Source organism: Helianthus annuus, chromosome 11 (genome assembly GCF_002127325.2).
Source record: "Helianthus annuus cultivar XRQ/B chromosome 11, HanXRQr2.0-SUNRISE, whole genome shotgun sequence".
Taxonomy (NCBI): Eukaryota; Viridiplantae; Streptophyta; class Magnoliopsida; order Asterales; family Asteraceae; genus Helianthus; species Helianthus annuus.
In genome coordinates, this window is record NC_035443.2 from 99,101,511 (window position 1) to 99,173,599 (window position 72,089).

General features: G+C 39.6%; 2 protein-coding genes and 1 non-coding gene across 3 annotated transcripts; 2 read left to right on the forward strand and 1 right to left on the reverse strand.

The window, feature by feature from the left end:
* Positions 1-10,583: 10,583 nt before the first annotated feature.
* LOC110942676 lies at positions 10,584-11,144 on the forward strand. Its single transcript, XM_022184447.1, has one exon. The coding sequence runs from the start codon at positions 10,584-10,586 to the stop codon at positions 11,142-11,144; it is 561 nt and encodes a 186-aa protein (XP_022040139.1).
* A 5,556-nt stretch (positions 11,145-16,700) lies between these two features.
* Positions 16,701-16,806, reverse strand: LOC118484492. The gene has a single exon (XR_004873603.1). It is a non-coding gene; the product is annotated as a small nucleolar RNA R71 (small nucleolar RNA).
* A 5,683-nt stretch (positions 16,807-22,489) lies between these two features.
* On the forward strand, positions 22,490-24,797 carry LOC110865411. The gene is made up of 2 exons (XM_022114657.2): positions 22,490-22,632; positions 22,966-24,797. Exon 2 carries the CDS (start codon positions 22,969-22,971, stop codon positions 24,676-24,678), a length of 1,710 nt encoding a protein of 569 aa, XP_021970349.1. The 5' UTR covers positions 22,490-22,632; positions 22,966-22,968; the 3' UTR covers positions 24,679-24,797.
* Positions 24,798-72,089: the final 47,292 nt, after the last annotated feature.

Genomic DNA, 72,089 nt, shown 5'->3' on the forward strand with positions numbered 1-72,089 from the left:
GATTGCAAGATGGTTTTCCAACTTTCTTTCAACTTTTTTACAATCAATGCACTCAAACCCGATGGAATCGGAGCTTGCTCTAATCTTCTACTCATTCTTAGTGAAGCATTAGTTCCAGATCTGAATTCTATCCGGGAGAGATGTTGATTTCGGGTTTGAACATGGACAACCGACTCGAACCGTGAACTGTTCGGACTAGGGTGATTCCTGGCCGGCTAGGTCACTCGGGACGAGATAGGGGTCATGTTGTTCAAACAAGTTATCCAAACGTCTCGTTCAAAGCCACAACACTTCAAACAGAAATAAGTGATAGAACGATCAGACCGTCGGAACGGATTGCTGTCCGATCGGGTTGCCATCCGATCGGATTGCCACCCGATCGATCAGCCATCTGATCTGGCTGCACTTGGTTCCATACTTAAACAATTCTTAACATGTTCAATGCATAATGAGTTCCAAACGGATTGCCGCCCGATCGGATTGCAATCCGATCGAGTGACAAACTACTGTGAACTTGTTCTCACTTGAGTGTCCTACCAATCGGGTTGTCGCCCGATCGGACCGCCGTCCGATCGACCGATGTGTAAGGTAGAAATACTTCTCTGTTTCCAAAACGCAACAATGAAAACTTCAAAAGGCAACCATCATACACAAATACATCCTTCCCAAAGGAGGAAATAATCCACTCAAAAGGTCACCCGACCAAATGACCATCCGAGCGGATTGTCACCCGATCGACCGGCTACCCGATCGGATTGCCATCCGATTGGAGTACTGTCCGATCTTTTGACACTTTGCACCATTTAACGCACTATGCAACACTTACGCTATCAATCTGTAATCAGGCTAATCTCAAACGCGCTCCCTTCAATCCAACAAAGCTGCATTGCTTGCTGAGCACCGACTGTGAGTATACTCGAACCCTTTTTATCGCATTTTGGGTGTAACATACGTCGCAATCAAATTAAAACGAATCAATCAAATGTTTAATCTATTTTATCACATGCGAATGACTGAATTACATATTTTACACGTTATGCTAGTTACATAAGTGATAGGACTGTTACTCGCAAGGTCCCACCTTAACTAGTATAGTACTATAGCACCCGACGGGGTCTGGTTAGGATGAATAGCAATCGCAGCTCGAGTGACTTAGCTGGTAGTAACTATCTGGTGTTTATGTGTTAGCATATCCCGTTTATGTAAGTGGTAATTCGCAGCACTTTTAAACCGTTTTAATCTATTTTCGCTACTATCAAAACTTATATACTCGCCAATACTTTTGTATTGACATTGTTTTAACGTATGTTGCAGGATTAGTCGCAGTCTACATCAATCAAGCTAGGAAGTCTAGAAACTCACCTAAAATCTATGTTGTCTGATTTGTATTGTTCGAGAAGACAAGAAATCTGTGATACCTTATGTGATTGTATGGTTTATTAGTATGGGATAATGAACGCATTAAATACTGTCGTAATATAGTTGTTATGGATTCTCTTGAGCAATCTGATTCGCCTAGTGCCGCGCCCCGATGATTCCGCCATCGGTTGGGGTGTGACAACTTGAATCGTCTCGGAAGTACTGAACATCAGAAATAACAGCTTCGGTTTCATCAGCTGCATTGTTTACCGTGGAATGCATCCTTATTTTTGTAAATCGCACAAACAAGCATACCTTGAATGAGTCTAGAACACTCGTAATCCTCAACCGGCTTTGAAACCGGGCGGAATCTATTAAGAAACTGGTCGATTTCATGGTGAGTTGAGAAATTAGCGACGGAGAAACTGTTCGACACTGACATGCATCAGGAAAGAAGCATATAATGAGTCCTCTCAATTGAATAGATAGACACTTGCTTCATAGGACTCACTTGAATCGTCTCGGAAGTACTGAACAACCGAAATAACAGCTTCGGTTTCATCAGCTGCATCGTTTACCGTGGAATGCATCCTTATAATTTTACAGACGATTTAGAGAAACAGAGAATTCGTTGTGCTGGTCTTTTCTCCCATGTGTGATCCGGAGGTCGGTCTCGGATGGGCATAAGATCCGTGGGCCCTATTGTCGGATCTGTGACTCCAAGGAAGATGTGATTAAGGTAAGCGTGTCGTATCATGTGTCAGAAAACGGAACAAAATCCCAGATTGTCTAAAGAAGCGATGTTATCATGTGTCATATTAGAGTAGTATGAGTCTAAGCCATTGTGGTTCGTGTCGGGTTTGTATTTCCCATAGCCACCGTTTCCGTAGTAAAAAACGGTTGCGGTTTGCACATTCAATCTTCATTGCTTCATTATAATTAATAATGCGGTCTCGATTGAAGATGTAATTGCAAGACTGTTTGTCGGGCTTCCAATGCTCACACGGGGTGATAAACAACGCTGATATGGAACAGATTATTGAACCAACTACTCGAAATCCCTTTCGTTTCTCGAAATTGAACAGATTATTGAACCAAGAATATGAAGATCAATAAAGATGAGTTGGTATTGAACCAAGAATATGAAGATCACGGTGCAGACACGTGGGAAGAAAGTCATTGGACTGCCGTAGATGAAGTCAAATGTGATCAAACTTGGACATCAGACGTAAATCTTGAAGCAAATATGTGGTTCCCAATTGGTTACAGAAACCACTAGTTTGTTTTTTTTTATAATTTACAGACGATTTAGAGAAACAGAGAATATGTTACGAGATTCTTCGAGAATTAGAAAAGGAGAAAATACGGAACGACAAGGGAGCTGGTCTTTTCTCCCACGTGTGATCCAGAGGTCGGTCTCGGGTGGGCATAAGATCCGCGGGCCCTATTGTCGGATCTGTGACTCCATGGAAGATGTGATTAAGGTAAGTGTGTCGTATCATGTGTCATAAAACGGAACATAATCCCAGATTGTCTAAAGAAGCGCTTTTATCATGTGTCATATTAGAGAAACATAATTTTACAGACGATTTATAGAAACAGAGAATACGTTACGAGATTCTTCGAGAATTAGAAAAGGAGAAAATACGGAACGACAAGGGTGTTGGTCTTTTCTCCCACATATTTTATCAAATGAATTGTCACGTGTGATTATCAGATGACAACTTCAGGAGTCTAGTCCTACCTAGTTTCTCCCACGTGTGATCCAGAGAATATGTTTCTCGGGTTCGCATTCGACACAACACAACAAAAAATAAACTTAAAAAAATCAGTGCCTTGATACTCATCTAATATGACACATGATAAAAGAGTTTCTTTAGACAATCTGGGATTATGTTTCACAAATTGGGAACCACATATTCGTGTGTAAAAGCTCGAAAAGATGACCGAATAGAGATCTGAATATATCCTTGGTATTTGTTTACCACATGTGTGATCCAGAGGTCGGTCTCGAGTGAGTTGTGGTTGATTTATAGGAGGAGGTTATGAAACGAATATATGTTTATGCGAATTTAAAGGACAATACTGACAGGGGTGCTGGTCTTTTCTCCCACTGTGCAAACTTGAAAAATCTTACCATAACACATTGTAGACTGGTGGGCTTGAATGGTTTTAATATATTTCATCTTGGACTATCTAGTCTAATACTCGAAAATGGATATGATTGTGTCAAGATCTTTATCTATCATGTCATCGACCAACTGCTCGAAATCTCTTTCGTTTCTCGCGTTCGTATTTGACACAACACAACAAAAATAAACTTCAAAAAATCGGTGCCTTGATACACATCGTATAGGCTTATACGATGCGTATCAAGCCCGCCGTCAGACATAACCTGCACCTGTCAGTCTGCCATGTCTTTTACTTTATTTCAATACGCATCATATAGGCCTATACGATGCGTATTGAATTGAAAAAGTGTGCGGATAGACAGGGGGTGTGCCATTAGAAAACCCGTATTGTGAATAAGTAGGAATGAAAATGAGTCAGGTTTGGGCCGGGTATTAGTAATCCTAGGCCTGTACCCAGTTATAATTCTTTGTCCCATATCCTGCCCGTTATCCATTGGGTATTTGTTAGGTAATTACTCGTCGGGTGTCGGACATACTCGCAAGTATCAGGTATACCCGTTAATTTGTTAAATAAATCTGCTAAGAAAATACGAAAAGAATTATACATAATAAAAGAATAGAAATTACCTTCAGTATGAGAGAACAAAGATCGATGTGGAAATGTTGTTGCTTCTTGATTTTTTGAGTTATGATTTATGAGTATAACTAGGGATTGTGCCCGCGTGCGATGCAGTGCATGTACATTAGGCGATAATTGGTGGCGGAAACATTCATAAAACTAATAGCCTTATAGACATACAGAGGTAGTAGGTTACGTTAGGATTACAAACAACACTGGTGAGGCAAAAGAAATACTTTCTTAAAAGACGTTAGGTATCAACAAAAAGATGACTACATAGAAGTACATATTGATTCTAAAATAGTTGTAACTTGTAAACTGCAATTGAAAGCCCATCAAGGTTATAGATAGGTACATGTTAAAATAAATAAAAAAATGCAAAATAATGAACTATAGTCTACATACAAACCATTGATAACATTGTATCCAATTTCCTAGCCTATGTATGAACATAAATAATTACACTATATGAAAAGCAGGCATTCTTAAAAATAGGTGTGCAAAATTAATAAAACTGGATGAGGAGGATGTACATACTTTTTAACCAGCTTAAATTTGCGAAAAGCATTATCTTTAATTCTTATCCAATGTGATATGCTAAATGTGGCTTAGACGGATGCATCCTTTGTTGTCAAGACGATGCCGCTAAGAACGCAGTCTCACAACACGAAGCTAGAAGGGAGGAGAGGCAAGTCGAAGGACCAGCGAAAATACCCGGTCTTTGTCAGAATCGGTTACAGAAATGAGAAGGGTGAGATGGACTGCAGATGACCTGGCCTTTGTCAACGCCGAGCGCAACCACCAACGCCTTCTCCGATTTCTCGGGTACGACACCTTAGACGATCTATTGCACTTTCACTTTGACATCATGTTTGACATGTATAGAAGCGTTCAAGGCATGTTGGAAAAGTATTCAGACTGTCGGAAATATTTTGACAGAATTTGCTTTCCTTACAACAAATATATGTCAACTTGAAAGGAACAAGTCATAACATACATTTGCAAAATGTTATCGAATTTTCATATTGGTAAGCATATTATTAGTTTGTGTATGTAGTTTTGGGTAATCGGGACGGGTATCACATAATCCCAAGGCCATCCCATACCCAAGAAAATATAAAAAACTAATCCCATACCCGGTCGCATACCCGTCGGGCTTCGGGGTACACCCGTCCCGGATGTCTCGGGTTTCGGGAATACTCGTCGGGCTCGAGTTTTTTTGGCCATCCCTAAGCTTGGTTGGCATCTTAAGCTTGGTTGGCATTGAGAGCTGGACCTTTTGGGGCTGGTTGTTGTTCTTGATTCCATAGAGGACATTGTGGGCGAAGGTGCGTAGTATCCCCACACTTGAAACAGGCTCTAACAATGTTTGCTGGGTTAAGGTTTTGGGAAGCATGCGGACAATAAGCGGTATGGTGACCGAAACGGTTGCACGCAGTGCAATGGCGACATTGGACCTTGGTGGGATGATGATAGTGGCAAATGGTGCACTTTGGATGAGTCCCAGTGTATTGTCTCTTGGCGTTTTCAGGTGTATTAGGGTTTGGGTTTACAGCAGGTACAACCGCGTTGCAAACAGGGTCTTGAAACTGACGTTTCTTGCCCCAATTGCCACTTGGTTGATGGGTAATTTGGTTGACTGGTTTAGCAGGGTGAGTTGACTTGGCGGATGCGGCAGCTTGTTTGTCACGAACGCGATTGTTGTTCAAACTAGCGGCGAGACGATAGACGGCTTCGATGTTGTCAAGCTGGGCTGCCTCGATGGTGTCTCTCATGGTAGGGGGTAAACTGTGGATATACTTTTTGATCATACGATCAACGGTGAGGACTAGGTGGGGTACAACAAAGCTCAGTTGCTTGAAGCGGGTGGTGTACGCGAGATTATCGTCTCCAACTTGCTTGAGGGCCCAAAATTCTTCCTCAAGCTTCTGTTGTTCATGAGGAGGGCAAAATTCCTCCATCATGAGTTGCTTCAATTCTTCCCATGACAACGCATATGCCAACTCGTTTGAACGAATGTTCCTTTCATTCGTCCACCACTCTAGGGCTCTTGCTTGAAAGACACCAGTAGCACTACGTGTCTTGAGCTCCTCAGGACATTCACTATTGATAAACGTGACCTCTATGCTGTCGAACCATTCGAACATAGCTGTCACACCCTCGTTGCCTGTGAAAGGTTTTGGGTGGCAAGAGGCGAAGTGTTTGTAGTTAAAAGCAATATGCCTAGGTTGGGCAACTTTGGAGTCAATGGAAGAGTTTGGGGTGTTGGAAGCTTGGATCTCAGTCACAACCTTGGGGATAAGACGAGCGAAATGCTTGGCCATAAATGCCATCATTTTCTTTTGAGAGCTAACCCTTGACTTTTTGGACGAGCTGGAAAGTTGACGAGATGAAGACATCTACGAAAAATGAAATGAGAATGAGACTTTGATCATAATGTTTATTTGAGAAAAATTGTTTAATGCATGTAACATGTAGCACATTGTTTCACATTGTGTTTCACATAGGATAACATGGATAAAGTGACATGAATTTTCACATATAGTAACATGTATGATAAAAGCATAATAAATTTAATTTGTTCACGAAGGAGTGTCATTAATTGTTTTGGATTGCGACAATAGTGTGAGTTGTGACCTCCTAACTTGAAATGAAGATAACGCTCAATGTAAAATCACATAGAAATTGAGATAACATAAAAAGAGACTTAACGTAAAATATGGATTGTCACGGAACGTAACATACGACACTTCCAAAGTGAATCGAACTCCTTTTCGAATTAAGGAAACGTGCTTTGGCCTAATAGACAAATACTCTCATCGAGGAGCGACTAACGATATTTGTCCTTCCAGTTACTACACGTCCTTAATCGATTGGGAAATCGAAACTTTGGCGAGAGCGAAAATCGAGGAGTGGGACTAGTTAACAAGATGCGAGTATCACCTCTAACTTGATAACATCGTACCCTAATGTGGTTGGTACTTATCCTAAGATAAGGGTCCACTAGAATATGAAATGGAAAACTCCCAACAAGGTTTAGATATCACTCCTAACTTGAGGGTAGATTTCGTGCAAAAATCAAAGTATAGCTGAGTGAAAATCATCACCAAGTGTGGGAATCACCCCTATCTTGATGAATTATTTCGATTGTGTTGTAAGAGTGTCTTCAAAGCCTCCAAGTGTGTATTGTGTTAGCCTTAGGAAAGGCATGTATATTAAGAGTCCAAAAGAAAGTAGAGGGAAGCAAAGAAGATAGAAGGAAAGTTGTTTTAAGCAACACATAGTGAAAAAGCTCCTAAACTATAGACTAGGCAAGGCATTCCTAATTCCCTATAGTTATGGCTCTGATACCAATCTGGCATCAGAGTACTCCTACTATAGACTAGGGAAAAGTATAGCAAGCCTACCTAATTCCCTATAGTTATGGCTCTGATACCAATCTGTCACACCCCAACCGATGGCGGAAACATCGGGATGAGACGAACAAATTGCTCAAAACAACATAACACTATTGTGACAATATAATTTAAATTCAATTTCATAAATGCTAGAATGCTATACATTGTTCAAATAAACAAAACAAGATTCCAACATAGTTTATTCCTAGGTGTGTTTCTAATCCACCCTAACTTGATTCTTGAATCCTTCATCTATCAACCTGCAACATGTATTAAAATAACATCAACAAAAGAATGTTGGCGAGTATACAAGTTTGATACGTAGCATAGTAGAATAAAATAGTTTAAGTACTCATATCCAACATGAACAACATAATACAAGTTACTAATATGCTGAAACAGTGTCACTATATGTCAAACCCAAGTTTCCAACGCAAACACCCCAAGACTCACTCAAGGGCGGTGCATACTCCTATAGCATAGGAGTTTAATAAGTATAAGAAGTCTAACAAGTCTCACAAGTTTAACAAGTTTAACAAGTCTAACAAGTTTAACAAGTCTAACAAGTTTAATAAGTTTAATAAGGTTAATGAGCATATAGACACGAAAAGTTTACCCAGCATACGAGATTAACAAGCATCAAATTGAGTCATGTTTAAAATGGGTAGAGTGTGCGTATAACAAGTTTCAAGTGTTGTGTAATTTGAATATGGAATACATGTTGCACCCAAAGTGTTTAAAACGAAAATGGGATCGAGTATACTCACCTTAGAGTGCGTTGCGCTTCTTGGTAAGAGAATAAAACAATAGAGTTGTCCAAGAGGATTGCAAACGAGCGCAAGAGATTTACCCTATTGTGATTGGGAATTCGTTAATTAATGTTGGTGAAATAAACAATGTGATAATGGTAAAATTAGTGAGAATTAATAATAGTAGTACTATTTCTAAAATGGTAATAATAATGGGAATCATATATGATAATAATAATATTAACCTCATTTTTTTTATTTCGAATAATATTAATATTTATAGTAATAATGATAATAATTTTGTTACTATTTATTAATATAATAATAATATTAATACTGATAATAATAATGACAATGATAGCATTTTTTGATAATAACATTAATGTAATATATATATATATATATATATTAATATTAATAATAACAATAACAATAATAATAATAATAATAATAATAATAATAATAATAATAATGATATTAATAATAATTTCGATTAATTAGTGATATAATAATTCTGAAGGTAAAAATAATAATAATAATATTAATGATGATTCTGAATAGTAATAATTCTAATGTAGGAAAGAAACTCTAATTTCAATAATAGTATTTTTTTTTTATTTTTATGGTTTAATAAGTCTGATTAATATGTATTTTAATAATGTTATTTATGATTAATATAGATTAATAATTTGTTAACAATCCTGTTTTAATATATATATACATAACCGGTTTCTAAAATGATATTAGTAATAACAGTATTAATAATAGTGAATATAGATAATAATAGTACTAACTGGTAGTATTGTTAGTAATAATAATACTGGTAGTTTATGATAATTAGTAATATCAATAGTAGTAATATGATAATTATGTTACCAGTATTAATAAAAAAGAAAAGGATTTAACCAGCCCAAATGAAAAGACCCGTGGGCCGGCTCGATTCCATGGTAACAGCAACAAAGACATTACCCTTGTTACTTGTTCTTATGCTTCCTTAAAACACAGGTTGGTCGATGTACAAGAATGACAAAGAGAATATACCGAAAACGACGTTACGCGGTTCCTTGTGATCTCCGATGAACTCCAGCGAGTTCTAAATGCTCGAACGTGGTGAATTAATCTCTGATGCGAACTTCGATCTCCGCGAGTTCTTCCGGCGACGGGCTCAGTTTCTCCGGTGAATTGGTTCCAGCGAGAGAAGGAAGAAGGGAGGTGAAGGGTGAGGTGGTTGTAGGTGTTTTCCGGTGAGGTGTGGGTTCGGAAGTGAGGGACGTGCTCGGTATTTATAGGCGAGTTGAATGTGTCGGTTTAAAATGGAAACGATTTCGAAATACGGAAATAGTTCCGTGTATGTTTGGCAATCGATTCAAATGAGGAAGTGATTGATCTTGGTTTAAGGAAATGATCGGAATTCCTTGCTGTCAATCCTTGACAGTTGTCGAGAAAATAAGGAAGGAACGAGGTTACATCTTTTGGCGATTAAACAAGGAATTCGGTTTCCTGAATTATCGCATAATAGTTATTTGTTTCCTAATTTACTCGGATGTGGCATGCCCGGCCGAGCGGTTAATGGTTCGTTTGTTATACTTGAGGACGCGAGTTCGAATCCTTCAGGGGCCGGTTCTCACCCAGGAGAGCCCCCCTTTTTACTTCTTTTTGACTTAACTGAACTAACTGAGTTTTCTAACTCAGTTAGTTGTGTCCTTTGATAATTGCTGACCTGGTTAGACTTAACCAGGTTAAGTCCAATGTTACAAAAGATTTGCTAACCAAGTTAGTTTAAATTAACTAAAATTCAATAAAATCCTTTTTATTTACTTATAATACTATTTTATTTAGTTAATTAATTTATTTATTTAATTATTATAAATAGCATATTTCTTTATTTTAACTAGTAATATATATTATAATTATTTGATTTAACCCAAATTTCTGGTAATTTACCGAATTATCGTACGAATTCCCGATTTTGAACGGATTAGGGTAATCTCTTGGCAACGCTTGATTCGAGAGCTGAGATTGGGATATCTTTCAACTGTTTTTATGCGATTGACATAGTTTAACGTGTTTTAACGTGCAATAATATAACATAGTATTAAAACAAGCAGATGATCAAAACGATGCATTTTTTTTTTCATTATGATCCAAGTCTCGAAATACAAAGTAGGATAAAATGAGAGTACAACTGACTGAAATTGGAAAGTACAACCCATAATGCTATAAATAGGAAGATCAAAAATACGGAACGTTACAATGTTTGTTTGCCCAAAGAAGAGGGGGGGGGGGGTTGGGCATTAAATCCATTTCGGATGTGAATAAATCGCTCATGGCCAAACATATTTGGAGTATTATAAGTAAACGTGACTCTATTTGGGTGCAATGGATTCATGACTACAAGCTTAAGGGGAGGAATTTTTGGGAGGTTCCTTGTCCGGGTAGTATGAGTTGGGGATGGAGGAAAATATTGTCCATTCGAGGTATTGTGAGACCCTTCATCTGGTATTTGCTCAAAAGTGGTATGCAAGCAAATGTTTGGAGCGATAATTGGTGCCATGTAAGTCCGTTGCGCTCATTTATTACTCCTCGTGCTATAGCAAATGCAGGTTTTAATTTGAAGTTGTCGGTTGCGGATGTAATTGATGCGAATGGGAATTGGAGATGGCCCCAAGCTTGGTTTGATTTGTTTCCGGTTCTAATAACTATTCAAACGCCCCAATTGGCTGAAAATGATATTGATCGTTTGGTTTGGAAAGATTTGGATGGTAATGTAGGTGACTTTGAAGCAGCTCAAATATGGAACACGATTCGAAACAGGGATAACATTGCGAACTGGGCTCATATGGTTTGGTTCTCTCAGTGTGTTCCTCGGCACTCATTTCATATGTAGCTGGTCATTAAGAACAAACTGAAGACTCAAGATCGATTAGCGGTTTGGGAAGCTGGAGTGCCACAAACCTTAACCTTATGTGCTGCCCGTTGTGTAAAAAGGGAAGAGATAGTCGGGATCACTTGTTTTTTCAATGTGCCTTTGCAAACAAAGTTTGGACAAATGTGAAGAGCATGGTGAATCTAGATAGTGTTGATAATACATGGAACTCCCTAATGGGTTGGATCGATCAATCATCCAAGTCGAAGAAAGTGGATGATATCGTTTGTAAGTTGGTAATTGCTGCGGCTTCCTATTATATTTGGCAAGAGCGGAATAGTCGGCTTTTTAGCTCATCTCATTTGACGGAGACACAAGTTGCGGAGAGGATTAAAAGCTCAGTTCGTTTAAGACTAATGGGATTCAAGTTTCGGCTGGAATTGGCTAGGAAGAGGATTTTCAGCATCTGGAAGATTAATGACAACAACGATCCTGATCCGGGCTAGAAGTTTTGTTTAGTTTAGAGTTTTTTGTTTCGGTCGTGTTGTTGGCCGTGGTTGTGTCTAGGACTTGATATGTTGTGTGGTTGTTTTGTTTTGTTGGTTGTTTGATTGTTTTCCTAGGCTTGGTATGCCAAGCCTAGTTGGTGTGTTGCTTTGACACACCTTTGTTTTTATTGGTTCATTTATAAAATTCATCGGGGTAACCCTTACCCAAAAAAAAAAAAAACACATTGTCCTACATCTCATAAAAACCATCATCTTCTTCCTCCCTTCCTTCTTGGTCTCGGCCCAAGCACATCCACTTACCATCACCATTTTCACTTCACTTCCTAGCAATCCAAGGTGATTTAGAGGTGTATGGAGGCTATCTAAGAAGGTGTAAGGTGCTAGAAGTTGAAGGACCTCATTGTGGAGCTTTTAACCTCTCATTTTCTTCCTTGTTCATCATCTTCATTCTTGTGCCACTTCGCTAGCAATTAGAGCTAGTAGTAAGCTTCTTGATCACTAAAATAGGTCATGTTTATGTTATGTACAAGTTCCATCATCTAAACAACTTAACTTTTAAAGAAGAAAATGAGAAGATCTAAGATATTTATGAAGAAATCAAGTGATTACATGAAATTTTAGTGTATGTAATGAAGTTGTTGATGTTATATCTTGTGTTTATGTTTAGATCAAGTATGTTAAAGCTTAGATCTAACAAGTTTAAGCATGGATCTTGAAGGATCCATGGTTAAACTTGAAGATGAACATATAAAGCATTATGTGAACATGAAAAATGGATTTTTATGCATAAACTTGTAAACTTGAAGTAATAAAGTGTGTGTTAAACTAATTTTTGAAACCAAAATCTATGTAAAGCTTGTTAAAAATTTAACATAAAGCTTGTTTATGGAAGATCTAAAGTTATTAAGCATGGATCTTGAAAGATCCATGGTTACTCAAGATGTTAGAAATAATGATCTTTCTAATAGACATAAAAGTGGTTTTAGAACATGATTTAGAAACTTTAAAGACCATTAAACTCATGGATAAGTTGGTTAATAAAATAAAGCTCCATAAAAGTTTGTTTAAAATACTCAAGAACACTTATTTTTCGAAAGATCATAATATGTTTAGCGTAGATCTAAAAGACTACACATTTTTACCAAGAATCAAGTTCACCATGATGTTTCATATGGAAAAATTAGTATATGTTGTTGATAATTATTGTTGGAAAATTGTTTTGGTGTTAAAAGAAAATAAACACATGTTTTGAAAACATGGGAAACCTCCATTTTTTGGGGAAACTATGTCAAAATTTTTATAAAGTTTTGACACTTAGAAAAATATAAGTTTTGGTGAAACTTATTCCCTAAAAATTCACCTAAAAATATTTACCAAGGTTTCTCTAATCTTTGTGTAAGATTACAAGTCAAGAAATGGTGATTTCTTCAAGTTTAGAATTAATATGAAGTATATATATTTTTAGGGATAATAAATATATTTAGTGATCACCAAATTTTGTGCCAAGTATATATTATGTGTATTATATATATTAGTGTATTAGGAACTTGAAAATACACTAAATACTCCCAAGGAGTATGAATACAAAAATACACATACAAATACATGAGAATACATAAGTATACAAGTATACAAAAATTCCTCACAAGGAAATACATGGACAAATACAGGAAAATATATTTACGAAAATATATTTCTTAACATATTATTGAACTTGGGCATTTATAGACTTAAATATATATTTTTGGACAAATATGTAACCTATACCAAGTATTGGAATTTATACAAATATCAGGTGGATATCAAGAATAACCATATATATATTTTATAGCATGACAAAATATATATATTTCATACAAGTGTTAAAAATATATTATTTTTAAGAAATATAATTCCGGAAAGTAATAAAAATCAAAGTATTGATTTGTGGTAAATAATACAAAATACACAAGTATTTACATAAAATACAAGTATACTTTCCTAGGAATACTTGTACAAAAAACGATATTGAAAATATTATTTCACAAAATACTTATATTTATTTTTTGGAAAATAATATAAGTAACATACTTGAAAAGTTAAAAATATAAATTATTTTTAACAACTTTTTACCTTGACAAAAAGACTTATAAACACATATATATATATTTTAAGAGTGAAATATACATTTACAAATAAGCAATACATACTCAACGGGCAAGACCCGACAAACAAGGGCACGACCCTCACAAAGATTGAACATACAAGGAACATATACATGAACAAAAGATGGTGACTTGTACTTGTGTGATACAAGTCTAGTGATTAATATTAATAGAACACGTATAGGTCACGACGCTACGAAACCAACCGGTGAAGTTTACGGTGTAGGATACGCAAAGTTGGGAGTTCATGTCCCCACTTTTAAACTTTTACTTGTTTTCTAAACTTGGGGAAAATACATGTGTTATGGTACGTTGAATACTAAAACTAAGGAATGATACTTTATATCATGTCACGAATAGAGTGCCATAAGCACAATTAATCAGTTACATACCACTGACGGGTGGTCCTTTGGACAACCCTTAAGTATGTTAAAACATGAAATAATCCTCCATTTAGCCGTGTAATTATCTTGGATTAGATAACTACGATGCTTATGTTTCAGGTGCGAATTAGGAGATAAGAGATGGATAAAAGGCAGCTCATGAATGCTTTGGTGGAAACGGGTCGAGAGAAGAACACAAGACGAAACAAAGGAGACAAGGCTGCTGAGTACCGTAAATTACGGTCCTACCGTAATTTACGGTAGACATGATTTTTGTTGATTCTTGCACCGTAAACCAGGCTTGACTCACCGTAACACTTTGATGACCACCGTAAATTACGGTGGAGCCGTAATTTACGGTGGTGCCTGAACGTGAAAAGTGTAACTGCCACAATATACTCGTTTTTTGTGTGTCTTTTGGTATTATCTCATCATTGACGGTTCTTGGAGACTTGGGAGGCGAATTTGGAGTATTTGCTTGCTTTGTGAACAATTCTAAACATTCGGTTTGTGTTTTTAATTCGTATGAACACTAGATTAATGTTGATGATGATTCACCGAGCCATGTCCGGCTAAACTCTTCGGTGATCATCTTAGGTGAATGTTTCTAAGACTTTTGTGTGTTAAATTTCTGCATTTCTAGAATGATATCTTGCGTTGCTTGAATGTCATGGTGTATGTTTGATTGATTGTAGCGTGTTAATCTATATTACAATTTCTGGTCTCGATCGTACGTTCTTGGTGCCGTTGGCAACCGAGATATCACGGGAAGGGTTAGGGTTGGTTATTGGTTAATAGGTCATCGGGAAACAACCTCGCATTATCTAATCCGAGTACTTTGTTCCCTTTTATCACTTCAATCACACATACACGAGTTATGTCTATGTAACTCTTTCTAGTGAAATTGCACACAACTGTTCGAAGAAACTGAAACCTAGGGTGATCACTGTTCTCTCCTAATTATTTACAACCTACTTTGATTTGAATTAGTTCTTAAGTTAGTTTTCCAAAACAACAATCCACAATCTTGAATTTTAAATTTCTGCAATTTAGTTTAATTTTAGTATAAATACAAAGCTACACAATCAACACATTTTCCACATACTCCCTGAGTTCGATACCCTACTACCGCTAACTACAGTTGTTTAGGGATTAAATTTGCGTGACCCACGACATCACGTCAAATTTTGGCGCCGTTGCCGGGGAGTAGTGCGCAACGTGTGTTAATTTCATAGTTTTGTTTGTTATTTTCGGGTTTACGCTGGTTGTGTTTAGTGTGCAGGTACTTGAGGTGTATGCATACTAGAGGCTCTCACAGGTCATCACCGCTATCGTTTGATCCGGAAATTGAAAGAACGCTACGACAAAACCGAGTTTTAGTGCGAGAAAACAAAATTATGGGTTCACCTACTTCACCCATTACACCGAGAAACATCATGGCTGATTCTCAGATACCACCTACAACCAGTCAAACAACCTCATCCTTTATACCTACTTCCACCCAACCATCACCAAACACTACATTACCTAATACCACCGCTGGATTTACACCAACCAATTCCACTCAACCAATCACCACTCAAAATGAGCCTACCATCACTTACGATCCATCCACCACAATCCCACCATTATCTCACTTCTTTCCCCCAACTACGGGTCAATCATCATCTACCTTCACAATTGCACCCAATTCAACTATTGTGCATACTACCCCATCCTTTAGACCACAACAATCGGGTTTTCAGTATTCAAACATTCCATTTGGGCAAACCTCGGGAATGCAAGGGGGTGATTATGATGAGGGATTTGAAGACTTTGAGGGGTATGAAGATGATGGGTATGGTTATGGAGATTATGGTGATCAAGGGGATTTTGGGTATGTTCAGAGTCAATCTCAAGGGATGGCGAGTGTTGGTGGAATGCAACATCAACAACTTATACCACAACATATTCGGCCAAGACCACAAGGGCCACCAATGCCACAACCGATTCCATTGCAACAGGTCCGGCCACAACATGTACACCAACAACCATTTCAAAGACCGCCTCAGCGCCCACCGATGCGACCACAACAGTTTCAACAACCGATCGCACCACAAGGGCAAGTACCAAGACCGAATGGGCCGATTATTCCGAGAGGTAGGTATGGTGTGCCACGAAGACATCTTAGAGAAAATGCAAGGGGAATAGAGGCACATTTCAGGCCAATCATTACTCAAAACCCCTCACCGGTGGTTATCCCTCACAACAACCAAGGGAGAACTTTTGAAGTAAGAACAAACTCGTTGCAAAGTTTACCGAAGTATAAAGGGTTAGCAACGGAGGAGCCGTATTTCCATCTAGAGGCCTATGACTCAATTTGCAACACTTTTGGGAGTCAAGGTTTTTCGGCCGATGAAGTCAAGTTAGTCTTATTTCAGTTTTCTTTGGAGGATAAGGCAAAGAAGTGGTTCTACACTTTGCCTTCGGCATCAATATATACATGGGGGGAGATGCAACAAACCTTTTTGGATGAATTCTACACCGCCCAAAAGACCAATGATGCGCGGAAGGGGTTGAGAAGTTTTCAACAACAACACGGTGAGATGTTCCATGAGGCGTTTGAGCGTTTTAACATGATGATTAAAAACTGCCCTCATCATGGGATTGAGTTATGGGAGTTAATGAACGCTTTTCATGAGGGGTTAAGTGCCGAAGATGCACGGGATTTAATGTCTATCACCGGAGGGACATTTGGAACGAATTATGAGAATGAAGATTGGGAGTTTTTGGAGAGTATGGCAACTACATCAAAAAGGAAAGCCCAAGCTTCGAGGAGAGCCCGACCGACAACTAACCGACCACAAGTGCATGCCATAGATGAAGGTAATGTTCAAACTACTAATCAAATTTATGATGTGTGTGCTTTGTGTAATGAAATAGGTCACGCGGCTGAAAATTGCCAAGGAATGTTGGAAGGGCAATATGAGGAAGTTCATGCGGTCCAAGGTCAAGGCCAAGGAGGAGGTGGTAGGAACTACAACAACATGAATTCTAATACCTACCACCCCGGGTTGAGGAATCACCCGAACTTTAGATATGGGAACCCGTCAAATCAAGCGAACCCAAATTTTCAAGGTAGCCAAGGTAATTTTGGTTCACGGCCATCTTATAATAACCAAGGTGGGTACCGGGGCGGAAATAACCAAGGGTATCAAAAACAATACCAAACGGGTCAAGATCAAGGGGGATCTTCGGGTGGAAATGAGGTGATGGAGATGCTTAAAAGCATGCAATTGGAAATGCAAAAGCGAAATCAACTTGATGAAGTGCGGATGCAAAAAGATGAGGTTCGTGATAAAAGCATCCAGTCACTAACGACTCAAATGGGGCAATTAGCAACCGATGTGGCGGAACTAAAGAAAGGTAAGGGTCAACTTCCAAGCGACACAAAGGTAAACCCTTCACATGGTTCGTCACGAGGTAATGTTAATATTAACCATGTTAGTGTGTTAAGAAGTGGTAAAGAGTTTAAGGCCAATTTGTCACCCGAATTGGTCGAGGGGGTGGTTGAGGACATCACGGGAATGGAAAGTGATGATGAACTTGTACCGGTTAAACCAAAAGAAACAACTATTAAAAAACCGGGGTTGGGTGAAAGTGAAAAAAGTAAAAATGAAAAGAATGAAAAAATAGAGGGTGAACCGAGTCAAGTTCCATTCCCATCGGCTTTACTTGACCCGGGAAAGAAAAATTTTATTGTGTCAAGGGGTCCTCAAAAAGAGGAAATTTGGGATATGTTCAAACAAGTTAAAATAAATCTCCCACTTCTTGATGCAATAAAACAAGTTCCCGCTTATGCAAAATTCTTAAAAGAATTATGCACACAAAAGAGGCAAAACAAGAAAAAAGTGCCTAAGCGGGTAGATTTGACCGGGCAAGTGAGTGCGGTGTTGAATGGGGAGCTTCCTCCTAAGCTCCAAGATCCGGGCACGCCATTGATTAATGTACAAGTTGGTAATTTTCAAATGGCTAAGGCGTTGCTAGATCTTGGAGCCGGAGTTAGCATTTTACCGGGGGGATTATACGACCAATATGACTTTGGTCCATTAGCACGGGTGGAGACGATGGTTGTTTTGGCCGATTTGTCTCACAAGTTGCCCCGGGGTATGGTTCAAAATGTTATTGTTAAAATTGATGAGTTTTACTACCCGGTGGACTTTTTGGTTTTGGACTACTCATCGGCGGACCCTAAACAACAAGAAAACATAATCTTGGGTCGGCCATTTTTAAGCACCGCGCATGCTATTATCGATTGTAGATTTGGTACAGTTGATATGGCATTCGGAAATCGAAAAATGCGTTTGAATGTTTTCACTAACAATTCTAATGCTAATGGTGTTGATGAGTGTTTTATGGCAGACATAGTAGATGGATGCAACCCGCATGAGTATGAGGAGGATGGTTTGGATATTTGCCTGTGTGACTTTTCTGAACAGGTACATGCTTATGCACTACGGGTTGAAGAGGAGGCACAAGATGTGATGGCGCTGAAAGAAGGTAGACCACCATGGACCCATCAATTCGAGGGTCTACCGGTGGAAATCGATTCGGGTACAAAACCATCGTTGGAGGAACCACCAAAGTTAGAGCTCAAGGACTTGCCGGGCCACTTGAAGTATGTATTTTTAGGGGATAATGACACTTTGCCGGTCATTATTGCCTCTAATTTGGAAGTGGCACAAGAGCAAGCCTTGATGGAGGTGTTAAAAGCGAACAAGGGTGCTATTGGATGGACGATTGCCGATCTTAAAGGAATTAGTCCATCCATCGTCATGCACAAAATTATCACAACCGAAGATGCCAAACCGACACGAGAAGCTCAAAGGCGGTTGAACCCGAACCTAAGGGAGGTAGTAAAAAAGGAGGTAATTAAATGGTTGGATGCGGGAATCATCTATCCGATTTCGGATAGTGCTTGGGTGAGTCCCACCCAGGTTGTGCCTAAGAAGGCCGGCATTCAAGTAGTCAAGGACGAAAGTGGTGAACAAATTGCCACCCGACCGGTTACCGGATGGCGGGTGTGTATTGACTACAGAAAACTGAATGCCGCCACTTCTAAGGACCATTTCCCGCTACCTTTTATTGACCAAATTATTGAAAAATTGTCGGGTCAAAAATATTATTGCTTCTTAGATGGGTATTCGGGTTATAATCAAATTGCCATACACCCGGATGACCAACACAAGACCACCTTCACATGCCCATAAGGCACTTTTGCCTTTAGGCGAATGCCGTTTGGGTTGTGTAATGCTCCGGCAACTTTTCAACGATGTATGATGAGTATTTTCTCGGACATGGTTGGAGAGTCGCTCGAAGTGTTCATGGATGATTTTTCCATTTTTGGCACTACTTTTGATGCTTGTCTCAACGAATTGCAAAAGGTTTTAAAAAGGTGCGTTGAGAAAAATTTGGTGCTAAGTTGGGAGAAAAGTCACTTCATGGTGCAAGAGGGCATTGTGTTGGGACACGTGATTTCGGAAAGGGGGATGGAGGTGGATAAGGCAAAGATACGGGTAATTTCATCGTTGCCACCTCCTAAAAATGTTAAGGGTGTACGGTCATTCTTGGGACACGCGGGTTTTTATCGACGTTTCATTAAGGGTTTTAGTGTTATCACCAAACCCTTATGCAATTTGTTATTAAAAGATGTCCCGTTTGACTTTACTAATGAATGTATGCAAGCGTTTACTGTTTTGAAGGAACATTTGGTCAAGGCGCCTATCTTGCAACCACCTGATTGGTCAAAGCCGTTCGAGATAATGTGTGATGCAAGCGATACCACTATTGGTGCAGTTTTGGGTCAACGGGTTGACAAGAAGCCGGTGGTTATCTACTATGCAAGCAAAACTTTATCCGAAGCGCAACTTAACTACACCACAACCGAGAAGGAATTACTAGCGGTGGTGTACGCTTTGGATAAGTTTCGCTCGTATATTTGGGGAAGCAAGGTAGTAGTTTATTCCGATCATAGTGCGGTTCGGTATTTAATGGAGAAAAAGGATGCGAAGCCGCGTTTGATTCGGTGGGTTTTATTGTTGCAAGAATTTGATCTAGAGATCCGAGACAAGAAAGGAAGCGAGAATGTAGTCGCGGATCATTTGTCTAGGATTCCGGTAGAGGGGACCGATGATGTAAGTGAAATCAATGAAAGTTTCCCCGACGAGCAACTGTTAGCCGTGTCCACTTTTGTTGCCCCGTGGTACGCTCACTATGTTAACTACTTAGCCACGGGTGCCATTCCGACCCATTGGACCAAAAAGCGTCGTCAACAATTCATGGTCCAAGTGAGGCAATATATTTGGGATGAGCCGGATCTCTTCAAGATCGGACCGGATCAAGTTATTCGGAGGTGTGTGCCTGAGACGGAAGTGTTGGAAATTTTAACGCACGCCCATTCGTCCGCTTGCGGGGGTCATTTTAGTGGACATAAAACGGGTTATCGGGTACTATCTTGTGGGTTTTATTGGCCCACTATTTTCAAAGATGCAATTGAATTTGCCCGGAATTGTGTAAATTGCCAAAAGATGGGTAGCATATCGAAGAGGGACGAGATGCCACTACAACCAATCTTGGTTGTAGAGATATTTGATGTATGGGGAATAGATTTTATGGGTCCGTTTCCAAATTCGAATGGCTTCCTTTATATTCTTGTGGCGGTAGATTATGTCTCGAAGTGGATTGAGGCTATTGCAACGCGCACAAACGACCATTCGGTTGTTTGTAAATTTGTTCAATCCAACATCTTCTCGCGCTTTGGAATTCCGCGGGTCATTATAAGCGATGGTGGTTCACATTTCAAAAACTTTAACTTCGGAAAATTGTTGAAGAGGTATAGCGTGAATCATCGAGTCGCAACACCTTACCATCCGCAAACGAGTGGACAAGTCGAAGTGTCCAATCGGCAAATCAAGGAGATCCTCATGAAAACGGTAAGAACGGACCGAAAGGATTGGTCGAGCAAGTTGGATGATGCTTTGTGGGCGTACCGTACGGCCTACAAGACTCCGATTGGCACAACACCTTACCGGATGGTGTATGGTAAGGGTTGTCATTTACCTATGGAGTTGGCGCATCGGGCGCATTGGGCGATCAAGACAGTTAATGCGGATTACGACGAGGCAGGTAAGTTGCGGAAATTACAATTGAGTGAGATAGAAGAAATTCGAGATGAGGCGTACGAATGCGCATCGGCTTATAAGGATAAGCTAAAGAAAGTACATGATGCGAAGTTACGCAAGAAAACGTTCGAAGTGGGTCAGAAGGTTTGGTTGTACAACTCACGGTTGAAAATGTTTGCGGGCAAGCTTAAAAGTAAATGGATGGGTCCGTATGTTATTCGACGAGTTGGGCAATTTGGTGATGTGGACATCCAAGATGAGCAAACGTTGAAACAACAAACGGTGAACGGTCACCGCTTGAAGCCGTACTTGGAAGGAAATGACATCAATAACTTGGAGCTTGACAAAGCGGGCTACATCCTACGCCCGGTTGAGGAGGAACAATCTTAAGAGGCCCAGGTTTGGTGGTAGTGTACATAGTAGTTTCATTTTGTTTTGTTTTGTATTTTTGCACAATTGCCATAGCTTTTCGAAGTCCGTGTTCGAAACAAGTGTGGGGAAATTCGGGTCGCGAATTGCTCTTACATCGTGTTGAGGACAACACGGGATTTTTGAGGGGGTAGGGTGATTTTTCCAAGTTTTTGAAATAATTAAAAAACATAAAAAAATCGAAAAAATAAAAAAAAAAAAAATCTAAAAAATTTGGTCACATAAATTCCAAGTTTTATCAAAAGAATGGATGCCCAGTGTCCACCGTAAATTACGGTGGAGCCGTAATTTACGGTGGGAGTTAAAATTTTTTTGGGATTTATGGTGTAAACCTCCTGTTTTACGGTGAAAATTGAAGATTGGAGTTTACCGTAAATTACGGTATTGCCGTAATTTACGGTGGTGAAAAAAATGGTTGGAGTTTACGGTGGAAACAACCTGAATTACGGTGAATATTTGACATCCAGGTCTCACCGTAATTTACGGTGAGACCGTAAATTACGGTACGCGATGAATCTGTCTCCGTCGGCTGGGATTCTGCATATACATAAAAAAAAAAAAAAAAAAACGAAAACAAACAGGATTTCACGTGTATTAACCCTAGCCACTTATTCATTCCTCACTTTTCACCAACTTCTTCTTCTCTAAGACCCACATCCTCCTTCTTCTTCTTCCACCTTCTTTTCTTCATAAAACCTTCAATCCTTGCCCAAATCAAGTGAGGTTTTGGTCTCAATCGACTAATTTTTCCCAAGCTTCGTGATTGTGAGGAGGAATTCCAGAGAAAACGCGGTTTTGGGGTCGAAGTTTGAAACCCTAGGTTGAGATAATTTGGGGGTTTTGGGATTTTTAGTTTCACAAGCATCCTCTCATCTTGAAACAAGGTATGAACACTTATTTTACTCTATTATGGAGATGCATTGTGAAAAAACAAGGTGATTTAGGTTATATGTTCTTGCCCACTTGCTTGTTGCTAGGATATGAGTATGGAATTGTTATTGAACATGGTTGATGGTTGTAGATGTAGGAATTATGGTTAAAGTAGTGAACTTTTGGGATGTTCTACATTGTAGAGACACTATGCCCAATTTTTGAAAAATCCTTGATACATTTTGGGTTCACTAACATCTACAACCATGGCAACAAGCAAGTGTGGGGATGATTTGTGAAGAGAATGTTAATTTTTGTGTTCTTTTGTTGTTTCTTCATGTGTGTAGGAAATGGCAAAGACAAAGGAAAAGCCGGGGTCAAGTTCATCCTCGTCAAGAGGCAAGGGCAAGGAGAAGGAGCAGCCATCGAAGAAGAGGCAATATCTTGGTAGGGTTAGTGAAAGCGAGGAAGAGGAAGAGATGCAGTTAGACCCAAGTGATAAACCGGTGTGGAATTCGGGGTCGTTGGATGACCAACCCGAAATTTGGCAGCCAACTCTGTATAACGACTGCATGAACAAGTTAAAGAATAAAGCGGCCGCATTCATCTGTGAAAGAGATGTTGATGAGCCTCAGTTGGGCCAGTTCGGGGTGTATGACAAGTTCCGTGCTTTGGGTTGGGAAGGAGCACTCAAGTGTTGGGATAAGGATAAGAGCAATTTGTTTTTGACTGAGATTCAGGAGTGGATGGCAACGCTTAAATGTCACAACTTCCACAGGCCATCACAAATGAAGTTGGTTGGGACGGTACATGGGGTACCAGTTGAAATGTCATTCGATACGTTGAAGAAGTTGGGAAAATATGATAGCCTTCCAACTAGGGAGTACATGATTCCCACGCTTGATGATTTATTGCTCAAACCCGAGAAGCACGTGACATGGAACAGTATGTTGGCTGATTTGTTTTTGCCCGGTAGGTATGGTGGCGTGTTATACCGAAAAAATCTGAAGATAGAAGCCAAGCTCTTGCATACGATCTGTTTACTTAATGTCATCCCAAGGAGAGGGGATAAAGAACAGGTGAGGTTTCCAGAGATACCTGTTCTGTATTCATTGATGCACGGGTCCCCACGGTTTCCAATACGCTACCTGATTATGCACCATTTGTGGATATGCCGGAACAAATACGGGAGAGACATTGTCCCGTACTGCCGCATCATAACGGGCTTAATGAAACAGCAGAAGGCACTCACATCTGAAGACCGCGGTTTAACGAAAAGGCACTTGCCTTTTACTTTGGATAGGTTGGGAAACGTTTGGACATACACTTCGTCTGAACGTTATCACAAGCTGAAATCGGAGGGTCAACGGTGGAGGGCGTTGAAATTAGGTGCAAGGGAGTTGTTACCGGGAGAACCGGATGAACCTGAAAGCGATGAAGAGTTAATTCCGAGTGGGGATGATGATTACGCAGACGAGCCAACGGGTGGTGCAAATGTTGGTTTTGGGGCTTTTCATGGTGGTCATGGTGGCACATTTTACGACTATGCGCAGCAACCATATGAGCCGGGGTGGGCTTATTGTGGTTCAATGCAGGAGGTGATCGAGAGCCAACGCCCGCCGGCGGCCATCTTTGATACTTGGTCGGGTCCGGAGAGGTCGTTATTTGATCAAGGCACGCGGAATAGCGCTAGTATTGAGCGGGCGCTTAAACATAGCTTCGACCGCAATGAATCGTGGCACCGGACCCACGCATATTCGCAGGAGGTGGAAATGAATAACCGATATCACGATGATCAGATGAGGCGGATGCATGCGGACTGGCATGCTGGGAGGCCGGTGGTTGAGGATCCACAACATGTGGATTATGCCTCATTGCCACCATATGATGGCAGCGTTTCGTATGCGACCCCACAGCTCCACCATTCCCAGTGGCTCGATCCACGACAGCAAGAGGGACAACAACAACAAGAGGGAAGCAGTAGCGGCTCGTTCGGGTTTGGAGAATGGAACGATATGATGTCGTCCATCTTTGGGCCCCCAGGACCGCGTTATTATTGATCAGGTGGTATTCTCTCTCTTGTATAGTTTGTATATATTTGTTGGTTTATGTTGATTATGGTGGGAGGATGGGTGGTGATTGATCATATGATTGATTGTTGGGTTTGGTTGGTTGGTGGTGTTGTGTTTAAAATGAAAAATATAAAAAAAAATATAAAATGAAAAAAAAAAAAAAAGAAATTTGGGGTTTGAGATGAGAAGCTTCTTGTGGATGTTGATTGAAGTAGTGATCAAAACCTCCTAAGCCATACATTGGGGACAATGTATCCCAAGTGTGGGGATGGGGGGAATTTTTTGAAGATTTTTGAAAAAATTTTAAGCCGAGCAAAACAATGTGAAATCTTGTCGCCCCAATTTATCCCCAAGTCAATACACCGGCAACCCTTATTACCCTTTTCATTCTTGGTAAGAGTTGTAGCCACACGTGTATATAAATAATCTTTGATGAGAGTGGCTACGGGTGGGGGTGCGTTAGAACTTGTGCTTGAATGCAATTTGAATCTTTGTTAGACATGAATGTAGAAAGGATAAGGGCATTAGGTAGCCTCGTCGGTTGTGTGAGTGAGTGTGGGATTTGGGGGGTTGGACCTCATAAGTTATATATATGAGCATGGTAGTGAGAGGGGCGGGGGTTTGGTCATTTAGTTGCCCAATTTTGTGCCTAAAGCCTATCATTTGTTTCCCCTAGCTACTTACTTGAAAATGTACCCAAATTTGACCCGGTCTTATAGTATTAGTGATATAATTAGTAGTTTATGAGTTTGAAATAGTCATGGTTAGTGTATTATCGTATTGTGTGATTGAAAAAAAAAAAATGAAAAGAAAAAAAAATGAAAAAAAAAAAAAAAAAAAAGGTTTCATTGTCTTGTATATAGTAGTATGCATTGTTAGTTGTTTTTGGTAGTTGTAATAAAAAGACCGGGTCGAATTTTCGCTACTCATATATATTCCATTTCCTACCCATACACCTAGCCACATTACAACCTTTAAGCCCCTTTTGATTTGCATTCATGTTTGACCCGTTATAGGAGGATAGTTGATTCAGGTACAAGCTTATGATTGCGCAACCACCCGTTTGCCTAGTGTGTGTCTAGCTTATCTTTGCTAGTTTCCACTTGTAGCCGAGAGGAGAGAAATTGTGAGGGGTGTATTGCTTGGGGCATTAAAAAGGGGGTTGGTAAAGAAATTGCATGATTTGTTTGGCTGATTTGATCACTTGTTTCGAAACTATGTTGATGAGTTGCTTGGGACAAGCAACGGTTAAGTGTGGGGATGTGACGGGTGGTCCTTTGGACAACCCTTAAGTATGTTAAAACATGAAATAATCCTCCATTTAGCCGTGTAATTATCTTGGATTAGATAACTACGATGCTTATGTTTCAGGTGCGAATTAGGAGATAAGAGATGGATAAAAGGCAGCTCATGAATGCTTTGGTGGAAACGGGTCGAGAGAAGAACACAAGACGAAACAAAGGAGACAAGGCTGCTGAGTACCGTAAATTACGGTCCTACCGTAATTTACGGTAGACATGATTTTTGTTGATTCTTGCACCGTAAACCAGGCTTGACTCACCGTAACACTTTGATGACCACCGTAAATTACGGTGGAGCCGTAATTTACGGTGGTGCCTGAACGTGAAAAGTGTAACTGCCACAATATACTCGTTTTTTGTGTGTCTTTTGGTATTATCTCATCATTGACGGTTCTTGGAGACTTGGGAGGCGAATTTGGAGTATTTGCTTGCTTTGTGAACAATTCTAAACATTCGGTTTGTGTTTTTAATTCGTATGAACACTAGATTAATGTTGATGATGATTCACCGAGCCATGTCCGGCTAAACTCTTCGGTGATCATCTTAGGTGAATGTTTCTAAGACTTTTGTGTGTTAAATTTCTGCATTTCTAGAATGATATCTTGCGTTGCTTGAATGTCATGGTGTATGTTTGATTGATTGTAGCGTGTTAATCTATATTACAATTTCTGGTCTCGATCGTACGTTCTTGGTGCCGTTGGCAACCGAGATATCACGGGAAGGGTTAGGGTTGGTTATTGGTTAATAGGTCATCGGGAAACAACCTCGCATTATCTAATCCGAGTACTTTGTTCCCTTTTATCACTTCAATCACACATACACGAGTTATGTCTATGTAACTCTTTCTAGTGAAATTGCACACAACTGTTCGAAGAAACTGAAACCTAGGGTGATCACTGTTCTCTCCTAATTGTTTACAACCTACTTTGATTTGAATTAGTTCTTAAGTTAGTTTTCCAAAACAACAATCCACAATCTTGAATTTTAAATTTCTGCAATTTAGTTTAATTTTAGTATAAATACAAAGCTACACAATCAACACATTTTCCACATACTCCCTGAGTTCGATACCCTACTACCGCTAACTACAGTTGTTTAGGGATTAAATTTGCGTGACCCACGACATCACGTCAACCACGACCGCAGAACAAAAGGTTAGATCTAATGGGTTTCAGGCAACCACACTTGTGACAACCCTCACCAAACCAGGTATCCATACAAATTAATTAATATTTAATTAGTGCTTAATTGCTGTGCTTGATTACAATTACGAATAAACTGCTTTCTGTTTTCTGATACACACATATTCATGCATCATACTGTATCACTGTCACTCCATTTATTACACACAAAACTATAGTGACAAACTTGATGCACAAAAGCACAGTTAGCACAGTGAGCAGATAACCCAGTAAACATGCTGACATTGCCAGCACTAGACAGACATTGTCTCTGAGGCCAGTATGAGCCGGGAATAGATTACTACACTAGTAGGGAGTGTAGGGAGATGAGGATTATAAAACTTCGTCACTAGGTGGTAGATATAGTGACCGGATGTGCCTAAAACATACTTTAATTACAAAATTCTGCACTTTATACAAAAATTCAGCATTTAACATAACTAGTAAAGTGCAAAAACTTGGTAAAATAATACTAGACACTTTCCAAAGTGTTGGGAATTTATTGTGTCACTAAAAACACTATAAAAGACACTTTAAATGCTTACTTAGCACTTTAACGAATCAATATCCAACTGAACAACCGGACTTTACCCGGAACATAAAAATATTACCAAAGACATTGTTTTTACTTTTCTGGACTAGTTAGGGTCCCCAAACACCCTAACACCCTTTATATTATAACACACACTAAAATATACTAACTTTATCATTCTAATCCTAACTAGAACTTAACTAACCATTGCAAACCAACCCTTACCCCCCACCCCCCCTCATTCGAACGGTCCACAAGGGTGGGGACACACCCTTATTTCTTGATTATTTTATTCCTACATGTTACATATCTAGAGAACATATTATTTGATGGATAATAAGGAAATGGTTTATAAGTAAACTCAAGAGTTAATCACCTTCATTTAACAAAACACCCAACCAAGCAAGCTCTCTCTCTTTCTCTCCCTTGAAAGCTTCGGCCGAACATAGCCCTATCACCACCACCATTTTTGGTTCTTGTTCAATCATTCTACATACATACAAAGGTCCAAGGAGCCCAACAACGAAGCTCGGTGCACTCGGAAGCTCAAGAACCTCTCTAGATTTCTTTTATCCACCTCGTTTACATCTTGTTTCTTCCCTAGCCTCGAGCTAGTAGTAAGTGCCTCTAAACATCCTCTTGATCTTGTTTAAGGTGGTTAATAAGTGATTTAATGGTTAAAAATTAGAAACACTAAAGAACATAACATAAAGTCTTGAAAAGAAGATGAACAAGTTGGATAAAGAGAAACTAGTTGTGTAAATCTTGTGAAACTTGTCTAGTTGTGATTACTTGATGTTGTTTGTTACTAAAAATGGGATGGATCATCATCTACCCATACTAGATCATGTTCAAGAACATGAACTAGTAGTATGTTAGTGATAGAATTATGAAAGATGATGAAACCTTCCATCCATGAAACATGAACTTGTGTAACTATAATTTTTCTTGTAAAATAAGGTTCTAAACTAGTAGATCTAAAGATCTACAAGTGTTTTTTTCGGAAGAACCAAGCGGAAAATGCTAGTTTTCTTAAAACCCGGATATTTTATAAACAAGAAGCATTTATAGTAACCAAACAAGTGTGTAAACACTTGTGTAACAATGAAATTTCGTAAAGAAATATTTTTGTAAATTGTGACAAGAAGTTGTTAAACTTCAAGTTCTTTAAAAGTAAAGTTTTTCAGAAACTAATTTCGTTTTTAAAGATAACAAAACCTACTAAAAACGCTAGAAACTTACTACGTGTTTTTACACAACTTCCAAGTTCATGAGTTTGTGATTTAGGCTTGTTTTGTCAAGTTCGATGTTTAAATATTGTATATTGATGATTGTTAAATTGCTTGATTGAATTTTTGAAAAGAAAATGATACGCTTGTAAGCGTGGCCACCTCCAGTTACAGAGGAAACTCTGGCGAAATTTTTCTAGAAATATAACGCTTTGAAATATCTTTGATCATAAGTATGTTTTTGACTTGGTTTCAAAATAAACTTCGCCATGATTTTTATTACAAAATCACCAAGTATTCGGAGGTGGATTTTCGTAAATAAAACTTGTTAAATATATATTTAGAATATATATTTCATAATGAAACGCTTGTGTGACTATGTGATTATTTTGTGAAATAGATATATATTATTTTTAGGGTAAAAATAATATTACTTGAAATATCGTGAAGTTACGAACTCCAAAATAATATCAACGCTCTCACAAAAACGAATATGTAAGTTATATAAGTATCGTAATAAAACGCGAACTTTAAAAATGTAACTTATGTATTCTCGGAAAAATACTCTTATTAGAATATTTTTGGTAAAATATTATTTTGGGAAAACCTATGGAATAAAATATATATATTTTGGAAATTAAAACATTTTAGACAAAGTAATTAAAATATATTTTCAAGTGAGACTTAAAAATATATTTTCAAAATTATAAAACACACATGTATTAATACCCCCATCCTTGGGAAGGAATATATTTATAAAAATAATTAAGAAGTGTAAATACGAAATAGTTGCCTAACTGTTTCCCAAAAACGTTAAACCTTAAGCCAAGGCACGATCGTCCGTCTAATAGAAGTTAGTACGTGTAGGTCATCACGCAGCAGGTTGATTGGGATTGACTATTTCAAGACGCACTTCTGTGAGTTCATGTCCCCCTATTTTCTTAACTGTTTTCAGTTTTTATACTTCGGGGGTGGAATACATGTTACAGTAATTACGGATACTTTTATACATGGTATGGTTAGCTTAAGGAGGGTTACTACTTAGATCATGTGAGTGGGTAGGCGGGAACTTGAGGCCATTAATCCTCATAGTAGGACCGAGGGTCAGTAGCGGTAGATCTATCTGGGTGTAGCGAGCCCAACTCCAGGCCCACTGTACGGACCTTGGGGTGACTTTTAGCCCGACGCAAAAATCTGCTAGGTTTGAGTCTTCCTACAACACTTCACACATATCATTGGCTTTGCAACCCAATGGTGATCTCTTTTTCCTTATTTGCTACATACCAGGGATTTTTCATACATACAAACATGTTACAAAGGTTTTTACATACTCACTTTTACATGAACTCGCTCAACTTTTGTTGATTTTTCAAATTACATGTATTTCAGGGAATTAGGGATCTGGCAAGGTATGCTATGTCTTCATGCTGCGTAGGAGAAGTGATGTCATCCAAGTTTAGGGATTGTGACTTTTGCCTGGACGGGTCACAAGACTTAAACTGTGTTTGTTTCGTGTTTTATGGTTGTGTCTTATGAACAATGTTTTTATTATGTTGTGTTGTAATCCCGTTGCATGTGTCAACTCTTAAAACAATGTTGTCGTATTTTTATTTTAAAACTTGAATCAATGGATGATCATCATGGTTTTACTTTCATATAGCTTTGTTGTGATTAAACTATGGTATTAAGAAGTCATACCAAATAAACCCACGCTTCCGCAAAGCCAGGGTGTGACAGCTTGATATCAGAGCTTAGATCATAGCGAACTAGGATTCCTTCTCGAGTCTATATTATGATCACTAGGGCTCTCACGAAAACATTTTTACAATGCATACATTACTTCCAGATCCGGGATACAAGATATTTTTACAAACAAAAAGTATGAGTACATTTTTCAAAAATTAAGGTTCAGTCGCCACGACTGGGGGATTTCAGTCTTAGAGACTGAGGGAGTTCAGCCCTAAAGGCTGGGGGAGTTCAGTCTTAGAGACTGAGGGAGTTCAGCCCTAAAGGCTGGGAAGGTGTAGTCATATAGACTGAGGGGCCAATCTTTGAGATTGGGGAGGTTCAGTCATATAGACTGAGGGGCCAATCTTTGGGATTGGGGAGGTTCAGTCATGTAGACTGAGGGGTCCAATCATTAAGATTGGGGAGGTTTTGGTCTTAGAGGCCAGGGAGTTAGTCTAAGAGACTAGGAGGTTCAGTCTGAGAGGCTGGGAGGGTAGTCTAGTGAGACTAGGAAGAAATACTTGCTTGCTTATTGGTGACTAACATGTTTATTTGATTATTTGATTGATTGTTTGTGCATATATGTGTTTGTGTTACAAACATCATGCCTTCTTCATCAGATACTGGAGTTTCAGACACATTAGACCCCATGGCGATAGTATCAGATGACATAGTTTCATCGGAGCACGAGGTCAACACTTTCGATACTACCAGCACCGATGATGATGATTTCCAGCCCTTTGCGCTGCCTGGCATCGTAGTCGCGCCTGCTGATGGCCATCTCGCTGGGGATTTACCACTAGCGGTGATCCCTGCTCCTGTACCCCTTGCTGCTTATCAAGTTGTTGATATGCCCCTCGATGTCTTTTTTGACGACGATGTCGATTTGTTTGAGGAGGACCCACCTGAGGCTGACCATGAGGGTGAGGCCCCTATTGCTGCTGATGTTATCCTACTCATTGCTGATGCTCCTGCAGAGGAGGCTCCTGTTCATTCACCTGTTCCAGAATCCTTTGAGCCTATGGCGTCCGCACCTTCGCACACTCAGGGAGTGCAGCACCACTCTCACGACGCCGACCCTGACATGGCGTCATCAGCTGCACCCGCACCCGCACACAGCTTCGAGTTTGATCACGACGTTGATGATGATCTGGATCCTGTTTTTCCCCCTGGTTTTGATCCTGACCAGGATATCGAGTTCATTCACTTAGATCAGCCCCTAGAGGAGCCTGTAGCCCCTGTCGATCCCTTGTTTGCTGATCCAGCTGATTTTGAGATGGAGTTTGTTGATTTGGAGCCTGCTGTGGCCCCTGAGCCAGTCATTGCTCCTGACCCTGCATTAGAGCATGACCCTATTCATGCTGATGCACCTGCTGTTGCTCATTTTGTTGATGATATACCTGTTGACGATCATCCTGTTGTTGCTCCACCGTTGGTGGATGATCATGTTGATGCTCCACTTTTGATAGAGGATCCTGTTGTTGCACCATTTCCTGACCCCGTGCCGGTGCTGTTCGACCGTGCACCTTTTGCGACCCATATAGATCCACGTTACGCTGACACCTGTAACGGGTGGATAGATGACGATGATGATTACCCACCATTCGTGTTCCCTGTTACACCCCCCGTAGCCCCCGTTTCAGCCCCTTTTTCAGCTCCCATTGATGTTCCTTTGCTTCCCACACACATCACAGATGCTCATCGCGTAGATCTTCTTGTTACATTTCTTCAGGACATCCCTCCACCACGTCCTGGAGAGGGTTCATCTCGACATCCGTTCGGTCATACACCTTTCGTGTCAGGAGGAGGCCAGTTTGTACCCCAGATTTCTCATCCTACTTTTGTTCCCACTGTTGCACCATCTTCTGCACCATCCTTCACTCCATCTAGCGAGCCATTCCTATGGACTACGCCCCCTGTCATGCCACTGTCCGATCCATATCACCCATACCATGTTGGGTACTCCACGGAGGACATCCTTACTTCGTTGATGATACAGCGGGAGGCGCTGACCCGTCCCATACAGGAGCTGGAGAGAGCTCAGCGACCACCTTGCAGTTGTCAGACCCCATTTTCAGCATCACACCCTCCGCGTCCACTTTCACCCGACTCAGATGTTCGCTTCATGACTCCCGAGCAGCAGATAGCATATTCGTTGCGCATCAGTCGTGCTTTAGAGCAGGACTGGTTGCATATGCGTCGCCTATTCTTCTCTCATTTTCCTCCTCCTCCGCCGCCATCAGCATAGGCCTTTTGATTCGACGCAGGTAGACTGTTGGTGAGACGACCGCGATTGTGCAGACTATACAGCTTTTTGGAGACCGCATTTTGATGTTGTGACCTTTGATGTTTTGTATTTTGGTTATCACTGATTAGATAGTTTGGACTAGGGCGTTGCGGCCCTTAGTCACTGATGATGTACGATACAGTTATGAACTTGTAAACATTACATTGTGGTCTTGATTTATGATAGCGCAATCGCAGTATTCTCATTATACGTGATGTTGGATTGATTATTTATATTCTATAACATGTGATGTTATGTGCTTGAGATATTTGTAACATGAGATGTTATGTGTTTGATGTTGTTGTTGCATACGTATAATTTACTTACTATGACCTGACCAACGTGAAACATCTTTTAGAAGATGCCGCTGAGACGTGGTCCGCGCATGCCCACCAAAGAGGCAGAACTCCAAGGTATCATTGCTACCGCCATAGTGCAGTATTCAGCCTCGCAAGGAGGAACCAGCGGGAGCGATTCGAACAACAACGACAATAACAATCCACCCCATGGTAATGTTAAGTCGTTTGAGACATACTACGATACATTTGGATATTTATAGCACGTTCGCTAATAGAATTTGTATATTTTAACGTATGTGCAGGGTGCACTTACAAGCAATTTCTCGATTGCAAGCCCGTGAACTTCGACGGCACCGGAGGTGCTGTAGCATTTGTAAGATGGGCTGAGAAGACTGAGTCTGTTCTTAGAATGAGCAAATGTGCTCCCGAGCAACAAGTGACCTACATCTCAGGGCTATTTCTGGATGGAGCCCTATCTTGGTGGAATTTGCAAGTGCAAACTCTTGGTGAAGCCGCTGCTTATGCGATGACATGGAATGAGCTAAAGGAGCTCATGCGAAGGAAGTACTGCTCACGCGCTGAAATTCAAAAGTTGGAGACTGAGTTTTGGCATCTAAAAATGGAAGGTCCCAAGATTGCGGAGTATGTTCAGAGATTCCATGATTTGTCCCACGTAGTGCCATACATGGTTACACCAGAGTTCAAACGCATCGAGCGCTTTATCTGGGGATTAGCACCTCAGATCATGAGTATGGTTACTACTTCCAAGCCTGCGACAATCACAGAAGCCATCGATCTTAGTGTGGCGCTTACTGAGGAGGCCATTCGCTTGAACAAGTTTTCAAATGTTGAACCAAAGAAGAAAGAGACTCACGTCGAGTCGTCTGGTGAGAATAAAAGGAAATTCTCAAACTTCAAGCAGGGTACAAGCAATGTTGGCAAGGGAGGTGAATCAAGCGTGCCGGAAAAGGCTGCAACCGGTGTTGAAAACAAAGAAAAAGGGTTATATGGGTACACTGCCCAAGTGTAACACATGCCAGCGCCATCATTCTGGCCGGTGTGGACCAAAAACATGTGAAGCTTGTGGGAAAATTGGCCACTTGAAGGATACTTGTTGGGTTAGTGCTGGCCGAGGTGGCCAAGGAGGTTTTGGTAATAGGAACAACAACCGTGGTGGTAATGCGAATCGTCCGCAATGGAATAATGGCGGAAATTGAAACCGGGGAAACGTTGCGAACCAAGCTGGGAATGGAAATCGCAACCAAAACAACACTCAAGCTGGGAAAGGAAATGGCCAAGGGCCAAAATGCTCTAATTGTGGAGATATTGGGCACTTTAAGAGGGAATGCCCAAAGTTGAATCAAGCCTGGGGAAGAGACTTTAACATCGAAGCGAGGGAAGCGCGCCAGGATCCCAACGTTGTCACTGGTACGTTCCCTATAAATCAACGCTTTGCATCTGTTCTGTTTGATACTGGTGCCGACTATAGCTTTGTATCATTAGAATTTAAGAATATACTTGGATTGGCCACTAGTAAGCTAGACATTCCGTACTCGATTGAATTGGCGAATGGGAAACTAATTGAAACCAGTGAAGTTGTCCGAGGATGCGTAATTGAATTGGGAGAGCGTGAGTTCACTTTGGATCTACTACCAGTCAAGCTGGGAAGTTTTGACGTGGTAGTAGGGATGGATTGGTTGTCGAGCAACAAGGCTGAGATTGTTTATCACGAAAAGATCATTCGCATCCCAACAGAAGATGGGGAGACGATTGTGGTTCACAGAGAGAAGCACGATACGCCCCTAAGAATCATCAGCTGTCTGAAAGCTCGAAAGTGCTTACAGAAGGGATGTGTTGCCTTCTTTGGCACACATCGTGAATAAAGAAGCTGCTGAGCCGAAGATCGAAGACATTCCAGTCGTCAAGGAATATCCGGAAGTCTTTCCAGAAGACTTGCCAGGATTACCGCCTCAAAGGCAAGTCGAATTTCACATCGACTTGGTTCCAGGCGCCGCGCCTGTAGCCAAGGCGCCCTACAGACTTGCGCCTTCGGAGATGCAGGAGTTGTCAACACAACTACAGGAGCTATTAGACAAAGGATTCATCAGACCAAGCTTCTCACCTTGGGGAGCTCCAGTTCTGTTTGTCAAGAAGAAAGACGGTAGTTTCCGTATGTGCATTGACTACCGGGAGTTGAACAAGTTAACGATCAAGAATAGGTATCCTCTGCCAAGAATTGATGACCTATTTGATCAGCTGCAAGGTTCAAGCTACTACTTGAAGATCGATTTGCGATCAGGTTACCATCAGCTGAGAATACAAGAGGAAAGTATTCCCAAAACCGCTTTTAGGGCTCGATATGGACATTACGAGTTCTTGGTTATGCCGTTTGGGTTAACAAACGCGCCAGCTGTTTTTATGGATTTGATGAACAGAGTTTGTAAGCCATATCTCGACAAGTTCGTGATTGTGTTCATCGATGATATTTTGATCTACTCAAAGACGAAGGCTGAGCACGAACAACATCTAAGAGCTATTTTGGAGTTGCTGAAAAAGGAAAAGTTGTATGCCAAGTTCTCGAAGTGCGAGTTTTGGCTACGCGAAGTCCAATTTCTTGGACATGTGGTTAATGGAGATGGAATCCACGTGGATCCCACAAAGATCGAAGCAATCAAGAATTGGGAGACTCCAAAGATGCCAACCGAGATTCAACAATTCTTAGGTATGGCTGGTTACTATCGAAGGTTCATTGAGGATTTTTCAAAAATCGCTCAACCCTTGACTTCCCTCACGCAGAAGAATAAGAAGTTCGATTGGGGAATCAAACAGGAAGAAGCATTCAAGTTATTGAAAGACAAGCTTTGCAATGCGCCGATTTTATCGCTACCAGAGGGAACTGATGATTTCGTGGTATATTGGGTTGCGTGTTGATGCAACGCCAGAAGGTTATCGCCTACGCGTCACGCCAATTGAAAGTTCATGAAAAGAATTATACCACGCATGATTTGGAGCTAGGCGCAGTGGTATTTGCGTTGAAAATTTGGAGATATTATTTATATGGTACAAAGTGTACAATCTTCACGTATCATAAGAGCCTGCAACACATATTCGACCAGAAGGAGCTGAACATGAGACACAGACGCTGGGTCGAATTGTTGAACGATTACGACTGTGAGATCAAGTATCATCCAGGGAAGGAGAATGTGGTTGCCGATGCCCTAAGTCAAAAAGAAAGGATCAAACCCATAAGGGTTAGGGCATTAGAGATGATTATCCAGACAGATCTTTCCCTGCGCATTCGTGCCGCGCAGAAAGAAGCTCTTAAAGAAAGAAACATTGAAGAGGAATATCTCCGTGGAATGGAGAAACAGTTGTGTTAGTGCAATAACGTCTGTAGCTTCCGTCAACATGTAGTCGTATTTTGTATAGTTGTGTGTATGTTTTTTTTTTGTATGTATGTAAAGCAGGACAGAATCGGTGAAGTTTTTGTTAAGTGCTGTTGATGCCAGCCGATCGGCTAGCCCAGCCGATCGGACAGCCTGGCCGATCGAGCAGGCTACTCGATTGATTAGGATGTTTAGCCGATCGGCTAGCCCAGCCGATCGGCCAACACTCTCTTATTCTGTCCTTGCCTATAAATAGCCGGTAGGTTAGTTTATTTAGGACCTTTTGACACTTTCACTTGCTACCTACCTTTTGTATGTCTGATTTCTTTCTGGCTCCTATACATTTTCACATCATTCAATAGAATATCAGACGGTGATTCAAAGTAGAATGTTGTCTCTGTATCTCTACTATGTGATTACATGAATTCCGCGCATTGATCACTTTACGATTCAACTACGTTTACGAACAGGAAGATCCCATCCGAGGGACCAACAAGTGGTATCAGAGCTAAAGGAAGCTGAATCGAGACCTACAGAGACGAATTCACCGGAATTCAAGCCGTTCTTGTTGATTTAGAGACGAATTCACCGGAATTCAAGTCGTGTTTGCTGTGTCAGAAACAAATTTCACCGGAAATTTGTTATTTCTATCATTCCGACTCAAATTTCGCCGGAAATTTGACCGATTCTTCTATATTCTTCTCAGATCTAGGTTTACTTTTCACTTTTACATCATAAAACCAGAAAAACTTAAAATTCAGTGAGATTTTACGGTTAAAAATTGACAAATTTGCTATCAATCGAATCGCAATCATTAGAATTACAATCCTACAAAGTTTCACAATTAAATTCAATCTAAAACTTGTTCAAATTGATCAAAATCCATGGAAAACTGTTCATGTTTGCTGATGTCAGCCGGTCGAACGACCTAGCCGATTCTTGTACTTGCTGACGTCATCATTCCAGTTGCATAACCGTTCAGATATTCTCAAGTGTTGCTGACATCATCAGTGTTAGCCGATCGAACGAGCAATTCGATCGGACAACATTGTTGACTTTTGACATTGTTGCTGACATCATATTGCTAGCCGATCGAATACGCCACTCGATCGGACAGTAATTGTGTACTGATTACATAGTTGTGTTTGTCAGCCGATCGAACGAGTCACTCGATCGAACAAGCCAGCCGATTGTGGGTGTGCTGGTCGATCGAGCGAGCCATTCGATCCAAGTGTTCTTGTGTTTACTTCTTTGAAATTTAAAATTATTCTAAGTGTTTGATAAACATCTCAGGTACTTAACAATGGAAGAATTCATGAACCCATTCAGTTAAATGTATGCGTTTGCTGGCAATAGTGGAGATGATTCGACAAACCGAACAAATGAGAATACTCCAAGTACGAGAAAGACGTTGACAAAAGCACTTAGTGTGGAAAGCGCTTATGGAACTTACAATAAGCCACCAAAGCTGTTAGCAATTGAAGATTATAACCGGTGGGCTAAACGATTCGAGGAATGGTTGAAAGCCTTCGCGTACCCTAGTTGGAAAAGCTTAAAAAACGGATTTAACAATGGAAGAGAAGACTTTGAGAACATGTCGGAAAGTGAAGAGATTGAGTATTTTGTGGCTGAACAAAAGTGTCTAGCTTTGATTAACCAATCAGTGAGAGAAGATATTATCTCACTGATTGATTATTCAAACGCAAAGGATCTTTGGGATAAATTACAAAAGAAATGTGTCGGTACTGCAAAAATCATTAAAAACAAAAAGAAACTGCTAAAAAAGGAATTTGATCTGTTTGGTTGTCTTAAAAATGAGTCTGTTCCAAAAATGATTGAACGTTTCGGGCATCTAAAGCTAGAGTTGGCCAGACATGGAATTGTTTTTACACAAGAGGAGCTTGTAGACAAGTTATTTGATCCCTTGCCAGATGAAATGGATTGGCAATACTTTGCAATGATGATCAAGAATACAATCCAGCCAAGTGTTCTGACAGTTGATTTGCTGATAGAGAAACTTGAGAGTCATGAGCTAGAAATAAATAAAACACATAAAGTCAATCACTCGTTATATCATCAAAATGTGGAACTTTATTATCCAAAGAGCTTGATTCAAAAGACAGGATCTCCGAAAACAGCCTTCACTGCAGAAAGTTCACAACCAATGACTCAAGAAACCTCACACAGTGGTTTTCATGGAGGAATGTCTTCCAACACTACAAGTCAAGGACCATCTTCAAGCACATCAAACCATCAGCAAACTGCACCAAAGAATGTTTTTCAATGTAACATTGCAGTTGACTTGAAAAATGGTCAGAATTTTAGCGAGGAGTCGGCAAAACAACAGATGATTTTCTTGGCATCTGTATTGGAGTCATATGAGGGGTTGGTTGCTGGGAAAATAGGTAACACCAATCTGACGAAGGAAGATTACGATCAAATAGATCCTGAATAAATGGAGCTAATTGATATTCGTTGGGCTATGGCCAGTGCTGTTCGTCGAGCACAACGCTTCATGGAAATAACTGGCAGGAAAACAATTGGTGGTCCATCTACCAAATTGGGTTTCGATAAGTCTAAAGTGACATGTTTCAAATGAAAACAAAAAGGTCACTTTAAACGAGAATACAGAAACGAGTATGCTGATGAGTCGGCTAATCCGTTCCGAGAAGATTATTATAAGAAAGCCATTTATCATCAGAACAAATCGGAACCTCCAAGACTGAAGCAGATCGAAGAAAAAGAAAAGGAAAAGTTAAGAGCTCTAGCAGTCATTCATGATGATGAGGGATACGACTGGAGTGAGTTATTGCCTGAAGAAGATGCAGTTGGTTATGCATTTGCAGCAGGAAAGATTGTTCCGTTCAAAGATACAAGAACAGAAGAAGAAAAGTTTGTAAATAGAAGAATGAAGGCCCAAACAAAAGTAAGCATAATCTATACCATTTACAAAGAAGCAAAAGGGCTAAAAGGTGGGATCCAGACAGAGAATGCTATCTTGATTCTCAAGGTAATATAGCAATCGATCCAAGTTCACTTAGTGTTGATGCAATCATTCAGCAATATGCTGAAGAAGAGGAAGCTAGACAAAGAGAATGGTGGGGTGAAGGTGAAAAGAAAGTGGAAGAGAAAGAAGAAAAGGTGAAGTCGGCAGAAAAGAAGATCGATGATGGGGTGATAGATACATCACAGGAGCTCACAGCCGAAAATCTGATGAAGATGGCAGACAAAGTTCTAGCTGCAAAAGAACTGGAGGTAGATTCTAGTTCTGGAACTGAGTCAAACGCCAAGGTCAGTCAGATAAACATGAATGTAGTGTCAGGTAAGAAAGACAAAAGCGAAAGTGACTGCAAGAATTGCATGAAAAATTGCAAAGATTGTAGTACTATCGCTTATCTCAACAACAAAAACGTTGAAGATCTGACTAAAAGAGTCAGAGAGGTTGAAAACCAAATCTTAAACCGGGATAAATTGCTAAAAGCTTCAAATGATCATGCAAAAGAATTAACAGAAAAAATTGAAAGTGATAAAAGTGACATAGAAAGAACTAAGAAAGAAAATGAAAAACTCATTCTTGAAAATCGTCACATCACTGAAAATTTTGAGAAGCTTAAGCGAACGGTTAAAGATTCAGATGATAGAAACGGGAAAACAACAAAAGAAAATGTTCAACTGACGGGTGTGTTAAGGGTGAAAGAGGAGTTAATAAACAAACAATTGGATGAAATTGCTAATCTGAAGCTTCGATTCCAAGAAGCAAAAATCGAAAATGAACGCATCCAATTAAAATTAACCAGTTACAACTCCGCGAGCTTTGTTCTGCAGCACATTGTTCCCAAACCAATCGGGAAAAACAAAGTTGGCGAAGATGTATTTTCGGACGGAACTGGAGTGGGATATCATCAAGTCCCACCACCTGTTTTAAACAATTTCTCAAAGAAAAAGTCCAGACTGGTTAATGATGATGAAAATTCAGATGAAATAAAACTTCCAGAGTCGATTGATGTTACATTCTCAGCATTATCATCTGATGATAGTGTTCAGACTGATATTGTCAAAAGCATGGCAGAAAGTGTCTTAGAGTCTGATTCAAATGAAGATGATGGTTGTTTCTTGGATAAATACATTCCGAAACAAAAATCCAAGAACAACTTAAATGAAGAACCAAATCTTGTCATGTACAAGATGTTGGGTTCAGATAAGTTGTTTTCGGATACTGAGTTTCCGATTGAGAACGTAAATGTCAACAAATTGAAAATTGTTTACAAATTAATCGAAGTTGAGTTGAAAGAAGTGAAGAGTTTGAACCAAGCAAAAAGACAAATGAATTTTGAAAAAGATAAAGCTTACTACAAGAAACCCGTTATTCCTCCACGTTTTTCTAATAACAATCGAAACAATTGGTCGGGTGGATATCATGGGGGTAATTCTTATCAGAAGAAAAATGTTCAAAATAAGAAATTTGTTGAAAAGAAAGTTTTTGTGAACAGTTCGAGTTCATTTTCTAATGAAGAACCTAAAATCTTTTCAAAATCGAACAAAGAGTTCTTTGAGGAAAAAGCTTCACAACCTCAGTCTGAAGGCACTAGTCGGGTTGTTGACGTCCGAACATGTTTCAGATGCAATCAAGTTGGGCATATTGCACGAAAGTGCACCAACTTGAAGTCTAAGACTGATGTTGTTGAAAATCGAAAGAAGAAAAATGATGAGAAAGAAAAGGCTCCATTGATTGTTGAGAAAAAGGGTTTGAAAAATGACAACACAAAAGACAAAACTGAACCCGTAAAGAAGATGGAAATTAAAAATGGTAAATTTTACAAAGGGGTCGCGACAACTCAACAAACATGGAAGCCAAAAATTGCAGAAATAAAAGCATTTGGTTCAAAATCAAAGGTTTCTGAAATGGAAAAACAATCATCTTCTACCACATCGGTAAAGATGAGTGTTCCTGAAAAGAAAAGGGTTCCATTATCTCAACAAGTTTGGAAACCAAAACTTGAGAAGAAAATTTCAACTTCCGAGGTGAAAAAGTCTGAAGAATCAATTACGGTTGATTATGATGCAAATTTTCCACCTCTCAAGGCTGAAAATTTCAAAATTCAAATTGCAAGAGTCAAAGTTGCACCTAAGGCTGATGAGGCCTGGGTGGACTCGATGTTTGACTAAACAATCTGAATTGCCGGAGCTTCCTTGATCGCGAAGCATGTATCGGCATCCTTTATTGAAATGTTTTAATCATGTTTGTGTATATGCAGGATCTTCCACAACTTGTTTCAAGATGGATTATGGACAGTGGAGCTTCCAGACATATGACAGGGAAGACTGCATTGTTGTACGATGTGAGGAATATAAATGGAGGATATGTCGGATTCACGGGCAATCAAGGTGGTCGTATAGTTGGTGAAGGAACGTTGTCAAACGGGATTGTAACGTTTGAAAGAGTCAATTACATTGCTGAGCTGGAGAACAACCTACTAAGTATTTCTCAGATCTGTGACAGAAAGTACACCACTCACTTCACTGACAAAGAATGTTTGATACTAAAACCGGGATTTGTTGTACCTGAAGAGTGGGTCATCATGAGGGCACCAAGAGTCAACGACCTGTAGGTATTGGATATGAGCATAGCAAAGACAACAACGGGTCAGGCTCACTGTTTTGTGTCAAGAGTAACTGAGAAGGAGTCAAGATTGTGGCACCGAAAGATGGGGCATATACATCTTCGAAAAATGAATCACTTGGTGCATAATGATCTGGTTACAGGAGTATACATTAAAGGTTTTCGTCTAGAAGGGGAGTATATACGTTGCATTAAAGGCAAACAGAAGAAAAAATCGCACCCCAAAAAGCAAGTCAATTCAGTTTCACGACCATTGGAAAGACTTCAGATGGATTTATTTGGTCCTGTGAATGTCAAAAGCATCACAGGAGATTACTATTGCTTGGTTGTCACTGATGATTACTCTAGATTTTCTTGGGTATCTTTCTTGAAGACAAAGGATGAAACGTTTGACAGTCTGATGGCATTATTCAAAAAGATTGAGAATTTGTACTAGAGACGTATCCGAAGAATTAGAAGTGATAATGGTACTGAATTCAAAAACCACAAGATGGAAGAATTTTGTGAAGAAAGAGGTATACTACATGAGTTTAGCGCTCCGTACACTCCACAGCAGAATGGAGTAGCAGAACGCAAAAACCGGACGCTAATCGAGACAGCCAGAACTAGCTCACAGATTCAAAACTTCCAATAAATTTTTGGGCTGAAGCTGTTTCTGCAGCATGCTATACTCTCAACAGAGTTCTCACCGTGAAGAAATTCAAAAAAACATGTTTTGAATTGATCAATAACCGCAAGCCTAAATTGAAGTATCTTGAACCGTTCGGGTCACCCTGTACGGTGATAGAACCTTTTGGAAAATTTGGTCCGAAGTGCATCGAGGGTATATTTGTTGGATATGCAAGTCCTCTGCGTCGTGTCTTTGTGCCAAGTGAAAAGCGGATTATTGAAGCTGCAAATGTTGAATGTCAAGGTAATACGATGCCGCCTCAGAACCCAGGAGATTCATGGCGTTACCATTACGACACGTTATGGGATTCCTTTGATGTAATGGAAGAGCCTGAAGATGAAGAAGATTTCTTTGATGAGCTGGATATTCTTAGAAACTATGAGTCATCAGAAGAAAGATTTCCAGCACAGTATTCTAGGCAATCTCAGAAAACTTCAAATGATGATGAAGCAGGTCCTAGTAATACTGGTGAACATGATGATACTCCAGAGAATCAGTCGGCAACAAATGATGACACAACATCTGATATTGGTCCAACTTTTGATCATGGGGATTCTGAATCTGAAGGGGAGCAAATCCAGAACTCAGGTCAAACAGATCTTATCAGTAAAGAAGGTGCAAATCAAAATGTCACTAATCTGAAAGGCAATGTGGATGTTCCGAGTGAAGTAATGCCCAGAACTCTTTCATATCATCCGGAGGAGCTGATCATCGGAGAGCTTCAATCAGGAGTTCGCACCAGACATCAAATTGACATAGGGCTTACTAGTTTTTATTCATCAGTAGCACCTCTACAATCTGAATTTTCACTATGTTGTTTTATCTCGCAGATTGAACCTCGAACGTACAAAGAGGCGCTTACTGAAGATTCTTGGGTCAACGCGATGCAAGAAGAGCTAAACCAATTTGAGAAATTAGGTGTTTAGAAATTGGTGGATTTACCAGAGGGTCACAGGAAAATCAACACCAAATGGGTGTTCAAATGAAAGAGGGACGACAGAGGTGTAGTGGTCAGAAATAAAGCTCAACTAGTTGTTCAGGGCTTCAGTCAACAGGAGGGAATTGACTTTACCGAAGTATACACTCTTGTGGCACGACTAGAAGCAATCAGAATTTTCCTAGCATTTGCATCATGGAAAAACTTTAAAGTCTACCAGCTTGATGTGTGAAGTCGGCCTTTCTCTACGGCAAAGTGAAGGAGGAAGTGTATGTGGGACAGCCACCGGGTTTTGTCGATCCACACCACAAGAATAAAGTGTATCTCTTGGATAAAGCGTTATATGGCTTACACCAGGCCTCGAGAGCCTGGTATGAGACATTATCTCAGCATTTGCTAGCCAATCACTTCATCCGGGGAACAATAGACGCCACCCTCTTCACAAAGATAGTCGACGGTCACCTGCTGATAGTACAAATTTATGTGGATGACATAATTTTTGGGTCAACAAACGAGGACTTGTGCAAAGACTTTGAACAAGTGATGAAGCAAAAGTTCGAAATGTCATCAATGGGGGAAATGAAATTCTTTTTGGGACTCCAAGTTGATCAACTTCCTGAAGGAATTTTCATACACCAGACAAAGTACGTTCATGATATTCTAGAGAAATTTGGAATGTTAGGTTCTACTCCTGCGGCAACCCCATTAGCAACAAATCATGGAATTCACCCAGTCTCACCGGAGATAAGGCAGATGAAACTCTTTATCGTTCCATGATTGGTTCTTTGATGTATCTAACTGCTTCAAGACCCGACATTATGTATCCAACGTGCCTCGCAGCAAGATTTCAATCTAACCCGAGAGCTTCGCACTTGATCATTGTGAAAAGGATATTACGCTACCTGAAGGGAACTCCATCGTTGGGGTTGTGGTATCCTAGAAAAGGTGACTTTACGCTCGAAGGGTATTCCGACTCGGATTTCGGATGCTGCAAAGTCAATGCCAAATCAACAACTGCAGGATGCCAGTTCTTTGGACCTCGCCTGGTCACCTGGCAGTGTAAGAAACAAACGTCTGTGGCGCTATCCACATGTGAAGCAGAGTACATTTCTGCCAGCAGTTGCTGTTCTCAGATCCTGTGGATACAGCAACAGATGCGCGATTACGGTTTGCAGTTTCTTAACACTCCTCTTTTTGTTGATAATGAGGCCGCAATAAATATAACAAAAAATCCGGTACATCACGCTAAAACCAAACATATAGAAATTCGTCATCACTTTATTCGCGATTGTTTCGAGAAAAAGTTGATACGAATTGAGAAAATCCACACTGACGAGCAAAAAGCTGATTTACATACCAAGGCATTTGATAGAACACGTTTTAAATATCTTTTAAAACTAAATGGTATGATGCTCTTGTCGGTGAAGGATGGAATCGTTGGCGTTGATGAGGATACCACTGTAGATGATGCTGATAATCTATCTGCAATGGTTTGTCGATTTTTTACCTGTTTTGATCTTTAGGGGGAGATAGGTATATTTGTATATATTTTAGAAAATCCAAAAACATTAAAAAATCAAAAAGCCAAAAACATAATAAAATTTCAAAATCCAAAAACAATAAAAAATGAAAAAGAGCTTGTGTAAAAAGGGAAAATGATAGTACATCAGCTAGACTGTTACGGTATGCTAAAGATTTGTAAAGTTTTAAAAGGTTTAAACAGTCTCACTGATGATGTGTCGATAGGTTTTTGCACAGTTAATAGATTTGTTCGGGATATAAACTTAAAAATACAAAACGAGACTTAATTTGTGGGGAACACTATTTGGATATATGGGTAACCCCTGAAATCTCGTTTGATAGGTCCCTTATTCTGAGATACTAGGTCTTTATACTCAGTGATATCTGGGGTATTATTCCGGGACTTCTGCTGAATGGAAGTTCTGACCTTCCCCGAATAATACTTTACGCAAAATGCTTGAAACATAGCATCGCCCTCTGCAAGCTGATGAAACAATAAAATTGATAGTCGCTGCTGTTGAAATCAAAAGATCCTCTAAAGGGGACACACCAAAAAGTCGAAGCCGTCATCTCTCTGCGTATACGGAAGTATCGACCTGAGCTCTCATGGCCCTCGCATTTAACCCCTTACAGATATCATCTGTGGTATACTCACCTGTAAGACTGAATATTGGGAACTTGATACGGGAGTATATTCTAAAGGTGGGACACATAAATGAGTCAAGTTAATAAGACATCTAAATCATATCCTGAATAAATTGAAATCTGTGAGAAAACTTAAAACGGATCAGTATATCGACAATCGAGGTGAATTGTTTAATCCTGAATATGAAATAAAGCTTAACGGTACTTGCAAAATGTCTAAAAAGCTGATATGATTCCTTGACACGCTCAGCAAAAATATGTTTGTATATAGATTTTTTTTCATTCTGTCTTTCAGTTTTAGTTATATTTTTATAGTTTAGAATCAGCATTAAGAATCTGCATTAAAAACTCAAAAAGATTTTACACTTCTGCTTTATTTTTGACAAACCAAAGCGGAGGATTGATCTTCAGATTCACAGTTTGATGCAAGTTGCAGGAAGTTGTTCTGAGCTGAAAAACAAGTTGGGAGCTAATCTTGATACAAACAGAGAAAATAAAAAGTCAAAATGCAAGTTCATTAAGTTGAAACTTGTAAAATTTTCAGAAAAATGTTTGAAATATCAGTTTGTTTTTGCTTCGAGTCAACCAAGGTCATTAAGTTGAACTTGGTCGACAAATTAAGTACCTAGGGTCATTAGCTTGGACCTAGATACTTAAGTGGATGAACACTGATAATGTGAAAAAGGTCATAAAGTCAAAACAGTTTGAAAGTCAAAGTGCCTTGAATTGAACAGGCCAGCCGATCGGCTGGACCAGCCGATCGAACTACCTAGCCGGTTCCTTGACACACTATAAATAGGAGTTCAATGCTCCATTTGTTCTTTTTCGCACTTCGATCGAACCAAAAACACTCTCAGCCGACCGATTCACTGATAACACTGATTTCAATTGATCTTCATCTCTCTTTGCAACAATATATTTGATTTGTTGGCTCACTCATCATCTCAAATGGCAAAGGTATGTTTTTCAACATCAAAATCTTTGAAATCTTTAGTGTTCTTCATGTTCATATCTGTCGGTTCCTTTGATCTCAGATTTAGGAAGATTTAGGATGTTTTAATGAAATCTAGTTATAGGGTTTTGTTCGCAATGCAAAGATCTTTAAGTTTACCGGTTTAATTTCAGAAAAATCATGCTAAAACTTGATAGATCTAAGATTAAATCATTGCGGCAGTCGGCATGTTCTTTGTTAGATTAGACTCCTGTTTAGGAGGAATTAGACAAGAATGAAGATAGGGTTTTGATCGCGACAACTTTAGGAACATGGATCTGTGTTCAATTTGTGATAATTAGCATAAATTTTTGAATCATTAGTTCATGTTCAAAAAACTGTTCTTCATCGAAGATGCCAGCCGATCGGCTGGACCAGCTGATCGGACAGCAATCATAATGTACCTTAGTTGTTGTTGAATTAGGAAGTTCATGTCTTGAAAAATGTGCTTTGTTTGTGTTAAATGTTTGGAATGAGGTTTTGCATTGTGCTAGCCGATCGGCTAGACCAGCCGATCGAATAGCAATGTGCTAGCCGATCGGCTAGACCAGCCGATCGAGTAGCAATATAGATCATGTGTTAGTGTTGAGATTGTTGGTAGTTCAATATTGTTGCCTTGAAAAGTGTGCTAAATGTTGCCTTGAAATCTGTGTGTTTGAATCATTTGAAGAATACTGTTTGGTCACAACATTGTCAGCCGATCGGCTAGACCAGCCGATCGAACAGCAATGTGCCAGCCGATCGGCTGGACCAGCCGATCGAACAGGAATTGCTCTTCTATTGAAAAACTTTTGTTAACCAATAGGGCAGCATTACTTGTTGAAAGGATAAGTATTCTTCACATACTTAGATTTCTGTGCATAAATTTGCCAGCCGATCGAAGAGCATTTGCTAGCCGATCGGACACTATATGAACTTCTTTGTCACATTTTGTCAGCCGATCGGCTGGACCAGCCGATCGACCAGACACTTTCACTATATGCATTCTCAGCCGATTGAACAGTAATGCTCTTCAATCGACCAGATCAGTCGATTCTGTAGTGTTGTCACATAGAAATGTCAATGTGTTAGAAAAATTTTCAGAATTTTCATGTTCTTGTTTGAATAATTTTCACTGAATAATTTTTACAGGGACGAGGAAAAGAGAAAGACAAGAGTCATAACATCCCTTGTGAAATTGATTCTGAATCAACCACTGGTACTGTGGTAGAAAAGATGGCAACGTTTTTGAGAGAAAGCAGAATAGCTAAAGCTATGTCTGATAAAACTGTGATTTATGAATCACATGTTAGAGCATTCTGGAACACTGCTAGATATGAAGATTCAGACAAGATGATACATGCGGTTTTAAGAAAGAAGGATCAAGTTGGAAAAGATATAGATGTGGAGTTTAAGTTTGATGTAGGAGATCTGAGGAGAGTTCTAGATTTACAAGATTCTGACAATGATCCAACAATCATGTCTGAATGTCTTGTAAAAGGTTTGTGGTGTAGAATGGGATTCACAGGGTTCATTAATGGAAAGATGTACAAAAGATGCTTCTCCAAAGCATATCGGTACTTAATACACTGCATGATACACTCAGTGGGACATAGAAAAGGAGCATATGATGAGGTTGCTGACTACATCATGAATATGATAACAAGCTTGGTGCTAAACAGAAGATACAACATTTCACAAGTGATTTTTGAATACATGAAGGAGAATTGTGAAGCTGGGGCAGATAAGTACATCATGTATCCTAGATTCATCATGATGTTACTAAATGAGAAAATCAAAGATCTTCCGAAGGATTGTGAGGATGTGATGGAGATGAGTGTTGTGAATAAGACAACAATAGGAAGAGTTACAAAGGATAAGGATGAGAAAACTAAGCAGATGATTTGCAGAATAAAAGATAAAGCATATGTTGCTCCTGAAAACGATAAATGGAGGCATGACGACAGCAATTCAGACAATGAAGACTCAAAGATGAGTGAGATGATTGAGAAAAAGACTAGGTGGTGGCATGTTAGAGATGGAAAAAGGAAAAGGACTCCTAAGTCATCCCCTGCGGTTGTTATTCCTAAAGAAGGAGAAAAGGGTATAGTGAAAGGGGGAGCATAAGACAGTTAGATCACATATGATTTAAATGTTATTAATCTTGTTGTCTATGTTTGTCTTGTAGGGTCTTCTGGAGAGCCGCAGAAGAAGCTAGTGGATGAGACAGTTCTAGAGCCATCTGTGGTGATTGAACAAGGTGCTGATTTGTTAAAGCAATCTTTGGAAAGCTATTTAAAAAAGAATGAAGAAGTTACAGCACAACAAGCTCAAGGAACAAGGGCTCATGCTGAAAAGGTTACAAAGGCTCAACCAGATACAGAAGCTTTAAGGAGTTCAAGTGATGAAGATTCTGAAGCCACTCAATCTGAATCTGAATTAATTCCTGAAACTGTTGGTAAAGGAAAAGTTAGTTGAAGAAAAGACCGTCAAAGAAACAAAAGGGTTCAGATGAAGAAGATTCTCCTTACGATCCTGAAAAGTCAAAGAGACAGAGAAAGAAACGAAAGGCAGCTCCAGTGGGTGTAATTCCCAGAAATGTCAGATAAAAGAAATCAGGAGCTGAGTCACAGAAAGATAAGGAAGGAAAGGCAGCTCAACATGTTCAGAAAGAAAAATCACCAAGTGTTGATGTTCCAAAAGAACCGGAGGTGAAAACAAAAGAAGTTCCAGTTGTGGAAACAGAAAAGAAGACAGATGATGATGATTATGTAGAGATCACTGGATTCAGAGCTGCTAGTCCAAAACTTGCTCAACAAGAGATTCCTCAGTCATCACGACAGAAAGTAGAAGACTTTAACTTTGATTTTGATAATATTGGCTCGGCTAGTGGTATTTTCTCTGAAGATATGCCTGAAGGTGAAAGTGATATGTTTAATGATCAGGCGGTTAAAGATCTAACTAAGAAAGTTAAAGAACTGGAAAAAGAGAAAGCAATAGCAGAGGAAGAAGGTAATATGCTGAGAAGTCAAATTTATTGAATTGATGGAAGCTCACGATAAAATAGTTGCAGCATTGGTTGAAAAGGAGAAAAGAATGAATCAAATGAAGGATGAGGCCGAGGGTAATTCTAAAGTGTTTGAGTCGTTAACACAAGAGATATCTTCTTTGAATGCCAAGACAAAGGATCTGGAGAATGTGAATCAAACGTTAAATCAGCTTCTTAATGAGATGAGTGAAGCTTCATCTAATGAAATGAAGGCAATGAAATTAGAGATGGAGGCTATGAAAGCTGATAAAGTAATGAAAGATCAACAACTTCAGATGCTGGTTGCTGTGGTTGAAAGTCATTTAAAGATGAACATTCATGCTGCATTTGATGAAATTGATGTGATGAGAGCTAATGAAAGAAGATTGGAACGTGAACGTCAAATGGCTGAAGAAGCAAACCTAAAGAACAAAGGAATAGTTGAAGAGGTTGAGATAGTTGATGCATCTTCAAGTCAACCAGAGGTTGGAGGTTCTTCTTCGCAACCTGATATTGAAATGATTGAAGAGGTTGAGGTTCAAGAACAAGAACTTGTTGAAGATGATCAAGAGATGGTTGAAGCTGAAGCTGAAGAGCCTCATGAACCAGAATACTTGATTGTTGGTGAACCATCTGAGCCTATTATTGCTGAAAATGTCCTTCGAAGAGTTGAAATTATTCAAAGAAGAAGAAGAGCAAGGGAAGTTCTATTGCTGGAGTATACAACTGACAAATTTGTGTTAGTTGGAAATGCTTACCCAGTGCCATATAATTCTAAAGTTTATGGATCTAAAAAGAAAAGGAAGAATAGCACGAGGAGAGATTGTGGATGAAGATTCTGATAGAGAGTTGTTTGGAGATGATGAAGAAGAAGATGAAGATGATTCTGATGATAAAGATGATAAAACTGATGATAAGTCTGATAAAGATGACAAAGGCGATGACGACAATGATCAAGGTGCTTCGGGTTTATTAATCAGTGAACCAAATATTCAAGAAAGAGTGGATGAGCTGATGAATAATGAAATAAATGAGCAAGAGGATGAAGTTAATCATGAAGCATCGTCGTCTGGAAAACAACCTGTTGATCAGGTACTTCTTTCTAATCCTACTGTCATTTACTTATCTGGTAAACAACAAGGAGAAGTAGAGGTTAAAAGAACACGGGCTGAAATGTTAGAGGAATTGGGTTTGGAAGATGGAAAATTTAAATTTGATATTGAAGACGAAATTCCTCACTCACCTGTAAAGGATTTCGAGCCTAGATACCCTCATGAAGCTGATCATTATGATGAAGTGATTGTTGAAAGCGCATCTGATTCAGAAGAAGATAGGGTGGATTTTCATTACGAAGGTGAAGATGTTGCATTCCCTACTTTCACAGAGTTATTTCAAGAAAAGAATGAAGATGAATTGAGAAGAAAGATTGAAGAAAGGGTTGCTACAGCAGATATTCCTAAACCAGTTCCTAGAGTAATAACAGCTGAAGAAAGAAAACGATGGTTCAAGAATATGCCGAAAGAAAGAAAGACTCTCAGGGCTCTTCAATATTTCACTCATAACAAAGATCTTTCTTGGGGAGATATTTTATCTTGGGGATATCTGTAAGACTTGAAAGTTTATGCAATCAGAAGGGAACAGGGTGTACAGTACTTTGAATTCTTAGCTGATATAGCTACTTTACCCTGGTGGGACGTAGATGAATTGGTGGTTACAAAGAATATCAAGCAATACTACTACGGTCCAGAAGTTCGTGAACGTGATCAGGATTTGTGGAATTACATCAAAGGGCAAGCAAAGAATAATTATCCAAATTGGAAACCACAATATCCGAAGCAGATTGTTACTTACTTGGAGAGTGGAGAAAAAGACATTACGTTGGATGTAAAGCCTCCAAGATGTTTGAAGAATATGCCACTCAGAGCCATTGAACAAGATTTCTATGATCTTTTTCAAGCTTGGCTATATAATCCCTCTACAGCTGAAGCAGTTATTTCGTTGTTTGACAAGACCACTGGAGAAGGATGAAGAATAAGTATTTTGGATCCTATGTGGTTGGTCAACTGTTCGAAGAAAGATATAGATTGTCTGTTTGTCAACAAGATAATCTATGATAAGAAAGACAAAGAGATAGCCATGCAGTATCAAGGAGTGATCGATGTTTGCTTCGCAAAAGAAATTAATTCAGGGAAAAATTGGAAGACAAAATGGAGAGATCTTGAAGTTGATGAATTTCTGAAGGTATACAAGTGAAGTCAAAGACAAAAAGAGATAGCTAAAAAGGCTGCAGAGAGGGGAAGAAGAAAACTTGGGTATGTGCCGCCTACAGATCAAACGCCTATTGAATCTGAAGAGAACAAAATTCCAAAGTGGGATCGAAAGCGTGATGGCGACCCAGAATACCGAAAGTGGTGGATAAATGAGGGAAGGTATAAAAGAAGGAAAATGTTAGAGGAGCGAGCTGAACAGAGAAGACAAAAAGCTAAAGAAAGGAGATGCAACAGGAGGAAATAAAGATTATGTTGGAAGGAACTAAAGCTACATCTGAGGGGGAGTCTGTTAGTGCAATAACGTCTGTAGCTTCCGTCAACATGTAGTCGTATTTCGTATAGTTGTGTGTATGTTTTGTTTGTATGTATGTAAAGCAGGACAGAATCGGTGAAGTTTTTGTTAAGTGCTGTTGATGCCAGCCGATCAGCTAGCCCAGCCGATCGGATAGCCCGGCCGATCGAGCAGGCTACTCGATTGGTTAGGATGTTCAGCCGATCGGCTAGCCCAGCCGATCGGCCAGCACTCTCTTATTCTGTCCTTGCCTATAAATAGCCGGTAGGTTAGTTTATTTAGGACCTTTTGACACTTTCACTTGCTACCTACCTTTTGTATGTCTGATTTCTTTCTGGCTCTTGTACATTTTCACATCATTCAATAGAATATCAGACGGTGATTCAAAGTAGAATGTTGTCTCTGTATCTCTACTATGTGATTACATGAATTCCGCGCATTGATCACTTTACGATTCAACTACGTTTACGAACAGGAAGATCCCATCCGAGGGACCAACAAGTTGGTACCAAACGAGGAAGGAACATTATGTTTCATGAGACGAATTTGGGTTCCTCTGTTTGGTGGTGTGAGAAAAGTTATCTTTGATGAAGCTCACAAATCACGGTACTCTATCCACCCAGGAGCGGATAAGATGTACCAAGATCTTAAGGATTATTATTGGTGGCCTAGGATGAAAGGCGATGTTGCTGTTTATGTTAGCAGGTGTTTAACGTGCGCCAAGGTAAAAGCTGAATACAAGAAGCCTTCAGGACTTCTGCAACAACCTGAGATTCCCAAGTGGAAATGGGAACAAATTTCAATGGATGTCATAACAAAGTTGCCAAGAACGCCAAAAGGTCATGACACTATTTGGGTAATAGTGGACCGGTTAACGAAATCTGCACACTTCTTACCCATCAGAGAGAAAGACAACACGAGCAAACTAGCCGAGATTTACATGAGAGAGATCGTTGCACGTCATGGAGTGCCTCTCTCGATCATCTCTGATAGAGACGGAAGGTTTTTGTCAAGGATTTGGCAGTCCTTCCAAGAAGCATTCGGATCTCAGTTGAACGTAAGTAGAGCTTTTCACCCACAAACCGATGGGCAGAGCGAACGAACGATTCAGATATTAGAAGACATGCTACGAGCTTGCGTTATGGATTTAGGTGGAAGTTGGGATACTCACCTACCATTGGTTGAATTTTCATACAACAATAGTTATCACGCAAGCATTCAAGCCGCATCGTTCGAAGCTCTATATGGACGTAAGTGTCGATCACCGATCTGTTGGTCAGATGCAGGTGATAGACAGTTAGTTGGTCCAGAAGTGGTCCAGGAAACCACACACAAGATTGCACAGATCCGAGAACACATCAAGGCGGCTAGCGATGGACAAAAGTGTTATGCGGACCGAAGAAGGAAACCTCTGGAGTTTGAGGTAGGAGACATGGTATTATTGAAGGTATCACCCTGGAAGGGTGTGGCACGCTTCGGAAAGCGTTGAAAGTTGAATCCGCGCTATATTGGCCCATTCAAGATTCTGAAGAGAATCGGTTTAGTAGCATACAAGTTGGACTTACCTGCCGTGTGACAACTCGAATTTCCAAGATTCCTATTTCGCATTTATTGCACGTTCTTGTATTGTTTAGTTGATTATTTGCACAATTAGTTGCTATGGAACTGTAACGTTTTAATACAATGAAGTGTATTGTGTGATTATGCATGGTTATGTGTTAATTGTGATAGACTTGTCAAATGCATAAACTTGGTGGCGAAACTGTGAAACTGTTTGAGATGGTGTACTATTGTAAAATATATTAATTAAGGGTGTAGAGAGCTATTAGTGAAACTTAAGCTATACTTAACCCTAATCCCTTGTTCACTAATCATTTTCACAAAACCAAAGCACGTACTGCATTCTCTAATCTCCTAGCAATCATCATCACCATCATCATTGGCAAGATATTCATCACTCTTGATTCCACATTTCTCTAGAATCAATACAAGGTAATTGTTAATGATTGTTTGTTGATTATTTGATTGATATCAATTCTTGATTCTGGTAATACTTGCAAACCCTAGTTCTTGATATGATGGTCCTGTATTTACTGAATTGAATTTTGATTATTGTGTTATGATAATGATTAGTCGTGAAATCGTTGTTTGATGACAAGATATGCTTGATAGGATGAAGTTGTTAATTGTTAAAGTGATTCCTGTTATGCAAAGTATATTATTAGGGTTTTCTGTTCGTATGAAAACAAGAACGTAACTGATCTGATCCGTTTGATTCTGTGCAATGATTGGAATTCACGCATGTTAGTTGTCTGAGTTTTACAACACTATGAAAGGTCCGAATTTTAACCTAATATGATTGTCCGAGTTTTGGTAAGAACATAAGTGTCCGAGTTTATATATATAGCATATCATGTCCGAGTTCTTTAACATGAAGGTCCGAGTTTCACAAACAAACATATGGGTCCGAGTTTCATGATTAAACTACATGTCCGACCTTTGTGTTGAACTCAAGGGGGGTCCGACTTTTGTTAACATACATACTGTCCGACTTTTAGACCCCCACGACCTTTATTGAAGTTGCTAAATGTACTAAGTATGTTAACGTTGGCAACTAGGGTAATATTCACGTTAGATTAAACAGTGAAAATCAAATACGTGACGCAATAATTATATGAATACGATTAACTGTGTACGTGATGTATGATTCTGTGTATATAGTAGTATGATACTGAATGCAACTGTATGATCTTGCACGTATGAATCATTCTATGTGATATCATCCTGTACACAATAAGCACACAAAACACAGTTGATTGATTACCAATGATTTACAAACCTTAATTTGATGCAAACACTTACATCATATCATGTGCAACATATCCTAGGTCGTGTGTAACGGACTTAGACATTTGATAAACCCTAGAGCATAGCATACCGAGCAAACCAAGGTGAGTTCACACAGCCAAGGCATGGGGTTCCCAGGGTGGGAATGGGGTTGATTTATTTATTTGTACTTCTCTAGATAATGGAACGTAGTGATATGATCCTCGGGTGAGGAAGGTGATTGGTTAAGATACTGCTAGACTAGTGATGCTTATAGAACTGATCTTCGCACACACGCCGGGGTTGGTTGCGATAATATGACTGATCTTCGCACACATGCCAGGGTTGGCTGCGATAATATGACTAATCTTCGCACACATGCCTAGGAAGGCTGCGAACTATACACTAAAACTTCGCACAGGTGCCGGGTGGCCGCGATACAAACATACCTAGTCTAGAATACTTGAGAACTTTCCCTAATCTTCGCATACATGCCTAGAGGGCTGCGATACGAACTAATACGATACATGACTTAATGAACGAACACAAGGCTTACTATACTATTACAATTACTGAACTATTAACTGTGAACTCGCTCAACTAGTTGTTGACTCTCTGCTGCATGCCTTGCCGGACCTTAGGTACATATGGAGCTTGCACAGGGAGGAGCAGGTTGTTGTGGAGCTTGGATCGTGGATGTTATGTTACACTTATAACACTTGAACTATTTACATACTTGGATTCTCATTATTACGCTTCCGCTACTTAAACTATGTTTGGTTTGAACATCAATTGTATTGAATTGGGTTTTACAAACTACTTTGATTATTATATACTATGTTCAATATGATTGGTGGCTTGATCCTGGTCATGTCACGCTCCCAAGCGGTGGTACTCCGCGTGTGGATTTTGGGGGTGTGACAGATTGGTATCAGAGCCAGGTTTATGTTCTTAAAAGATAGTCAAATGTTACAACGTACACCAACTCCCTTGAACACCAAACCTGTCGTAGTGTTAGCTTATGGTACAAGTCTAGGGGCCACAAATAGTTCAGGGTTGTAATATTATCCTTGCTGGGTAGACGCTCCCTATCGACTTCATTCCTATAGTTCTGGACAGCACCTACACCTCGCGCACCGTATCGCTTAGCTCCATCCGAGTTGGAAGAACTATTGACGCAGCTACAAGAACTCTCGGATAAGGGATTCATCAAACCTATCTTTTCGCCTTGGGGATCTCCAGTATTATTCGTGAAAAAGAAGGATGGCACTTTCAGGATGTGCATCAATTACCGCGAACTGAACAAGGTCACAGTGAAGAACCGCTACCCTCTTCCTCGCATTGACGACTTATTCGACCAGTTGCAAGGGTCGAGTTACTATTCCAAGATTGATCTAAGGTCAGGGTATCATCAGCTGAGAGTCCGGGATAAGGACGTCTCCAAGACATCATTCAGAACTCGCTACGGTCATTACGAGTTCCTAGTCATGCCATTTGGGCTTACGAACGCGCCTGCAGTTTTTATGGATCTTATGAACAGGGTGTGCAAACCCTACCTAGACAAGTTCGTCATCGTCTTCATCGATGACATTCTGATCTACTCCAAGAGTCAGGAGGAGCATGAGCAGCATTTACGTCTTATCTTGGAACTTCTTCGAAAGGAACAACTGTACGCAAAGTTTTCAAAATGCGACTTCTGGCTTCGTGAAGTCCACTTCTTAGGCCATGTGGTGAACAGGGATGGGATCCATGTCGATCCATCCAAGGTAGAATCGATCAGGAATTGGCCTGCACCGCGTACACCAACGGAAATACGCCAATTCTTGGGTTTGGCAGGTTACTACAGACGATTCATTAAAGACTTTTCGAAGATTGCACAGCCGCTTACACTACTGACACAGAAGGGTGTCACCTACCGTTGGGGCAACACTCAGGAAACTGCTTTCCAGTACTTAAAGGATAGACTATGCAGCGCACCTATTCTCTCACTGCCAGAGGGCACAGGCGATTTTGTAGTATGCTGTGACGCATCGATACAGGGGCTTGGTTGTGTATTAATGCAGCGGGATAAAGTTATTGCCTACGCTTCGCGGCAACTCAAAATTCATGAACGGAACTACAGGACGCACGATTTAGAGCTGGGAGCTGTTGTTTTCGCGCTTAAGATATGGCGACACTACTTGTACGGTACCAAGTGCACTATTTACACCGATCATAGGAGTCTCGAGCATATCTTCAAGCAGAAGGAATTGAACATGCGTTAACGACGATGGGTCGAATTACTTAATGATTACGAATGCGCCATCAAGTACCATCCAGGCAAAGCCAATGTTGTGGCAGACGCACTCAGTCGAAAGGATACCTTACCTAGGCGTGTACGAGCTTTGCAGCTCACTATTCAGCCTGATCTACCTGCACAGATACGAAATGCTCAGGTTGAAGCATTGAAACCAGAAAACGTCAGGGCTGAAGCCTTACGCGGCTCAAGGCAACGATTAGAACAGAAGGGAGACGGCGCCTACTATGTAACAGGACGTATTTGGATACCACTATACGGCGGTTTACGAGAACTTGTAATGGATGAAGCACACAAGTCTCGCTACTCGGTACATCCAGGGTCAGATAAAATGTACCACGACATCAGAACAACCTATTGGTGGCCTAGTATGAAGGCCCACATTGCAACTTACGTCGGCAAATGTTTGACTTGTGCGAGAGTCAAGACAGAATACCAGAGACCCTCAGGCCTACTTCAGCAACCCAGAATACCACAGTGGAAATGGGAAGAAATTTCCATGGATTTTGTTACTGGCCTGCCTAGATCCCAGCGCGGGAATGATACTATTTGGGTGATCGTAGATCGACTCACGAAGTCTGCTCATTTCTTGGCTATCAAAGAAACGGATAAGTTCTCTACATTAGCAGACATCTACTTGAAAGAAGTTGTTTCGAGGCACGGGGTGCCCACCTCTATTATTTCGGATCGGGATGCATGATTCACTTCAGAACTATGGCAAGCGATGCACAAAGCTTTTGGCTCTCGATTAGACATGAGCACAGCTTATCACCCTCAGACGGATGGACAGTCTAAGCGCACGATCCAAACTCTAGAAGACATGCTTCGGGCGTGTGTTATCGACTTCGGCAACAGCTGGGAAAAACACCTCCCTTTAGTGGAGTTTTTGTACAATAACAGTTACCATACCAGCATACAAGCCGCTCCATTCGAGGCATTGTACGGGCATAAATGCCGGTCACCTCTCTGTTGGGCAGAGGTGGGGGATAGTCAGATTACAGGACCAGAAATGGTAGTTGATGCTACTGAACGAATTGCACAGATACGACAACGCATGGCGGCAGCACGCGAACGCCAGAAAAGCTACGCAGATAAGTGTAGGAAGCCATTGGAATTTCAGGTCGGGGACCGGGTTTTAATCAAAGTTTCACCCTGGAAGGTGTGGTTCGATTTGGTAAACGAGGCAAGCTCAATCCACGGTATGTTGGACCATTCGAAATCACTGAAAGAATAGGCCAAGTAGCCTACAGACTGAACCTACCAGCTGAACTCGGTGCAGTTCACAATGTATTCCACGTGTCGAATCTAAAGAAGTGTCTGTCAGATGAGACCCTCATAGTTCCTTTTAAGGAACTCACTATCGACGAGCGGTTGCAGTTCGTCGAGGAACCTGTAGAAATCACGGACCGGGATGTTAAGGTCCTCAAACACAAGAGAATCCCTCTTGTCCGAGTTCGTTGGAACTCCAAACGTGGCCCAGAGTACACCTGGGAACGCGAAGACCAGATGACAGAAAAGCACCCCCAGTTATTCGGAACCAATGCAACCACTACTGAGGCTGAAGCTACTACTACTGAATTTCGGGACGAAATTCCAAATCAACGGGGGGATGATGTGACACCCCAGGAAAATCAGTAAACGATACAACTTACCTAGCTTCCTCAGTAACCGCATGCTAAATTTCGGGACGAAATTTCTTTTAAGTTGGGGATAATGTGACAACTCGAATTTCCAAGATTCCTATTTCGCATTTATTGCACGTTCTTGTATTGTTTAGTTGATTATTTGCACAATTAGTTGCTATGGAACTGTAACGTTTTAATACAATGAAGTGTATTGTGTGATTATGCATGGTTATGTGTTAATTGTGATAGACTTGTCAAATGCATAAACTTGGTGGTGAAACTGTGAAACTGTTTGAGATGGTGTACTATTGTAAAATATATTAATTAAGGGTGTAGAGAGCTATTAGTGAAACTTAAGCTATACTTAACCCTAATCCCTTGTTCACTAATCATTTTAACAAAACCAAAGCACGTACTGCATTCTCTAATCTCCTAGCAATCATCATCACCATCATCATTGGCAAGATATTCATCACTCTTGATTCCACATTTATCTAGAATCAATACAAGGTAATTGTTAATGATTGTTTGTTGATTATTTGATTGATATCAATTCTTGATTCTTGTAATCCTTGCAAACCCTAGTTCTTGATATGATGGTCCTGTATTTACTGAATTGAATTTTGATTATTGTGTTATGATAATGATTAGTCGTGAAATCGTTGTTTGATGACAAGATATGCTTGATAGGATGAAGTTGTTAATTGTTAAAGTGATTCCTGTTATGCAAAGTATATTATTAGGGTTTTCTGTTCGTATGAAAACAAGATCGTAACTGATCTGATCCGTTTGATTCTGTGCAATGATTGGAATTCACGCATGTTAGTTGTCTGAGTTTTACAACACTATGAAAGGTCCGAATTTTAACCTAATATGATTGTCCGAGTTTTGGTAAGAACATAAGTGTCCGAGTTTATATATATAGCATATCATGTCCGAGTTCTTTAACATGAAGGTCCGAGTTTCACAAACAAACATATGGGTCCGAGTTTCAAGTGTTGTAGGTCCGAGTTTCATGATTAAACTACATGTCCGACCTTTGTATTGAACTCAAGGGGGGGTCCGACTTTTGTTAACATACATATTGTCCGACTTTTAGACCCCCACACCTTTGGTCCGAGTTTTTAACTCCCCCCCCTATCCGACTTTTAATCCCATATCCCCTTGTCCGACTTTGTGTAATGATCAAAAGGAAGCCTGAGTTGTGTGTTACATAATATTGGATCTGATAAGATATGTGTGTCCTTTGCTAGCCACTAACACCGTTAAACCTGTTACGTTTATTGAAGTTGCTAAATGTACTAAGTATGTTAACGTTGGCAACTAGGGTGATATTCACGTTAGATTAAACAGTGAAAATCAAAGACGTGACGCATGAATTATATGAATACGATTAACTGTGTACGTGATGTATGATTCTGTGTATATAGTCGTATGATACTGAATGCAATTGTATGATCTTGCACGTATGAATCATTCTATGTGATATCATCCTGTACACAATAAGCACACAAAACACAGTTGATTGATTACCAATGATTTACAAACCTTAATTTGATGCAAACACTTACATCGTATCATGTGCAACATATCCTAGGTCATGTGTAACGGACTTAGACATTTGATAAACCCTAGAGCATAGCATACCGAGCAAACCAAGGTGAGTTCACACAGCCAAGGCATGGGGTTCCCAGGGTGGGAATGGGGTTGATTTATTTATTTGTACTTCTCTAGATAATGGAACGTAGTGATATGATCCTCGGGTGAGGAAGGTGATTGGTTAAGATACTGCTAGACTAGTGATGCTTATAGAACTGATCTTCGCACACACGCCGGGGTTGGTTGCGATAATATGACTGATCTTCGCACACATGCCAGGGTTGGCTGCGATAATATGACTAATCTTCGCACACATGCCTAGGAAGGCTGCGAACTATACACTAAAACTTCGCACAGGTGCCGGGTGGCCGCGATACAAACATACCTAGTCTAGAATACTTGAGAACTTTCCCTAATCTTCGCATACATGCCTAGAGGGCTTCGATACGAACTAATACGATACATGACTTAATGAACGAACACAAGGCTTACTATACTATTACAATTACTGAACTATTAACTGTGAACTCGCTCAACTAGTTGTTGACTCTCTGCTGCATGCCTTGCCGGACCTTAGGTACATATGGAGCTTGCACAGGGAGGAGCAGGTTGTTGTGGAGCTTGGATCGTGGATGTTATGTTACACTTAGAACACTTGAACTATTTACATACATTGGATTCTCATTATTACGCTTCCGCTACTTAAACTATGTTTGGTTTGAACATCAATTGTATTGAATTGGGTTTTACAAACTACTTTGATTATTATATACTATGTTCAATATGATTGGTGGCTTGATCCTGGTCATGTCACGCTCCCAAGCGGTGGTACTCCGCGTGTGGATTTTGGGGGTGTGACATGCCGAACTGAATGGTGTTCACGATACATTTCAGTATCAAACCTGAAGAAAAGTCCAACGCAAGAAACTGTTGTCATTCCCGCAGACGAGATTCATATCGACGACACGCTCCACATTGTTGAGGAACCAGTTGAGGTCACGGATTGGAAGGTAAACAAAACCCGCAGGAGCAGTGTTAAACTCGTCAAAGTTCGTTGGAATGCAAGACATGGTCCAGAATACACCTGGGAACGTGAGGATCGTATGAAAGAAAAGTACCCCCATTTATTTCCTAAGACCCCAGCAACCAGAAGCAGAACCTAAAATTTCAGGACGAAATTTTCTTAACGGGGGGAGAATATGAGAACCCTCACCAAACCAGGTATCCGTATAAATTAATTAATATTTAATTAGTGCTTAATTGTTGTGCTTGATTACAATTACGAATAAACTGCTTTCTGTTTTCTGATACATACATATTCATGCATCATACTGTATCACTGTCACTCCATTTATTACACACAAAACTATAGTGACAAACTTGATGCGCAAAAACACAGTTAGCACAGTGAGCGGATAACCCAGTAAACATGCTGACATTGCCAGCACTAGACAGACATTGTCTCTGTTGGGATTGAACCCTACCAGAGGAACGGATAATATAAAGCCAAAACTTGATCACAACAGTGGATTCACAATAAGCAGATGTTTACACTAAGCTCTCCCCTTGACAGTGGTTACCTATCTGCTGATACACTCTAAACACTGCTCAGAAGAACAACTGATGAACCAAACACTGATGAAACAACTAAAGACTGCTAAAGGCAAACGCTGAGCTCTATCTATTGCTGTCTCTTAAGTACTGCGGAAGATCCAAGCACTGCTCATTCAAAGACTGATCACCTTTTGAAGAAAGCACTGATGTTCAAGTAATCAGTGCTTAGGCTACAACAGTGGAACGTGAACACTGTTAGACTTGTTTTGTATTGTATTATCAATCAGTTGTTAGACATCAATAGTTTTGTATAGATCAGTGTTTATAGGTTGTTAAGCTGTTAGATGTCACTATCATGGTGACGTCAGCTGAGGTACATCGGTAGTTTGGTTTGCCTATAAATATAACAGTACTCTGTACTGTTATATTTGGTTCGTTTTGAGTGAGTTCTTCTCCTCAATTCAATCCTTTCATCTTGTGCAACCAACCCTGGAGTATCAGGCTGAGGGGGAGTGTTAGTCTGTAAGCTTGCATTGTAACCTTTTGATTTTCATTGTAATCATTAGACTCAAGGTGAAACAAGTGTTTAAACATACTATTCTCTTCTATGTTTGTGTTTAAGAAAGTTTGTATTCACTTCCGCTGCATTTTACATCATTTTATATTCACTGAATGTTCATTTTGTACAAACAAACATAATCATGTCAGCCTCAGATCCTAACAATTGGTATCAGAGCTTGGACAGTCAAATTCGATCTAACAATCAATTTGACATAACAGTTCAGCTCAAAATTCATTGATACTAAGGATGGTTGTATTTAGATGAAAAACAGAGTAACGAGTGAATCATGATCAAAATGGTTATTCAAAAACTCTGTAAATCAACCAAGATGTCATATGACACACAAATTTCACGCAACAAGTGATATTATGCACAAGTCACTCATAGTTTTCAGATCTGTAAAATATCTGATAAACTATGGGATCGTTCGATATTTTCAAAATTGATTTCAATTGGTGTTTTGATATTTGTGATAAATGCTAAAGTATGAACCTCAGATTAACAAAAACCTATGATCTTAAAGCATTAGTGTTTTTGATAACATAAAAGAGGGAAATTAAAACTTTAGTCACTCAGATCTTATGTGTTGAAAACAGGTTGAGTTCCTCAAAAGGACAAAATCAACTATGTTAAAATACATTAAGAAAATCAGGAGTCAAAAATGTCCAGATCATCGGTAATGAGAAGGTTAGCATAAGCATGTGCAGAAATGACCAAATCTCTCAAACATTACTGCAAAATGATTCTGGAACAAGTATTCCTTCAATAAATACCCCTCAGTAAGTATTTCAATACTTATGATTGGGAAGGGTAAAAAGGGAAGAAGAAAATGAACTAATCTCAAAGTGTGGTTATCTCAAAACTTTTGAAATCAAAAGAAAAGAGTATAAGCATAAAACACTTATGAGGTCAAAGTTGGGTAAACAATGGTCAATCATGCAACTGTGTGTTTTCATCAAATACAGGAATCGTACAGGTAACTATGGCATCTCCAGTGATTATCCTTAAAAGAAGAATTTACAATCAATTGTTAAAGAAAATGACCCCAAACAATGGTCAAAATAACTTGAGAATGATATGATCATGAACTTATTTGAGAAGCTATCAGATCCTCTTTGATAATTTTCAAAACATCCTTTAATTTTTTTACGGTGTTTTTCTTTTGTACTTTTACTCATTTTTGATAGTAAAAGTTCTTCTCTGATCAGGATGCAATTTCCTTATTTTTGTGTGAAATTACTATCCTTAATCTGATCAAAAGGAAATGGCACACATATCAGGGTCATGTTAAGCTCAAGTTTGGTTATCACAGATCATAAATTGATTGCAAATTGATTTTGAACTACTGAGATACTCATGTTCTAGTTCAAGTAATTAGACACAAAATGAGTAGCTCTAGTAGAAATGTCTTCATCATCTGGGATGCTAAACCACTGTCTGGAATAATGGACATTTGGCAAAACCTTGAACAAAACTTCTATAGATAACTGCTAGCAATTTAATCTTGATAATATACATCTAAAACGTATTTTGTTAAGAATAGCATCTCTGGTGTTCAACAGATGTTAGATAAGATAATTTGCTTTCACAAGACAAAATCAATTTCTACATCTGAACAAGCAGATGCTAACATTATTTGTCAAAAGTTAAAACACTGCTGCACTATCAGTTGTTGTAATAAAAGTCTTCATTTTATTTCTACCACTGTTGTACCTTAAATGCTGTTGTGCCTCAACATCTGTTCTCTAAAGTCTGTCCACTGCTGATAGCCAACCTCTGTTCTTGCAAAAACACTGATGTTTAAAATCATTATTCCATCCACTGATACACCCACTGCTTCATTTCATTACCGTTGTAACTACTGATAATTGATCCATCAGTAGTTGTCAAAACAACTGTCCTCCATTATTTTCCATTTCATCAGGGGTTGACACATGGTCAGTTTTTTAGCCATCAGATCATTATAACCGCTGCCACATCAGCATTCACTTTTTCCTTGAATAAAACCCTGATTAAACCTTCACACTATCGAATTGAATTCCAAACATTCTCTTCACAAAGCAGTTTCCCTCTCATAACTCCAAAAACCTTCTTCGATCTTCTTCATCAAAAATGACGAAACCAAAATCGAAGTCAAAATAAAAACCATCTTCTTCCTCCACCCCATCAGACGCCACTCAAATGGCTGCTGAAACTACGGAGATTCGCTACAAACCTCCTCACAACTATGTGGGTATACTCACAAAACCCACAACTGACAACACCTTCGACTCCATCATTGACATCTTATCTGTGTTAAAGTACAAAACTTTTAACAGCAGACGCTCCTATTTATCTTCAAACCCAGAGAGAGTTCTGGAAGAATGCCACCCTTGAAAAACAAGGAGACATCATCACAGCCATCAACTCCTCGATACAGGGTAAGAAGGTTCAAATCTCTCCACAATCCATTTCTGATATCTTTAAACTCGATGATTTGAAAGGAAAAACCTCATTTTATAAAGACGAGTTGAAAAAGGATTTCATAAATAGGGGCTATGCAGAGCAACCTAAAAGGGATACCCTACAAAAAGGTTATTTTCCTTCTGCACCCAGATTTTTATTTCACACACTGTTAATGTGTGTTTCTAATAAAACAACGTCTTTTAATGAAATACCAACAAAAATTCAATGCCTAGGGTATGCAATTTTAAACAATAAAAACTTTAATTACTCCCAGGAAATATTTGATGATTTGGTAAAAAAACGTTGATAATAAGGCATTTCTGCTCTTTCCACGATTTCTAAGCTACTATTTTGAACAAAAATTTGTAAAGGAAGATGCAGAATTGCCCAAACAAGGTGCCTCTTTTAAAATAAACTGCTTAACACCTGAAACATTCTCTAGAATGTTGGCACCAATAAAAACAAAAGTAGAGGTGCCTGAGCAAAATTTAGCAGATGAAACTGCTCCTCAGGTATCCACTGCTGAGCCCACTGCTCCAGGTGATCAACGCAGCACACCCACTGCTTTGAAACCCACACCTGCCACCACTAAAAGAACCAAAAAGAAAATATCCAGAAAGCCCACCATACCCAAAACAAAGGCATCTCTGGAAGATGAGATCCCAGAGACAATGCCAGTGACAGCACAAAAGTCACCAATAACCACTGCTGCTACTTCCTCACAGCAGGTGGAAGAAAGATCTCAACCCCAGCCTCAAACTCCTCCTGCATCCTCACAAAAGGATCAGATTGTAACCACAGGGACACCAAATTATGAAGCTCTGGATCCACTCGGATCTATCTTCCATAGTCCTGATCCCAAGGACATGTCTCTTTCAACACCCATACCCTCACCAATCATAATGCCACAATCAATAATACCCCTGTTGCATGCAGTTGATATTGCACAGACACAAACCAGTTCCTCTCTATCACCCATTACTAAGAGTATACCTCCACAAGTGACTGGGTTTGACGCTTATACCTCTGCTATCCCAGCAACAACTAAGGAGGTTACACCCCCTGAGTTACAAGTAACTCTCGGTGGTAGTTCAAGTGGAGCAGCAACTACAACTGATGGATCAACAGATCTTCAGTTGGACAGTTGTTTCATTAATAAGACTCCCTTGAAGGTAATTTCTTCCATGGCAACATCGGTAACCACCAGTGAGTTGATTTTAACCACTGGTACCATCAAAGGTTTATTGTGTGCTGAAGAAAGAAGTCCCCAGTACCAAGAACAAGGGGCATCAATGGATGATTTTTGGGACTCAGTTCCTAAGTCACACATTGGTACAACCACTACTGGTGGGGATTCAGATGATCCTACCAATGTAGGTGATGATTCAAAATATCAGGAATTGACGAAAAGAGTTGAAAAACTTGAAGATTCAGTTGCTGAAATTAAAAATATGGTGCAAGAGATTTTAAAAGCTCAAAAAGCACAAGCTACTGCTGTTCCTGCTTAAGCACCTGCACAACATGCATTTGCTGCAAATGAGCTTTGGAATATTTTTCAACCCATGCTTGAAAAACAGCAACATATGGCTGATCAAAAGCATGCTATTCAAGTACAAATGCTGACCAACATGGTGGAATCAAGGTTTAAAGACACTCAAGCAGATATCAAGGCTATAAAGGCTAGCATACAAAAGACTGCCCAGAGTGGAAAAGTTCCATCTACCATACTCTTCATGGATACACCCCTTGCAGATAATGCCAAAAAGGGGGAGAAAATCAAGTTGAGAAAGAAAGGAATAGAAGATGGGCTGTATATTGAACCAGAAGATACATCTGTAGTTACAAAAACAGCTGATACAAAAACTTCAAACAAACAGCTGATACATCAGTAGTTACAAAAACTACTGTCAGTAGCCAAACAGCTGCCATGTCATCAACACACACCTCCAACACACACCACTCTATCACATACCATCACAACCACTATTCCACCACCATCTGTGTTTACAGCACAAAAACCACCATTACCATCACAAACAGCCAAACCATTATCAACCCCTGCCAAAAAGCAGAAGACAACAGATGTTACAACATCTGTTGTAATGGCAACAGTGGTTGAAACACCAGTTGTCTCAACTACTGTTAGTTAACCACTGATAACCACTCAAACAACTGCCATCATAACCCCTGCTCAAAAGCAGAAGACATCTTCTGATACATCAGTAGTTGTAATGACAACAGCAGTTGAGACACCAGCTGTTTCAGCAGCTGTTAGTCAATCATCCACCACTGCTATCACCTTTCCTATACCACAACCAAAGCTCCTCAGTAGAAAAAGAAAGCCAATCCCTGCCAATGAGGGAATACATGATCCTAATGCTGCAAAATATCCACTGGAAATTGAAGCTCTCAAAAATGAGATGAGGCAATTCTATACAGAAGAAGATCCTTCAAAAAGAAGATTCTCCTCACTCATAGGCTACATGCCACCAGAGGATATGGATGATTATCTCAAGATCAAGGCAAGGCAAGCTAAAGTAAAAGCTAAGGTTGATAGTGAAAGAGAAGGTCTAAGCGACGAAGGCATTGCTAAAAGACTGGAGTTCTACTTCACAAAAGTAAAGCAGATAGAAGAATTTGCACAAGAGCTAATCAAAGAAAAGGCTGATCGAAAGAAAAAGTTAAGGAAACAGTATCTAGCCTACATCATGAAAGAGAAATTCTATCCTGCTGAAGAACAACAGTTTGAAGAATGGCCATTAGTTGCATTAAAGCATGAAGCTGAGAGGATTGACAGAATCAAAGATGATCCTTCTAAGAAGAAAAATGCTCCAAACTGGAGCAAATACAAAAAGTTCATTGCTGACCTCATTGCTGAGTACAAAGGAAAGAAAAAGGAGCTGGTGGATGCAAAAATGGATACTGCTGAAGCCATATCAAAATGGTCCAGGCAGCAGACAGATGAAGCCTATAAAAGGCTAAAGAAAAGAAAGATAACTCTTTTAAGTGCTTCAAAGAAATGAGAACATATGATGAAACTTGAACAGCAGATTGAAAACCTCAGAACAATGTTCAAATCAGCATACAATCCTATTTTTGTGTCAGACCAAAAAGAAGGCAAACAGCTGACTGAGGAAGAGGTCAAAGAAAAAGAAGCAGAGTACTTCAAGGACGCCATCATGAAAATGGGTCTGAAAGAAGATAGCTCAACAAAGCTTCAGAACCTTTTTGAGAAGGTGTTAAACAAACCTGCATCACCAAACACTGCAACAGACATGTCAGAAATTGAAAGGCAAGAGCTTATTGAACAGGAAACTACAGAAGACATAGCTGCAGCAAACAAAGTCATTGAAGAAGCCTTCAAAAGAATGTCTGAAAGTTTTCAAGTGTTTACAAGGCCATCATCCCCCAACTCATCAAAGAATAAATCTCTCCCAAGAAACCCATTTGGTTTAAAAATACTAAAGTGGATGTCTGATCAAAAGACCCACGTATTGACTCTTGTTAGAACCAATGGTGAAGTGAAGTACATATCAAGGAAAGAAGCACTTGGCCTTGGTGTTGAAGATCTGCAGGATCTCCTTGAACTTACATTGTGTAGGGATGAGGATGACCAGAGTTCCAAGGAATTTGAAGCTGAATTTAAGAAACAAGCTAAGGAACTCTTGATGAGAAATAAAGGTCCAGAATAAGGACAAGTTTTGGCATTATCTGTTCCAGGGGGAGATTGTTGGGATTGAACCCTACCAGAGGAACAGATAATATAAAGCCAAAACTTGATCACAACAGTGGATTCACAATAAGCAGATGTTTACACTAAGCTCTCCCCTTGACAGTGGTTACCTATCTGCTGATACACTCTAAACACTGCTCAGAAGAACAACTGATGAACCAAACACTGATGAAACAACTAAAGAATGCTAAAGGCAAACGCTGAGCTCTATATACTGCTATCTCTTAAGTACTGGTGAAGATCCAAGCACTGCTCATTCAAAGACTGATCACCTTTTGAAGAAAGCACTGATGTTCAAGTAATCAGTGCTTAGGCTACAACAGTGGAACGTGAACAGTGTTAGACTTGTTTTGTATTGTATTATCAATCAGTTGTTAGACATCAGTAGTTTTGTATAGATCAGTGTTTATAGGTTGTTAAGCTGTTAGATGTCACTATCATGGTGACGTCAGCTGAGGTACATCAGTAGTTTGGTTTGCCTATAAATATAACAGTACTCTGTACTGTTATATTTGATTCGTTTTGAGTGAGTTCTTCTCCTCAATTCAATCCTTTCATCTTGTGCAACCAACCCTGGAGTATCAGGCTGAGGAGGAGTTTTAATCTGTAAGCTTGCATTGTAACCTTTTGATTTTCATTGTAATTATTCGACTCAAGGTGAAACAAGTGTTTAAACATACTATTCTCTTCTATGTTTGTGTTTAACAAAGTTTGTATTCACTTCCGCTGCACTTTACATCATTTTATATTCACTGAATGTTCATTTTGTACAAACAAACATAATCATGTCAGCCTCAGATCCTAACAGTCTCTGAGGCCAGTATGAGCCGGGAATAGATTACTACACTAGTAGGGAGTGTAGGGAGATGAGGATTATAAAACTGCGTCACTAGGTGGTAGTTATAGTGACCGGATGTGCCTAAAACATACTTTAATTACAAAATTCTGCACTTTATACAAAAATTCAGCATTTAACATAACTAGTAAAGTGCAAAAACTAGGTAAAATAATACTAGACACTTTCCAAAGTGTTGGGAATTTATTGTGTCACTAAAAACACTATAAAAGACACATTAAATGCTTACTTAGCACTTTAACCAATCAATATCCAACCGAACAACCGGAATTTACTCGGAACATAAAAATATTACCAAAGACATTGTTTTTACTTTTCTGGACTAGTTAGGGTCCCTGAACACCCTAACACCCTTTATATTATAACACACACTAAAATACACTAAGTTTATCATTCTAATCCTAACTTGAACTTAACTAACCATTGCAAACCAACCCTTACCCCCCCCCCTCATTCGAACGGTCCCCAAGTGTCACACCCCGGCCGCGTATAACATGCAACCGCGGCGGAAACGCCGGGGAGTGTTGGGGACAGAATTAAATTGTTTCATGACCATGACATACAAGTTGTATTTTATTTATAAACAAAGGTGTTACATTGTCTTGGAAAGAGAGTACGGATATTCAAAACATAATTAAGCTAGTTCAAACTTCATTTTTAGGCTCTAAGGCACAGGTCCGCCCTAGAATCATGATCATCGTCCTATGGAATAGCTCCTGAAAACACATGTGAAAGTAGGTACGTCAGCATAAAAATGCCTGTGAGATACATAGGTTTTGTGAAAATGGGGTTCATGACTTGAGTTTTAAAGAATGTTTAATAACAGTCAGTCATGAACCTTGTAATTTGTTTTGCTTTGTAAATCATTTGAAAAACGATAACATCAAACGATATGTATAGATAAGTGCAAGGTTAAACGAATAACCAAGTAAAATGAGTTGAATAAGATAAGTTGTTTGTGAAAATAATGTCTTGTGAAGAATATGTTACTTATGTAAAGTGTAATGTGTCTAAACTGAAATGACTTAGATAACGCCACAATATGTAACATTATACAAACATTTATATATAGGAAGTACCAGCGGCGTATCCACCATGTTTGTATCATATTACATATGCCACGTTACTTAAATCATTTACCCAAACCAATCCACCATATAAATTGTTCATGTGTAAACCAAATGTCAAGTGTTATTGTAAACTATGTCAAATGTTTATGTTCAAATGTAAACCACCAAATGTGTATGTCAATGTCGACGTGTTTATGTTCAATGTAAATCATGTAATGTGCATCCCAAAATGTATCATGTATGGTAAGCGAAATGTATCAACTTAAACCATATGCACAAGACAAGTCGTTGAAGTAAAACGTGGTTTAAATCAACGTTATGTTCTGCGGAAAATGCATGCTCTATTGATATTAACATTTATGCGGTATTGTAAACTATGCATACATCCAAGCCTTGAGACTGCGGCGATAAACCCTTAAACAAATTAAAGGTTTATCTAAGTTATGTATATCGAATTCGGTCATTCCTTCCAGTCCTATCAAACCCAGGACTTCAGGAATGGGAGTTGTCAATTCCTATGGTACCACTACCTACTAACGAACGGCGTAGCTAATGTGTCACACCCCGACCACGTAGGACAACAAACCGTGGCGGAAACATCGGGGAGTGTTGTAACAGAAGCAATCGTTTCACAACCATGAATACAAAAAGTGTTTCGTTTTATTGATAATATTAAGCATTGCATTGTCTTAACATAGAATAAACAAGTTTTATATTGTCTATCATAGTTATTATGTCACTAAGGCCTCATCCAGATCCTATGTGACGCATGCATCCTAGCAGTCATTCAAGCATCAACACCTGAAACATATGTAAAAACTTAGTCAGCAAAGAAATGCTGGCGAGTACATAGGTTTTAAAGGAGTGTCGAATTCATGGCTAGTTTAAATGTTGCAATACTTTATTAAAAACTTTGTTCTGAAAAGAGTATAATATT

Excerpts from the sequence above, each read along its gene's own strand:
- LOC110865411 (XM_022114657.2), top strand. The coding sequence starts at position 22,969 with ATGGCAAAGACAAAGGAAAAGCCGGGGTCAAGTTCATCCTCGTCAAGA.
- LOC110942676 (XM_022184447.1), top strand. The coding sequence starts at position 10,584 with ATGGCCAAACATATTTGGAGTATTATAAGTAAACGTGACTCTATTTGG.